The 66,325-nt window shown below is 43.5% G+C and overlaps 2 protein-coding genes across 2 annotated transcripts; one reads left to right on the top strand and one right to left on the bottom strand.

The window, feature by feature from the left end:
• The first annotated feature begins 14,160 nt into the window (after positions 1-14,160).
• Positions 14,161-25,646, top strand: c8h1orf146 (chromosome 8 C1orf146 homolog). Its single transcript, XM_078219046.1, has 4 exons — positions 14,161-14,302; positions 17,375-17,546; positions 22,009-22,087; positions 25,527-25,646. The coding sequence occupies exons 1-4, from the start codon at positions 14,161-14,163 to the stop codon at positions 25,644-25,646; spliced, it is 513 nt and encodes a 170-aa protein (XP_078075172.1).
• Positions 25,647-28,608: 2,962 nt separating this feature from the next.
• On the bottom strand, positions 28,609-65,980 carry glmna (glomulin, FKBP associated protein a). Its single transcript, XM_078218892.1, has 19 exons — positions 65,755-65,980; positions 63,333-63,401; positions 60,378-60,503; positions 59,524-59,643; positions 58,043-58,151; positions 55,960-56,206; positions 55,745-55,850; positions 54,185-54,375; positions 49,210-49,263; positions 47,962-47,992; positions 46,110-46,199; positions 45,590-45,631; positions 43,602-43,675; positions 41,264-41,348; positions 38,245-38,354; positions 37,246-37,309; positions 36,041-36,167; positions 29,399-29,481; positions 28,609-29,286 (listed from the first exon to the last, which is right to left on the bottom strand). The coding sequence occupies exons 2-19, from the start codon at positions 63,369-63,371 to the stop codon at positions 29,161-29,163; spliced, it is 1,824 nt and encodes a 607-aa protein (XP_078075018.1). The 5' UTR covers positions 63,372-63,401; positions 65,755-65,980; the 3' UTR covers positions 28,609-29,160.
• Positions 65,981-66,325: the final 345 nt, after the last annotated feature.

Genomic DNA, 66,325 nt, shown 5'->3' with positions numbered 1-66,325 from the left:
GCCCTCCGCCCTGGATGAACCTGTATCTGGGTTCACCATTGCAGATGTCAGAGCAGCTTTCTTGAACGTCAACCCACGGAAAACAATTGGCCCGGATGGGGTACCCGGAAGTGCACTCAGATCCTGCGCGGATCAGCTGGCGGAGGTATTCACAGACATCTTCAACCTCTACAACAATCTGAGGTCCCTATCTGCTTCAAGAAGACGACCATCATCCCGGTACCTAAGAAAAACTAAGCAGCGTGCCTTAATGACTATCGGCCGGTGGCTCTGACATCCATCATTATGAAGTGCTTCAAAAGGCTAGTCATGGCACAAATCAATTCCAGCCTCCCGGATTACCTGGATCCACTACAGTTTGCCAACCGCTGCAAGAGGTCCACAGCAGACGCCATTTCCCTGGCCCTGCACTCAACCCTAGATAACAAGGACACCTATTTCGGATTCCTATTTATTGACTACAGCTCAGCCTTCAACACTAGTATTCCATGAAACTCATCGCCAATCTCCATGGTCTCGGCCTCGGACTTCCTTCTGCGACTGGATCCTGAGCTTCCTAACTCTCAGATCACAATCAGTAAGGATAGGCAACAACACGTCCTCCATGATCATCCTCAACACCAGTGCCCCACAAGGCTGTGTTCTCAGCCCCCTACCATATTCGTTATACACCTATGACTGTGTTGGCCAAATTCCCTTCCAATATGATTTTCAAGTTTGTTGACGACACCACCGTAGTGGGTCGGATCTCAGAGTATAGGAATGAGATAGAGAAACTGGTGCAGCATCAATAATCTCTCCCTCAATATCAACAAAACGAAGGAGATTGTCATTGACTTCAGGAAGCGTAAAGGAGAACATGCCCCTGTCTACATCAAGGGGCATGAAGTAGAAAGGGTTTTTAGGTGTCCAGATCACCAACAACCTGTCCTGGTCCCCCCATGCTGACACTATAGTTAAGAAAGCCCACCAACGCCTCTATTTTCTCAGAAGACTAAGGAAATTTGGCATGTCAGCTACGACTCTCTCCAACTTTTATGGATGCACCATAGAAAGCATCCTTTCTGGTTGTATCACAGCTTGGTATGGCTCCTGCTCTGCCCAAGACCACAAGGCACTACAAAAAGTCGTGAATGTAGCCCAATCCATCACACAAACTAACCTCCCACCCATTGACCCTGTCTACACTTCCCGCTGCCTCGGCAAAGCAGCCAACATAATTAAGGATTATTAACCCAATCCATCATGCACCCCGGACATTCTCTCTTCCACCTTCTTCCTTCGGGAAAAAGATACAAAAGTCTGAGGTCACATACCAACTGACTCAAGAACAGCTTCTTCCCTGCTGCTGTCAGACTTTTGAATGGACATACCTTGCATTAAGTTGATCCTTCTCTACACCCTAGCTATGACTGTAACACTACATTCTGCACTCTCTCGTTTCCTTCTCTATGAACGGTATGTTTTGCCAGTATAGCGCGCAAGAAACAATACTTTTCACTATGTTAATACATGTGACAATAAAGCAAATCAAAAATTATTATGCAAGATTAAAGCACATGGGATTGGAGGAAGTGTATTGAGATGGATAAAAAAAACTAGTTGGCAGAGAGGAAACAAAGAGTAGGAATTAATGGGTGCTTTTCAAATTGGCAGGCAGTAACTAGTGGGGTGCCACAGGGATCGGTGCTGGGATCCCAGCTATTCACAATATATATTAATGATTTGGATGAGGGAACAAAAGGTAGATGATACCAAGTTGGGTGGGAGGGTGAACTGTGATGATGCAGAGATCTTTCAGAATGATCTGGACAGGTTGGGTGAGTGGGCTAATCAATGGCAGATGCAGTATAATTTGGATAAGTGTGAGGTTATTCACTTTGGAAGCAAAAACAAGAAAGCAGATTACTACCTGAATGGTTGTAAATTGGGAGAGGGGAGTGTGCAGGGGGATCTGGGTGTCCTTGCGCACCAGTCACTGAAGGCATGTAGGTGGAGTAGGTGGTAAAGAAGGCAAATGGCATGTTGGCCTTCATTGCAGGAGGTCTCGAGTACATGAGCAGGGGTGTGTTGTTGCAACTATACAGGGCCTTGGTGAGGCCACACTTCAGAGTATTGTGTGAATTTTTGGTCTCCTTTTCTGAGGAAGGATGTTCTTGCTCTCGAGGGAGTGCAGCGAAGGTTTACCAGGCTGATTCTGGGGATGGCAGGACTGATGTATGAGGAGAGATTGACTAGGTTAGGATTGTTTTCACTGGAGTTCAGAATAATGAGGGGGGTTCTCATAGAGACTTATAAAATTATAACAGATCTAGACAGGGTAGATGCAGGGAGGATGTTCCCGATGGTGGGGGCGGTCCAGAACCAGGGGTCACAGTCTGAGGGTTCAGGGTAGACCATTTAGGATGGAAGTGAGGAGACATTTCTTCACCCAAAGAGTGGTGAGCCTGTGGAATTCATTACCACAGGAAGTAGTTGATGCCAAAACATTGAATGTATTCCAAGAGGCGGCTGGATATAGCACTTGGGACGAATGGGATCAAAGGTTATGGGGAGAAAGTAGGATTAGACTATTAAATTGGATGATCAGCCATGATGGTGATGAAGGGTGGAGCAGGCCGGAAGGGCCAAATGGCCTCCTCCTATCTTCTATGTTTCACTGTATGGCCAAATGTCTGCAGGACATGATCATGATGTGGAGATGCCGGCGTTGGACTGGGGTAAACACAGTAAGAAGTTTAACAACACCAGGTTAAAGTCCAACAGGTTTATTTGGTAGCAAAAGCCACACAATCCGAAAGCTTGTGTGGCTTTTGCTACCAAATAAACCTGTTGGACTTTAACCTGGTGTTGTTAAACTTCTTACTGGACATGAACATGACATTGCTCTTGCTTAAATATCTCAGGAAAGGTTTTTAAATTGTGGGGAGTTTTTATTATTGCATGTCTACAGGTGTGCAATTATTAATTTGTTGAAATTCTCACATATTCTTTTGCATGGATTTTTATTTATGTATTAAGGTTGGGAAATGGAAGTTTATAAATAACCTGTCCGCTATAATCATTAGTGCTGTATTACTGTTCCAAATAATAAAACTCGGGTACTAGGCAAGGGATGCCATTTTTTCCTTTGTTTGCAGCGCCCTATCTGGCGCATCTTCCAGCGCAGATCAGGCGCATCCTTCAGCGCCCGATCTGGCGCAACTTCCAGCACAGGTGACGTCGAACCCAAGCGCTCGGCAAGGGGAGAAAGCGCGCGCGACACCACGTGCTGACCGGCTGTGTGACGTCACGGAGGGAGAGTCATGGCGGCGGGCGGGGCAGTGATCGTCAGCGCCGCCCTGCAGGTGGAGCCGCGCACTGCTGCTGCAGCCTAACGGCCCTGGTTTGACCGGGAGCCTCAATGTTGGTGCAAAGATGGGATCAGCTTCTGATAATTCTCTTGTTCTCTCTGAAGGAGTGGATTACCCAACTGGGGGGGTTGGTTTACAGCTCTGGGGGAGGGTGCTTATGGTGCTGCAGAAGGTGCCTTGTTACCCATTGCCAAGTGGGGATTGGCAAGCGGCTGCTCATGGTTGCGGTTCTTCCACAATGTGTGCCTGGTAGCTTGTGCCTGGCCAGGGTTCACACAGGACAGCAGTGAGAGGGACAAGGCACGCCTCAGGACGATGGTGTCCAGTCATCTCACTTCAGTTACACATCACCATGGCATGTGGGGGCTATTGTCGCCCCTGGCTTTAGTAATAATACATCAAGCACACTGTCAGGAGTCTACTTCTCAAACAAAAAACTGGGCTATCTTACCTACTGAGGGTGTTGGGCAGCACGGTGGCACAGTGGTTAACACGGCCGCCTCACAGCGCCAGGGACCCGGGTTCAATTCCAGCCTCGGGTGACTGTGTGGAGCCTGCACGATCTCCCCGTGTCTGTGTGGGTTTCCTCTGGGTGCTCCGGTTTCCTTCCACAGTCCAAAGATGTGCAGGTTAGGCTGATTGGCCATGCTAAATTGCCGCTTAGTGTCAGGGAGATTAGCTGGGTAAATATGGCGGGTTACAGGGATAGGGCCTGAAAGGGATGATGCAGGCTCGATGGACCAAATGGCCTCCTCCTACGCGATAGGGATTCTATGATTGGAATTTCGTTTTTCCAGATGGAATCTCGATATAAAATTGAAAAGACAATTCCTAGTTCAAATTTGTTTTCAGCAACGTTTACTGTTTTGATAATTTCCATTAGTGGTTTGAGGCCCTGTGCACCCAGTGTCTCAACACTGCCATGTTTGCATTGGTATGTGATAAATTAAATTGGTCACTGGGACATCTAGATGTTCTGTAAATATGTAAATTCAGAAAGAAAAAACTTTTTGACCACTTTATTAAACCTGATCTGCTAAAGATTTCCTTCTAAACAACATAGAGCAAAAGCTATGGACCCTGACAACATCCTGGCTGTAGCATTGATACTGGGGTCTAGCATTGATGACAGAAACAGACAATGCTGGATGATCTCAGCAGGTCTAACAGCATCTGTGGAGAGAATAGAGCCAATGTTTCGAGTCCGGATGACCCTTCCAGACTCAACATTGCCTCTATTCTCTCTCTCCACAGATGCTGTCAAATCTGCTGAGGTTGTTCCAACATTTTCTGTTTTTGTTTCAGATTCCAGAAACCGCAGTATTTTGACCTTTATGTTGCACTGGTGTGGCACAGTGGTTAGCACTGCTGCCTCAGCACCAGGGACCCAGGTTCGATTCCCAACTTGGGTCACTGTCTGTGCGGAATCTGCACGTTCTCCCTGTGTCTGCGTGGGTTTCCTCCCACAGTCTGAAAGACGTGCTGGTTAGGTGCATTGGCCATGCTAAGTTCTCCCTCAGTGTACCTGAACAGGTGCTGGAGTGTGGCAACTAGGGGATTTTCACAGTAACTTCATTGCAGTGTTAATGTAAGCCTACTTGTGACACTAATAAACAAACTTTAAACTTGAAGACTTGTGTTTGAGAACCAGCCATACCCTAGCTGAGTTTTCCATTGGAGCTACAACATGGGTATTTACTCAGCAATCTGGAAATTGCCCGTATTCTGTCCGCAAAGACCAGACAAATCAAATCTGCTCAATTAGCATCAGTCTGCTCTCAATCGTTAGCAAAGAAATAGAAACCATCAATTGTGCTATTAGTGGCACTTACTAATCAACAGTTGCTGACAAGGTCAGCTTTTGTTGCCCATCTCTAAATGCCCTTGAACTGAGCAGCTTGTCAGGGCAGTTAAGAATCAAACACACTGTTGTGGGTCTGAAATCACTTACAGGCCAGACCGGTAAAGACTTAAGATTTCCACCTCTTGAAGAACATTGGTGAACCAGAGCAGGTTTTTTCACATTCACCATTACTGAGACCAGCTTCCAATTCCAGATTTATTTATTAATTAAATTTAAATTCCATCAACTGGGATTTGAATCCATGTCCCCAAAGTATTGGACTAGGTTACTAGTCCAATCACGTTACCACGACGCCACCATCTCCCATCTTAAACTGTACAGTGACAGCAGTGTGTTCAAGGTGCACTGCAGCAACTTGCCAAGGCTCCTTCAGCAGCATGTTCCAAAGCTGTGACCTGTATCATAGAATCATACAGTGCTGAAGAGGCACTTTGGCCCATCGAGTCATCGAGCCCACCTAACCTCCCACCCCTGATCCCATTTACCAGCACTTGGCCCATAAGCTTGAATGTTATGACGTGCCAAGTGCTCATCCAGGTACTTGTTGAAGGATGTGAGGCAACCCACCTCTACCACCCTCCCAGGCAGCGCATTCCAGACCGTCACCACCCTCTGGGTAAAAATGTTTTTCCTCACATCCCCCCCCAAACCACCTGCCCCTCACCTTGAACCTATTTCACCTCGTGACTGACCCTTTAACTAAGGGGAACAGCTGTTTTCCTTATCCACTCTGTCCATGTCTCTCATAATCTTGTACATCTCACCCAGAAGAACAAGTGCAGAAGATTCATGGGCACCCATCACTTTGCAAGTTCGCTTCCAAGGCTTTAAACTACATTGCCATTCCTTCACTGTCACTGGTTCAAAATCCTGGAACTCACTCCCTAACAGCACTGTGAATGTATCTACATCAAGTGGACAGCTGCAGTTCAAGAAAGCAGCCCATCACCACTGCCTTCTCAAGGGCCATTAAGGATGATCTAGATTAGGCTAGATCTTTCCAGCGATGTTTACATCCGATGAAGGAATGAGAAAAAAAATTAAGCACAGGGACAAAACCATGTGGTAAAAATGCCAATTATCAAATAGTACAGTACTTAAATGGAGATTTGGAATTAGATTTGAAATGCAAACTAACCTTGTTTCAGCTTCCTGTAATGTAACAGAAAGCCCACCTTATTCCTTTTCACTTGGGGGGGGGGGGGGGGGGGTTCAGTTTTGCTAAATATCTTTCAGCCTAGGATAATAGTCCTACTCATGTTTTCTTTTGGTTCATTTTATAATGCTTACCAAAGTTTGCACTTAACACCAAACTTAAAATGTGTTAACATCTACATTTGGGATATTATAAATTTCTATTTTTTTATTCCATGAATCAATAGGCTATTCGCTTTGATTTTCACTGCTACTGATAAGTACAGTCTTTTGCTTTTCACTATTTTCCAGCATCACGAAGCTATTTCGTCTTTGTCTAATCAACACCAGCGAATTAGGTTCTCTGATACTGTGGTAACCGGATCAATCATTTTCCCACCTTCTGGTACGTTTGATTAAACTAGGAATTTATTGTATAATTGTAATGTTTCTGCAACAAATATCTCAGTAACTTCTGTTGGAAGATACAATATCCACATTCCATTGTATTGATTACTTGGTAGAATGGCTTTTAATTGCCAAATTAATTTTGATGTGGAGATGCAGGTGTTGGATTGGGATGGGCACAGTAAGAAGTCTCACAACACCAGGTTAAAGACCAACAGGTTTATTTGGTATCACTGGAATCAAAATTTCAGCAGAGATAAATGTGAGATGGTGCATTTTGCTGGAAAGAATAGGGAAACCACAAAATTCATGGATAATGAAGGTCTGAATGGGATAGAGAAGCTAGGGATTTAGGAGTATAGTTACACAAATCACTGAAAGTAACATAACATAATTAAAAAATAGAAAACCAAGCACTGGGTTCATTTCTAGAAAGATAAATTTGAAAAGAGAGAAGTTATGTTAATCTTGTATTGAATCTTGCTTACACCACAATTCTGGTCTCCATCTTATACCAGCAAGAATTTGCATTTCTGTCGTGCCTTTAATATAGCAAAATAACCAAAAGCTTGGTCTAAGAAGTGTCTTAAAGGAGACAGCAAAGTTTACAGGGGGGTAATTACAGGACTTAAGGGCTAGGCAGCTGAAGGCATGGTCATCGATGATGGAGAGATTAAAACCAAGGATGCTCAAGAGGCCACAATTGGGGCAACACAGATATCTTAAAGGACTGAATGAAATTACAAAGACAGAAAGGGGTGAATCCGTGAGGGATTTGAAAACAAGGATAAGAATTTAAAAATCGAGGCATGGCTTAATTGGGAGCTAACGTAGATCAGTGAGCACATGGGTAATGAGTGAACAAGACTTGATATGAGTTGGCAAAGTGTTGGATGACTTCAGGTTTGCTGAGAGGGTAGAACAAGGGAGGTGAGCCAGGGTGACTGGAATAGCCAAGTTGAGAGGTAACAAAGACATGGATGGGGGTTTCAGCAGCAGATAGTCTGTGACAGAAGGACAAAGTTGAATGATGTTCAGGAAGAGACAGTCGGCAGGCTTAACGATGATGCAGGTGTGTGATCAAATGCTTATCTCGGGGTCAAGTATGACATCAAGGTTGTGAATAGTGAGTCAGCTTCTGACAGTCCCCAGGAAGAAGGACAGAGACACGGGGGAATAGAGTTTGTAAAGGTGACCAAAATCAATGACTTTAGCCTTCCAATGTAACCTTCCAGAAATACCCGGGGACAGAGGGTCCAGCATGAAGGAGGAATGAAAAGAAATCCTTATAAGTCAGGAAGTTGTATTGGGGAAATTGCTGGGTTTAAAACCCGGTAAGTCCCCAGGGCCTGATGCTCTGCATCCTCATTTACATTCCCTTTGTCCCATTCTAGCCCTCCCCGCACCCTCAGAGTATAAACCAGCATAGACCAGTTGGGCCAAATGGCCTGTCTCTGTCTGTACATGTGATATAACTCAATACTGTCTTTTACCACAAGGTGATTAGCTGTGGAGCCTTCTATAACCTGTATATGAAATACATGATGGGGACAAAAAATAGGGTAATGGAGGGTGAGAGCTCTCCAGCCATATATCTGCTTCTGTTGAATCCATGTGCCCCTTCTCATCCTATTCCTCCAAATTGCATGTGTATATGGGGTTTTACAAAGGGATCCATTCTGTGCAGGAATCCAATGGGAGAAGCAGACTTGATGGGTTGAGTGGCCTAATTCTGCTCCTATGTCTTATGGTCTAAGCAACAAGTAATCTCAAATAAGCCTTGCAATGTTCCTTAACTACAAAATTCACTAGAATTGCAGGAAAAACAGACTAGCCCTCATGACTTGCTAAAATGTAAAAAAAAAATCAGTCGAACAACCGAGTGCCAATTTTCTGGCATCGAATAATAACTGATGTGCAATGGCAAAGTAGTAACAAAATAAATATATATCACTGTGGTTTTATTTTCTAATAATGCTCCTTTCACCTGCTAGAAATAACTAAATGGAAAGCTGGAGTTAAGGATCTACAATGGCCTTTTCTAGCTTTGTGATCTGATGCACACTGCTTGAATTGACCCAAATTTTGACCTTAAATACAAGAATCCCATCGGAAAAGCAAGAGGGGTTGAGGTAAAACTTTCACCTCTTGAATACCAGAAAGATGAAAGTCGACAATACTCTTAATTCCCTCGTCACTGAATCCAAGCTTCCCACTATCCAATATCTAACATTCAATTAGACTATTCAAAAGCATAGGTCAGAATTCTCCCCAAAAAATTCGAAGTTCTCAATGTGTGGGAAAATGGGAGTAAATCCCACAGTTTTTTTAGCATACTTATCAAAGCGATTCTCCTACACTCTGTGCATCACAGAATGCCCTAGTGTGATTCCCTCTGAAAAACAGGGGTCTATTCTCATCCGAGTTAGCCTAGTCAGGGAAAATCCTTAGCCTAGTCAGGGAAAATGGGAGAAAAATTGACAGCAGTTATAGGCAACTAGTTACACCGGGGCATCGGGAGAATGACACGTGGGTCACAGTTAGGAGGAGTAAAGGGCAGAAGGGTAAAGTACAAGGGAGGACTCCAGTGGTGGTCTCTCAAAATAGGAAGGGCTTGGTGACAGGTGTGAGAGGGGAGGGGAGTGGACAGTTAGAAGAGGGGTCACCTGTGGTTGTCCCACTCCAAAACAGGTACATTGTTTTAGATAGTGTGGAGGAGTGTGCCTCTCCAGGGGTAAGACACAGTGACCAGGTCACTGGCACACAGTCAGGCTCTGTGGCCCGGAAAGGGAAGAGAGGGGTTAGGAGAGCGATAGTGGTGGGGGATGCATCAGTTAGAGGCACAGACAGGCGATTCTGTGGGGGCAAACGGGACTCCAGGATGATAGTCTGCCTACCTGGTGCTGGGGTCACGGATGTCTCCGAGCGGATAGGGGGCATATTAAAAGGGGAAGATAAAGAAACGGATGTCATTATACACATTGGTGGAAATGACGTAGATAGGAAGAGTAGGGGGGTCCTAAGAGAGCAATTTAGGGAATTGGGAAATAGGTTAAAAAGTAGGGTCACTAGGGTGGCCATCTCTGGGCTGCTCCCAATGCCTCGTGCCAGTGAGGCTAAGAATAGGGAGTTGGTTCAAATGAATGCCTGGCTAAAGGACTGGTCCAGGAGGGAGGGCTTTATTTTCATAGACCAATGGGAGGTTTTCAGGAGAGGATGGCACCTGTACAAGAGGGAGGGGTCACAACTAAGTTGGAAGGGCACAAATATCCTGGCTGGGAGCTTTGCTAGTGCAGTTCGGGGGGGTTTAAACTAGTATGGCAGGGGGGTGGGGATCAAACTATTAGGTCTATAAGTGTGGTGGCTGGGGACGAGCTTGGGGCTGGGACAAGGCTGGCAAAGAAGAAGAGCACTCTGGGGGAGGACGACCTCACTGAGCCTGGGGGTCTGGAGTGCTTATACTTCAATGCAAGGAGCGTAGCAGGTAAAACAGACGAACTTGGGGCCTTAATGCGCACGAGGAATTTGGATGTGGTTGCGGTGACAGAGACTTGGTTGAAAGAGGGGCAGGACTGGCAGCTGAATATTCCAGGGTACAAGTGTTTTAGGCGAGACAGAGGAGGGGCCAAAAGAGGTGGGGGAGTAGCGGTATTGGTTGGAGAGCATATTACAGCGGTGCAGAGGGAGGACAATTCGGAGGAGTCGTGTAGCGAGTCACTCTGGGTGGAGCTTAGAAACAGGAAAGGCGCAGTCACTATGTTGGGGGTGTACTACAGGCCCCCCAACAGCCCAAGGGAAGTGGAAGAATGGATATGTCAGGAGATACTGGATAGGTGCAGGAAATATAGGGTTGTTGTAGTGGGAGACTTCAATTTCCCTGGTATAGACTGGAAATCGCTGAGGGCAGGGACTCTGGATGGGGAGGAATTTGTAAAATGTGTACAGGAGGGTTCGTTGGAACAATATGTGGACAGCCCAACTAGAGAGGGGGCTATACTGGACCTGGTACTGGGGAATGAGCCCGGTCAGGTCTTCAAAGTTTTGGTTGGGGAACATGTGGCAAATAGTGACCACAATTCTGTTAGCTTTAGGATAGTGATGGAAAAGGATGAGTGGTGTCCCAAGGGTAAGGTGTTGGATTGGGGGAAGGCTAACTTTATTGGGATCAGGCAGAAATTGGCAGCTCTTGATTGGGAGAGGTTGTTTGAGGGTAAATCCACATCTGGTATGTGGCAGTCTTTTAAGGAACGGTTGTTAGGGCTACAGGACAAGCATGTGCCTGTAAAAAAGAAGGATAGGAAGGGTAGGATTAGAGAACCGTGGATAACCAGGGAAATTGAGGGACTGGTCAAAAGGAAAAGAGAGGCGTATGTTAGGTCCAAGCAGCTAAAAACGGAGGGAGCTCTGGAGGAGTACAATGAAAGTAGGAAAATACTCAAACGGGGAATTAGAAGAGCAAAAAGGGGTCACGAAATGTTCTTGGCAGACAGGATTAAGGAGAATCCCAAGGCATTTTATTCATACGTTAGGAACAAAAGGGTTGTTAGGGAAAAAATTGGACCTCTCAGGGACAAAAGTGGGGACTTATGCTTGGAGCCCAAAGAAGTAGGGGAGATCCTAAATGAATACTTTGCGTCGGTATTCACAAAGGAGAGGGATGTGTTGACTGGGAGTGTCTCGGAGGGGAGTGTTGAACCGTTGGAGAAAATCTCCATTACAAAGGAGGAAGTGTTAGGTTTGTTAGAGAATATAAAGACTGACAAATCCCCAGGGCCTGATGGAATCTATCCAAGGCTGCTCAGGGAGACGAGAGGTGAAATCGTTGGGCCTCTGACGCAAATCTTTGTCTCGTCACTGGACACAGGTGAGGTCCCAGAGGATTGGAGGATAGCCAATGTGGTCCCGTTATTTAAGAAGGGTAGGAAGGATAACCCGGGTAATTATAGGTCGATGAGCTTGACGTCCGTGGTGGAGAAGTTGTTGGAGAAGGTTCTTAGAGATAGGATGTATGCGCATTTAGAAAGGAATAAACTCATTAACGATAGTCAGCATGGTTTTGTGAGAGGGAGGTCATGCCTCACTAACCTGGTGGTGTTTTTTGAAGAGGTGACCAAAATGGTTGACGAAGGAAGGGCCGTGGATGTTGTCTATATGGACTTTAGTAAAGCGTTTGACAAAATCCCTCATGGTAGGCTAGTGAAAAAGGTTGGATCCCATGGGATAAAGGGGGAGGTGGCTAGATGGGTGGAGAACTGGCTTGGTCATAGAAGACAGAGGGTGGTAGTGGAAGGGTCTTTTTCCGGCTGGAGGCCTGTGACTAGTGGTGTACCGCAGGGCTCTGTATTGGGACCTCTGCTGTTTGTGATTTATATAAATGATCTGGAAGAAGGAGTAACTGGGGTGATCAGTAAGTTTGCGGACGACACAAAACTGGCAGGACTTGCAGATAGTGAGGAACATTGTCAGAGGCTACAGAAGGATATAGATAGGCTGGAAATTTGGGCAAGGAAATGGCAGATGGAGTTCAATCCTGATAAATGCGAAGTGATGCATTTTGGTGAGAATAATGTAGGGAGGAGCTACACGATAAATGGAAGAACCATAAAGGGTGTAGAGACGCAGAGGGACCTGGGTGTGCAAGTCCACAGATCTTTGAAGGTGACGTCACAGGTGGAGAAGGTGGTGAAGAAGGCATATGGCATGCTTGCCTTTATAGGACGGGGCATAGAGTATAAGAGTTGGGGTCTGATGTTGCAGATGTATAGAACGTTGGTTCGGCCGCATTTGGAATACTGCGTCCAGTTCTGGTCGCCACACTACCAGAAGGACGTGGAGGCTTTGGAGAGAGTACAGAGGAGGTTTACCAGGATGTTGCCTGGTATGGAGGGGTTTGGTTATGAGGAGAGATTGGGGAAACTGGGGTTGTTCTCCTTGGAAAGACGGAGGATGAGGGGAGACTTAATAGAGGTGTATAAAATTATGAAAGGCATAGATAGGGTGAACGGTGGGAAGCTTTTCCCCGGGTCGGTGGTGACGTTCACGAGGGGTCATAGGTTCAAGGTGAAGGGGGGGAGGTTTAACACAGATATCAGAAGGACATATTTCACACAGAGGGTCGTGGGGGCCTGGAATGTGTTGCCGGGCAAGGTGGTGGAGGCGGACACACTGGGAACGTTTAAGACTTATCTAGACAGCTATATGAATGGAGTGGGAATGGAGGGATACAAAAGAGTGGTCTAGTCTGGACCAGGGAGCGGCGCGGGCTAATTGTTCCTTGTTTCTCGTTTCAAGGCTTCATTCTATGATCATCTTGCTGGTGCCAGTACAGAGCGAGACTGCGGATAGTTGGGAACCTGTCTCAGGGGCAGGGAATTCATATGGTGTTCATGGAAGTGGAAATGAATAGGGTTGGGAAGCATTTCCCGATCAGGGCCATTGTGATCTCCTGGACTCGTTTCGATCGCCTCAGGGGGTCGGAGAGGAATTTCCCAGATTTTCTTTCCCCATATTGGCCCTGGGGTTTTTCACTCTGGGTTTTCGCCTCTCCCTGGAGATCACATGGTCTGGAATGGGGGGGTGGGGTTGAGTTAATAGGTTGTAATGAACAAAGCATCGTAGCTGTGAGGGACAGCTCGGTGGATAGGATATTGGTATGTAGATAGGCTGGAAAATTGGGCGGGGATCCTGGATTCAGGATTCAATCCTGGACCGGGGAGCGGCGCGGGCTTGGAGGGCCGAAGGGCCTGTTCCTGTGCTGTATTGTTCTTTGTTCTTTGTTCTTTGAGGTGCCGGCAGCATAGTATTTAATGGGCTACTGCGCATGCGCCGATCTGTCAGCGTGGAGATTGGCACATGCGCAGAGGCCCCCCATTGCTAGCCCGATCACTGGAGAGCCACACAACTCCCCCATCACTGTCCCTCTGTTGCCTCCCTCCCCACCACCACCAATCGCTGGCCTCTCAGACCTCCCTGGGCCAGCCCCAATCACCTTCACCCCCTCCCTTCCCTATCTGGCAAAGTGGCAGCAGGATCTCTGCCTCGCTGCCACCCCCCCTTGGCAGTGCTGAGGTGCCTGATGGGCAGTGTCAATTTGCCCCTTGGACAATGCTAAGGCGCCAGGATGGCACTGCTAAAGGCTTTTCCACCCCCCCCCCCACCTTTATCCCCAACCTCCCAGCGGGTCTCAATGATCTCTGTTCCCTCCAGTGGGGTTGGAAGCCTGTTCCCCGTTAGTGGGGAGCAGTCGTAAACACCGCTGGAGGGAACTGCTCCCAGTGGGGGAGCGGGGGGAGATGCTAGCGGGCCTGGAGAATTCTATCCCGGGCCCACTAATCATATGAAAATGTCAATTTGAATGACATTTCCATATGAGAATCAGCTCCGCGCCAATTACATCAGAAAATGTACCTTGGGAGATACGTGGAGGCTGTGACGCCCAACAGGAATCCTGCGAAACAGCCGCCGCTGATGTCTCCTAGCCCACTGCGCTACTTTGTGCAGCACAGCGGGCTGGGAGAATCGACCCCATGCTGCTTGACACAGGGTTAGAATCATAGAATCTTACAGTGCAGAAGGAGGCCATTCAGCCCATCGAGTCTGCATTGACCACAATCCCACCCAGGCCCGATCCCCATTTACCCTAGCTAGTCCCCTTGATACTAAGGGGCAGCTTAGCATGGTCAATCAACCTAACCCACACACCTTTGGACTGTGGGAGGAAACTGGAGCACCCGGAGGAAACCCACACACACAGGGAGAATGCGCAAATTCCACACAATGACCCAAGCCGAGAATTGAACCCGGGTCCCTGGCACTGTGAGGCAGCAGTGCTAACCATTGTGCCACCGTGCTGATCCAGTTGTTAGATAGAGTAACAGATCGCAGAAGTAATAAATAAGAATTGCATCTCTCTCCCCCACGCCCCATCTAATGTTCAATGAGAACTTACTATCTGGTCATTACTGCCTTCAATGCATTAGTTCTTCTAAATGTAGAAACATAGAAACTAGAATCAAGAGTAGGCCATTTAGCCCTTCGAGCCTGCTCAGCTATTCAAATTCAAATTCAATATCCTGATCCCCCTTCCCCCTATATCCCTTGAGTCCTTTAGCCCAAGAGCTATATCTAATTTCTCTTTGAAATCAGACAATGTTTTGGCCTCAACTACTTTCTGACCCCATAACCGCTCCAATGTATAAACTACATACTTACACATTCTGTACCAGCACATTTTCCACTAAATCCTTCATTCCTGTTTTCATCTCCTGATCTGTTACTCCCAATATTGTCTTGGCCGATCTTTCATCTTCCACCTTTCAGACTGTTCAGTTTATCCTAAACTGCTTCCCATATCCTACCTACACAGTCGTGTTCATGCATCACCCCCAACCCTGACCTGTACTGGCTCCTGCTTCTTGTAAGTTTCAGCCGCAACCACCAATCCTGGAAGTGAATTCCACAGCCTCATTATACCTGTTGAATAAGAAAGCATTCTGAACACAAAGTTACAATTGATGCTGTGTATTTTTGAGAAACATCTGAAAAGGGCATTGTTAATCATTACTTTCCTCCTGTATAACTTGCAAAGGGCACTTTGACATTCTTAGATGTGATCAGTGCTATTTAAGTACCATTGTTGGGGAAGATCATGTTTATTGTTGATTAAGTCAAAAATGAGAAAGCCATCAGATAATTCAAGGCTGCATTAGACAAGTAGGGGAGCAGGCAAGAAAATGGTGTTAAGACCACAATCAGGACAGCCATTAATGTTGGAGCAGGCTCAAGAGGGCCAAATGGCCTACTCTTGCTCCTATGTCTTATGATACCGGCACGGTAGCACAGTGGTTAGCACTGCTGCTTCACAGCTCCAGGGTCCCGGGTTCGATTCCCGGCTCGGGTCACTGTCTGTGTGGAGTTTGCACATTCTCCTCGTGTCTGCGTGGGTTTCCTCCGGGTGCTCCAGTTTCCTCCCACAGTCCAAAGATATGCGGGTTAGGTTGATTGGCCAGGTTAAAAATTGCCCCTTAGAGTCCTGAGATGCATAGGTTAGAGGGATTAGTGGGTAAAATATGTGGGGGTAGGGCCTGGGTGGGATTGTGGTCGGTGCAGACTCGATGGGCCGAATGGCCTCCTTCTGCACTGTAGGGTTTCTATGATTTCTATGATCTCCCAACACTTGATTTGATTTATTATTGTCACATGTATTAGTATACAGTGAAAAGTACAGACAAAGCATACTGTTCATAGAAAAGGAAAGGAGAGAGTGCAGAATGTCATAGCTGGGTGTAGAGAAAGATCAACTTAATGCAAGGTAGGTTCATTCAAAAGTCTGATGGCTGCAGGGAAAAAGCTGTTCTTGAGTCAGTTGGCACGTGACCTCAGACATTTGAACAAAGAACAAAGAAAGAATAAAGACAATTACAGCCCAGGAACAAGTCCTTCAGTCCTCCACGCCTGCACCAACCATGCTGCCCGACTTAACTAAAACCCCCTACCCTTCCGGGGACCATATCTCCCTATTCCCATCTCATTCATGTACTTGTCAAGACGCCCCTTAAAAGTCACTACCGTATCCGCTTCCACTACCTTCCCCGGCAACGGGTTCCCAGGCACCCACCACTCTCTGTGTAAAAGATCTGCCTCGTACATCTCTTTTAAACCTTGCCCCTCGCACCGTAAACCTATGCCCCCTAGTAATTGACTCTTCCAACCTGGGAAAAAGCTTCTATCCATTCTGTCCATGCCCCTCATAATCTTGTAGACTTCTTTCAGGTCTCCCCTCAATCTCCATCGCTCCAGTGAGAACAAACCAAGTTTCTCCAACTTCTCCTCATAGCTAATGCCCTCCATAACAGGCAACATCCTGGTAAATCTTTTCTGTACCCTCTCCAAAGCCTCCACATCCTTCTGGTAGTGTGGCGACCAGAATTGAACACTATATTCCAAGTGCGGCCTAACTAAGGTTCTATAAAGCTGCAACATAACTTGCCAATTTTTAAACTCAATACCCGGCCGATGAAGGCAACCATGCCGTATGCCTTCTTGACTACCTTCTCCGCCTTCATTGCCACTTTCGGTGACCTGTGTACCTGTACACCCAGATCCCTTTGCCCATCAATACTCTTAAGGGTTCTGCCATTTACTGTATATTTCCTATCTGTATTACACCTTCCAAAATGCATTACCTCACATTTGTATCTTTTTCCCGACGGAAAAGATGGAAGAGAGAATGTCCGGAGTGCGTGGGGTCCTTAATTATGCTGGCTGCTTTGCCTAGGTAGCGGGAAGTGTCAACAGAGTCAATGGATGGGAGGCTGGTTTGCGTGATGGATTGGACTACATTCACGACCTTTTGTGGTTTCTTGCGGTCTTGGGCAGAGCAGGAGCCATACCAAGCTGTCTCAGGATTCTCAGGGTTGTACAACAAAATGGATATTTAGAATATATGTTTATATTACTCAGCTGATGCTACTTCTGCTTAATTCAGAAAAATAGTCCGCAAGCTTTATTCAATTATTCTTCACCATAACTTAATAAAACATTGTCCATGAAACCATTTTTTCCTATTTTTAGAAAAAGGTTGATTATTAACTCACTATATTTATAATTTCCTCAGGTATTGCCTTTATTATAGTGGAGGTCCAAGATTTCTGTGACAATTCTGCAGAAACACAACTGCTAGAACGGATTGAGCAGTTTGTCCGGATTCATCGCAACAGTTTCCTGCTTTTGGCTGCAGCCCTTTATGGTCCTAAAGAATGGGAAATACTACTTAAAATTCAACAAAGGTGAAATTGAATGGCCGCAGTTTAAACTGGATTACTTACAAATGAACTAAGAAAAATAGCTATTCAGAATCTAGCAAATTTCTCTGAAGAGCCAAATGTTTCAGCAAAACGTTTCTGCACAATTACTGCTGTTATTGGGGATTCGTGTTGCCACTATTAATTTAAATCAAAAAATCTTTGTAGAAAGCAGTAGATTATTCTGAAGCTATTTGATTTTCCGAAAATCTTAACAGAACAAAAATTAAACAAGGTTTGTTCAACTGAAAGTGAAAGTTGTTGATCTACAGGATGTTACATCGTTGCCAGATGCTTAGTGAAGATGTTACTTTTTTCGTATATTTTTCTTCCTTTTTACTCTTCCGGTTTTTCATGCAGCACATTGGCCGCCTTTTAATTATTCAACAGAAATTTGGCATTTTTTTTCTGTGTAACTGAAAGATAGGCACTGTACAGTGAAATCAGCTCATCTGGCATTTGACAAAATACCACTGGCAAGAGTGGTGAAGAAGGCATTCGGCATGCTTGGTTTCATTGGTCAGAACATTGAATGCAAGAGCTGGGATATCTTGTAAACAGCAGTGAAGCCACACTTGGAATACTGTGTAGAGTTCTGGTCACCCTATTATAGAAAGGATATTATTAAACTGGAAAGAATGCAGAAAAGATTTACTAGGATGCTACCAGGACTTGATGGTTTGAGTTATAAGGAGAGGCTGGATAGACTGGGACTTTTTTCCCTCGAGCATAGGAGGCTTACGGGTGATCTTATAGAGGTCGATAAAATAATGAGGGGCATAGATCAGCTAGATAGTCAATATCTTTTCCCAAAGGTAGGGGAGTCTAAAACTAGAGGGCATAGGTTTAAGGTGAGAGGGGAGAGATACAAAAGGATCCAGAGGGGCAATTTTTTCACACAGAGGGTGGTGAGTGTCTGGAACAAGCTGCCAGAGATAGTAGTAGAGGCAGGTACAATTTTGTCTTTTAAAAAACGTTTAGACAGTTACATGGGTAAGATGGGTATAGAGGGATATGAGCCAAATGTGGGCAATTGGGATTAGCTTAGTGGTTTAAAAAAAGGGGCGGCATGGACAAGTTGAGCCAAAGGGCCTGTTTCCGTGCTGTAAACCTCTATGACTGTATGACTCTACATCTGGCATGTACCTCGAATGATGTGGAGATGCCGGCATTGGACTGAGATAAACACAGTAAGAAGTCTCACAACACTGGGTTAAAGTCCACTAGCTTTCGGAGCGCTGCCCCTTCGTCAGGTGAGTGCGAGTTCTATTCACAAACAGGGCATATAAAGACACAAAGTACTTCCCCAGAGCGGAGAAGCTACGACATTTTCTCCGGCGCCTCCAACATGTCATCGATGAAGACGAACATCTCGCCAAGGCCATCCCCACACCCCCACTTCTTGCCTTCAAACAACCGCACAACCTCAAACAGACCATTGTCCGCAGCAAACTACCCAGCCTTCAGGAGAACAGTGACCACGACACCACACAACCCTGCCACAGCAACCTCTGCAAGACGTGCCGGATCATCGACACGGATGCCATCATCTCACGTGAGAACACCATCCACCAGGTACACGGTACATACTCTTGCAACTCGGCCAACATTGTCTACCTGATACGCTGCAGGAAAGGATGTCCCGAGGCATGGTACATTGGGGAGACCATGCAGACGCTACGACAACGGATGAATGAACACCGCTCGACAATCACCAGGCAAGAGTGTTCTCTTCCTGTTGGGGAACACTTCAGCGGTCACGGGCATTCGGCCTTTGATCGTCGGGTAAGCGTTCTCCAAGGCGGCCTTCACGACACACAACAGCGCAGAGTCGCTGAGCAGAGACTGATAGCCAAGTTCCGCACACATGAGTACGGCCTCAACCGGGATCTTGGGTTCATGTCACACTATCTGTAACCCCCACGACTTGCCTGGGCTTGCAAAATCTCACTAACTGTCCTGTCTGGAGACAATACACATCTCTTTAACCTGTGCTTAACCCTCTCTCCGCTCACATTGTCTGTACCTTTAAGACTTGATTACCTGTAAAGACTCGCATTCCAACCATTATTTTGTAAATTGAGTTTGTGTCTTTGTGCCCTGTTTGTGGATAGAACTCCCACTCACCTGACGAAGGGGCAGCGCTCCGAAAGCTAGTGGATTTTGCTACCAAATAAACCTGTTGGACTTTAACCTGGTGTTGTGAGACTTCTTACTGTGTTTACCTGGAATGCCACAGTTGTCAGATGTTTGTCTATCACTGAGTTTTGATCAACTGGGAGGAGTGCAGAAAGGAAAATGTGGTGGTGTTCTGGAGATTACTTTTGGAATGCAGTTGTCATTAATGCAAGCAAACAAGATAATCAATTCACGCACAAGGAGTTCTTGCAAAGTAAATGAAAAACTGACCAGATGATTTGTGTTCGGTGGTACAGGGCGCAGAAAGAAGGTTGTCAGTGTGACTTCCTGCTCTCCGAATAATATCATGAGATCTTTTAGATTCACTTGAACAGGCAGGTAGGCAGGGCCACCATTTAACATCTAAATCAAAAGATACACTTCCAATAATGCACTAATTCACCATTACCATTACCATTAGGGCGGCACAGTGGTCAGCACTGCTGCCTCACTGCACCAGGGACCTGGGTTCGATTCCTGGCTTGGGTCACTGTCTGTGTGGAGTTTGCACGTTTTCCCCATGTCTGCGTGGGTTTCCTCCGGGTGCTCTGGTTTCGTTCCACAGACTGAAAGACGTGCTGGTTAGGGTGCATTGACCCGAACAGGTGCCGGAATGTGGCGACTAGGGGAATTTCACAGTAACTTCATTGCAGTGTTGTTAATGTAAGCCTTACTTGTGACTAATAAATAAACTTTAACTTTTAACCACGCTGAACTGAATATGGACTGAGTGTTAGCAACTGTCCCATGCTAACACTGCTACTATATTGTAGTTTTATAGTTTATTTATTATTGTTACAAGTAGGCTTATATTCACACTGCAATAAAGCTACTGTGAAAATCCCCTAGTCGCCACACTCCAGCCCCTGTTCGGGTACACTGAGGTAGAATTTGGCATAGCCAATGCACCTAACTAGCACGTCTTTTGGACTGTGGGAGGAAACCGGAGCACCCGGAGGAAACCCACACAGACACAGGGAACAAAGAACAAAGAACAATACAGCACAGGAACAGGCCCTTCGGCCCTCCAAGCCCGCGCCGCTCCCCGGTCCAGGATTGAATCCTGAATCCAGGATCCCCGCCCAATTTTCCAGCCTATCTACATACCAATATCCTATCCACCGAGCTGTCCCTCACAGCTACGATGCTTTGTTCATTACAACCTATTAACTTACCCCCACCCTCCCATTCCAGACCATGTGATCTCCAGGGAGAGGCGAAAACCCAGAGTGAAAAACCCCAGGGCCAATATGGGGAAAAAAAATCTGGGAAATTCCTCTCCGACCCCCTGAGGCGATCGAAACTAGTCCAGGAGATCACAATGGCCCCGATCGGAAAATGCTTCCCAACCCTAGTCATTTCCACTTCCACGAACACCATATGAATTCCCTGCCCCCGAGACAGGTTCCCAACTATCCGCAGTCTCACTCTGTACTGGCACCAGCAAGATGATCATAGAATGAAGCCTTGAAACGAGAAACCAGGAACAATTAGCCCGCGCTGCTCCCTGGTCCAAACTAGACCACTCTTTTGTATCCCTCCATTCCCACTCCGTTCATATAGCTGTCTAGATAAGTCTTAAATGTTCCCAGTGTGTCCGCCTCCACCACCTTGCCCGGCAACACATTCCAGGCCCCCACGACCCTCTGTGTGAAATATGTCCTTCTGATATCTGTGTTAAACTTCCCCCCCTTCACCTTGAACCTATGACCCCTCGTGAACGTCACCACCGACCCGGGGAAAAGCTTCCCACCGTTCACCCTATCTATGCCTTTCATAATTTTATACACCTCTATTAAGTCTCCCCTCATCCTCCGTCTTTCCAAGGAGAACAACCCCAGTTTCCCCAATCTCTCCTCATAACCAAGCCCCTCCATACCAGGCAACATCCTGGTAAACCTCCTCTGTACTCTCTCCAAAGCCTCCATGTCCTTCTGGTAGTATGGCGACCAGAACTGGACGCAGTATTCCAAATGCGGCCGAACCAACGTTCTATACATCTGCAAGGGAGAATGTGTAGACTCCGCACAGACAGTGACCCAAGCCGGAAATCGAACTTGGGTCCCTGGCGCTGTGAGGCAGCAGTGCTAATCACTGTGCCACCATGCCGCCCCTGTACTACTCAAGAAAACAATTAGTTCAAAGAACAACTTGTTACTGAGAAATTAATAGCTTTAAAAAAAAACCTTTTGCTGCAAGCTATCTAATTTAGTATTTTTTTTGTTTCACTTGGTTGGCCATTATTTCAGAAGTGTGTTTCATTTTGCAGGTTTTTAGGTAGCAATCTGAGAATTATACCCACACACAATGCTGGTGATATGGTCAATAGTATGCTCACTATAGCCAAGGTAAGCATACCTCTTAATATTTAAGATTTCATAAATCATTTGATTATAGCAAGTTGATAATCTTACACATGAACTAATGTCAGACAGTTACATAGGATCCAGGCGTAGGTCTGGCTAAGATGCTTTGGCTTGATGGGTCAAATGGCCTCCTTCTGCACTATAGGGATTCTATGATTCTGAGTTACAGTACACTGCCTCTACTCAGCATGAATGTAATTATTAGCACAATGATTTACTAACAGTAAGGTTGAAGTTTTCATTTCTATAATTGTAGTCATTTGGTAGTACAGAACTTGAGCATTGTTGAAAAAAAAGAAAAAAAATTTTCTCGAAGCTTTTCGTCTTGCACTGATCAGGATAATCACAAGAATACCACTGTCAGGGGAAAAAAACAACTTGAGAGTGCTGAATGGTAGAGACGTTACCATGGAGAATGCACCAGTTAATGGTGACTGACCTGAGCAACAGGCGAAGCCAGCTGATTCACACTGCTCCTATACAGTAGCAACATGAGTAATATGCTGGCCAGCAAGCCAAGAAGACATTCTGCCTGTCACACAAATGAGTAATGTGGTATATGAATTTCTGTGCCGATGTGACGCTAAGTGAGCAGACCGTATGTCCCAAAGAATGACTGATCATATCAAACAGCATATCCCAGCCACTGTTCGCAATGGTCAAGATATAAACCGTACACAATCTGCCCATGCTTGAAAAACTCAAACACCAGTGTTCAACATTAGAGGTGATTCTGTGATTGGACAACATTTGCTAAATAATCCTCAGTGTACTACAAATTATGCTGACAACCAATTTAAGATAGTTGTGATCACAATATGGCACATTTGCCTGTACTGGAAGCTCCATATATTTCCATATATTATTACACAGGGCCTTGTGCTTTGAGGGCACATTGACACACTGCATGAACACAAAATAAGTGTTAGCCATTCACTAGTTCATTCCTCAGAGCAATCCCTTGACCAGAGTCAAGCTGCCTGGGTTAAATTTTCAAACAATGCTTGGAAGTTAACTGTCACTCACCAGTAACTCATGCATTCTCCATTGCAACGTGTCAACCAATCAAAAGCCACTAGTCAACCAATCAGCACTCTCTTCTCATACAGTGTAAAGTTGTTGTTTCCCCTGACATTAATATTCTTGCAATTGTCCTGATGAGTGCAAGATGAAAACCTTTGACAAAGTGTCTTTTCCAGCAACGTTTCTATAAATATCAACCTATTTACTGCTGAGAACATCTACATTAGTGACAGTCATAGGGGAATCCCAAAGTCGTCTTTGGGTATATAAATAATAAAAGGATGGTTTAAGGAGTAGGGCCAATTAAGAATCAAAAAGGAAATTTACACATGGAGACTGACAGCATGGCTGAGGTATTAAACAAATACTTTGCATCCATCTTTACTAAGGGTAGATGCCACCCAGGCCACGGAGACAAATGAGGAAAGTATGTTTCTAGAAGGGTTCAAAATTGATGAGGAGGAAATGTTGAATAAACTGTCAGTACTTAAAGTTGACAAGGGACCGGATGAAATGCATCCAAGGATTTTGAAGGAAGTGAGCAGGGACACTGCCCACAAGCTTTCAGTGTCCTGTAGGCTCAGGGGAGGTGCCAGAGGACTGCAGAATTGAACATGTTACGCCCTTGTTCAAAAATCGGATGGACTCTCAGAGGCTTTTTCCCAGGGTGGAAATGGCTGCTATGAGAGGACACAGGTTTAAGGTGCTGGGGGGTAGGTACAGGGGAAATGCTAGGGGGAAGTTTTTCACACAGAGGGTGGTGGGCGAGTGGGATTGGCTGCCATCAGTGGTGGTGGAGGCAAACTCAATAGGGACTTTTAAGGGACTCCTGGATGAGTACATGGGACTTAAGAGGATGGAGGGTTATAGGTAGGCCTAGAAGGTAGGGATATGTTTGGCACAACTTGTGGGGCCAAAGGGCCTGTTTGTGCTGTAGTTTTGCTATGTTTCTATGCTTCTAAAATGTTGTAACGATAGCCCCAGCAATTACAGACCAGTCAGTTTAACAGCAGTGGTGGACAAGCTTCTAGGAGTAATTATTCAGGATAGCATTAGCAGTCACATGGAAAATATGGGTTGATTAGGAAGAGCCAGAATGGATTTAAAAAGGGGAAATTGTGTTTAATTAACTTGCTGGAGTTCTTTGGAGAGATAACAAAAAGGGTCGATTAGGGTAATGCTGTTGATGTAATGTAGATGGACGTTCAGAAGGCATTTGATACAGTGCCACACAACAGAGTTGAGAAAAGTTATAGCTCATGGAATATCAGGGACAGTAGCAACGTGGATACAAAGTTGGCTAATAATAAGAAGCAGAGAGTAATGGTCAGTGGATATTTTTTGGGCTGGAAGAAGATTTACTGTGTTGTTCCCCAGGGGTCGGTATTGGGACCCATGCTTTTCCTGATTTATATTGATGATCTAGATGTTGGTGTGCAGGGGACAATTTTAAAATTTGCGGGTGACGCAAAACTTGGAAGTCTTGCAAACTGTGAAGAGGACAGTGTAAAACTGCAAAAGGACATAGACAAGTTGGTGGAGTTGGCAGTTAAGTAGCAGATGAACTTCAATGCAGGGTAGTGTGAGGTGGTGCATTTTGGTAGGAAGAACATGGAGAGACAATATAAAGTAAAGGGTAAAATTCTTAAGGTGGGGTGCAGGAGCAAAGGGACTTGGGTGTTTATGTGTATCTCATTAAAGGTCGCAGGACAGGTGGAGAAAGCAGTTAATAAAACATATAGTATTCTGGGCTTTATTAATCGGGGCATAGAGTACAAGAACAAGGAGGTTATGTAAGACACTAGTTAGACCTCAATTGGACATTATGTACAGTTCTGGGCGCCACACCACAGGAAGAACGTAACTGCATTGGAGAGAGTGCAAGAACAGGTTTACACGAATGGTTCCAAGGATGAGAAACTTCAGTTATGAGGATAGGTTGGAAGGTGGGACTGTTCTCCTTGGAGAGAAGTCTGTGAAGAGGAGATTTAATAGAGATGTTCAAAACCATGAAGGGGTTGGACAGAGTAGATACGGAGAAACTGTTCAGGCTTGTAAAAGGATCACGAACGAGACAGCACAAATTTGAAGTGATTCGCAACAGAAGAAAATGTGATGTGAGAGGAAACATTTTCCCACGAGTGTTTAGGTCTGGAATGTACTGCCTGGAAGTGAGGCGAAGGCAGGTTCAATTGATGCATTCAAGAATGCATTAGAAGATTATTTGAATACAAACAATGTGCAGGGGTACAGAGAAAAGTTAGGGGAATGGCACTAAGTCATGATGTTCATTTGGAGAGCCAGTGCAGACAAGATGGGCCAATGGCCTCCTGCACTGTAACAATTTGTAATGTCATGTTACATAAATAATGATTCAAACACTTATATAACGTAACAGGTAACATGTAAACCACATGTGGACAGCATTCGAGACCGCATTGCCATGATCCGAGCTCAGATCATAGAACGTAGTCCTGTCTGGGAGATGTTCCACAAGCGACAGCTAAATGATGCATAAAGTGAACAAATATAAGGTGTTATTGGTTCACAATGCCATGTGCCCTATAAAACCATTTAGAACTATTTCCAGTGAAAGAACGCTTGTTCAATTCATAAAATGTACTTGTTATTAACATGCTAATTTGTTAGAAAGTTGGAAATAAACTTATTTGGATGTAGCTTTTTTATCTCTAACATTGCTTCCTTCAGTTGTTCATAATACTCTCCAATCAGCTGAAACAATATCCATGTCAAAACTTAATGTACAAATGATAATTTTCTCATGTACTTACACATAGAATCTAACAGCATGTCAACCATATTCATAACATGGTGTAACCTTTAATGAATGTAGATTTGTCTTTACCTGCATCAGGCAGGTAAAGGTTATCCAAGTAACAATATGTGGACACATTTGTCATTGACCTATATATGGAATATCCAAGGTACAAACGTCGAAAATACATATGGCAGAGGAATGCAAATTCAGTTCCTTCAGACTTGTATGGAATGTAAACACCAGCACAGACTAGTTGGATGAATGGCTCACTTCTGTACTGAATATTCCATTTAGTTCCAGGAAGCAAGCTGGTATTATGATGGGCATGATGGAGTTGGCGAAGATGAGAGGGGAGGGGAAAGTGACATTTACAAATTTGAATAAATGACACAATGTGGTTATGTTCTCCAATGTACCAGTGTACAAATGCATGCTAGGTACTTGTAATTGAAACAGATAATTCTGGATTAGTCAATTGTTATCTAAATTACATATTCTGATAACCCAAAGCTCGGAGAAGAATAATCCTTTCGTTATCAGATCCTAATGAACCTAATGTGGGTTTTCAGCATTTTTTATTTTTTAACCTCACCCTTCCAGCATTCAGTGCATTTTTTTCCAATCTCCACTGTTCTGTAAGACCTGTTTTTTTTATCATGACTTCCAGGTCACAAAATTCCTAATTTCAACCCAGAGGAAAGAGTTCACATCTCTTGCCTCTTATTGATCAATCAAAGAAAGAACAAAGAAAATTACAGCACAGGAACAGGCCCTCCGGCTCTCCAAGCCTGCACCGACCATGCTGCCCAACTTAACTAAAACCCCCTACCCTTCTGGGGACCATATCCCTCTATTCCCATCCTATTCATGTATTTGTCAAGACGCCCCTTAAAAGTCACTACTGTTTCTGCTTCCACTACCTCCCCCAGCAACGAGTTCGAGGCACCCACCACCCTCTGTGTAAAAACATCTGCCTCATACATCTCCTTTAAACCCTGCCCCTCGCACCTTAAAGCTGTGCTCCCTAGTAATTGACTCTTCCACCCTGGGAAAAAGCTTCTGACTATCCACTCTGTCCATGCCTCTCATAATCTTGTGGACTTCTATCAGGTAGCCCCTCAACCTCCATCGTTCCAGTGAGAACAAACCAAGTTTCTCCAACCTCTCCTCAGAGCGAATGCCCTCCATACCAGGCAACATCCTGGTACATATTTTCTGTACCCTCTCTAAAGCCTCCACATCCTTCTGGTAGCGTGACGACCAGAATTGAACACTATATTCCAAGTGCGGCCTAACTAACGTTCTATAAAGCTGCAACATGACTTGCCAATTTTTAAACTCAATGCCCCAGCCGATGAAGGCAAACATGCCGTATGCCTTCGTGACTACTTTCTCCACCTGCATTGCCACTTTCAGTGACCTGTGTACCTGTACACCCAGATTTCCTAGCCTATCAATACTCTTAAGGGTTCTGCCATTTACTGTATATTTCCTATCTGTATTATACCTTCCAAAATGCATTACCTCACATTTGTCCGGATTAAACTCCATCTGCCATTTCTCCGCCCAAGTCTCCAACCGATCTATATTCTGCTGTATCTTCTGATGGTCCTCATTGCTATCCGCAAATTAAACTGGCAGTTCAAGAATGTAGTTACTACCATGCAAACTACAGAAGAGGGAGGAAGATGAAGAACCAGTGCAGCCTGGAGGTTTTTCCCATAGCAGAGATGTTAGGGAGGAGGAACTTGCCAGAGAGAAAACAAGAAACCCCGTGTGGCACTCACACACATCTCATTGTTAGATCAAAGACATAGGACAGAATTCTAAAAATGTCATAATGGCGAGAATAATGGAGTGATCCGCACCGGTCTCTCAGATGCGCTCCGCACTGCAATCCTCCCACACTTAGTCACAGTTTTGGAGAGTTAGGAAATTTGCGTCAGTACTGGGGGTGGTGCTAAAACTGCTGTCAAGTTCAGCCTCAGAGTGCTCGGGCGCCGTTTTGCAAAGCTGCCCCAATCTCAGTTTACTGGAAGATCCCCTTCATCCCTCCACTGATATCAGGACCTACCCCCCTCAGCATGTTCTCCCAAGCCACTTGTGTTGCTGGCATTGACACCCGATGGGTCCAACTGTTTGACCCCCGACATGTCCCCCAACCCCTTGGCACTGCTCCTGACACTGCCAGAGTGCCCAAATGGAACTGCCAGGGTACCTAGTGGCCACTGTCCAAGTGTCTGGTGGGCACTGCCCAGCTATCTGGTGGGCACTGCCCAACTATGCCCCCAACCACTAGCCTCTGAGACCCCTCGGCATGGCTATCGCGCCAAGTATGTGCTAGTGGAGACCAGTAATGATTCTCACCATTCTGACACTGCACCCAAAATGTTTTAAGGATAATAGGCCTGATGTTACTCATTGTAGTTTGCATGCAATGTGTATTACCAAAAACTTTACCTATTGGGTCTTCAACCTCTCATTAATTGTCCAATTAAAATGCAATGTAGAGTGATATTCTCGGGGAATAGTTTTAGGGCATTTAATTACTTGAATAATTGAATTTTATTCTAATGATAGGATATATAATGGCCTGGAGTTTGCAGTAGTGGAAGGGAAACTGTCAGTGTTTGCCATCATTACTCCTCTGAAACTGACAGCAACCTCTCGAGCGCACACAAATGCAGTTAAACACAGAAATAAACTTGTTCTTTTACTTTATTAGTATCGCTGTAAATATCCGAATGTTGGAAAGGTGAAATTCACATCACAGAGTGCTGGGTCGTTGTTGGCCACTTTCACCGAGGCCCGTGGTGAGCTCCATCACATTGTGTCAGTGGTAAAGTCTGGATCAATACTTTTTCTGAGTAAATTCGACAATAATTGGAGAAATATTTTTCTCTCCCTTCTCTACTGCATTGCTAGAGTAAGCACCACACTGCATAGCTATCAAACAGGATTTTTAAGATTTGGTGTGACCCTTTTGTTTACCAATATCATGTTGCTATTGATTCTTAACTATATGTCATCTAAAAATTCTTTTTAAACTTTTAAGCAACTCTGTACAATATCACTCCTTCTGGGTAATCTCATTACAGAATTTCAGTACAACAGGTGCCTGATGAAAATATTTGAAATTATCCTGTACAAAGGCTGATTTGAACAATATGATACAAAGTGAATCTAGTAAATACAGTAGTGTGGACTACAAGAAGTTTATTTACAGAATTTTCACACTGTTTTCTAAAAAAAATTATGAAGCTTCACTGGTCACATTTTTATCCTCTGCTCTGTATTTCATCTTTGGCTCAATCAGCTCTTCTATTCGTGCCTGTATACTTTCCATTACGTCAAACATGTAGATAGCTGACTGAAGAACCTGGAACAATGACAGTTAACAGGGATGAAGTGATGGAGCATGAATGAGAGTATAAAACCCCGACTTCAAAACAATGCTGAATGTAAAAATATTCAACCAGCAAAATGCTTACCTCCAATTCCATAGCAATAGTCATTTTTGGGAGCTTTTTACCGCCAACCGTCAAGGAACACTGCGTTTCACGATCAGGTGCATCTGTAATCGTTATAGTAAAATGGAATAAACTTGCCTTTCACTTCCCTGCACAGTTGTTTGCTTACACAAAAGGCTTCTTTTGACAGAAAAGTGAAATGAGTCAAACTATATGATGATGAGTCTGGGAAAGGATGTGTAGATAGTTTGAGTCATGTTGAGATCAAAAAGGAGGTGGTATTGGGGTTCTTGAGAAACATTAAAGTCCCCAGGGCCTGATGGGATATACCCCAGAATACTGAGAGAGGCAAGGGAGGAAATTGCTGGGGCCTTGAGAGAAATCTTTGTATCCTCACTGGCTACAGGGGAGGTACAGTAAGAAGTCTCACAACACCAGGTTAAAGTCCAACAGGTTTATTTGGTAGCATAAGCCACAAGCTTTCGGAGGCTGCCCCTTCATCAGGTGAGTGGGAGTTCTGTTCACAAACAGGGCATATAAAGACACAGACTCAATTTACAAAATAATGGTTGGAATGCGAATCTTTACAGGTAATCAAGGTCTTAAAGGTATAGACAATGTGAGTGGAGAGAGCGTTAAGCACAGGTTAAAGAGATGTATATTGTCTCCAGACAGGACAGTTAGTGAGATTTTGCAAGCCCAGGCAAGTCGTGGGGGTTACAGATAGTGTGAGATGAACCCAAGATCCCGGTTGAGGCCATAAGAACATAAGAAATAGGAGCAGGAGTAGGCCATCTAGCCCCTCGAGCCTGCCCCGCCATTCAATAAGATCATGGCTGATCTGACGTGGATCAGTACCACTTACCCGCCTGATCCCCATAACCCTTAATTCCCTTACCGATCAGGAATCCATCCATCCGCGCTTTAAACATATTCAGCGAGGTAGCCTCCACCACCTCAGTGGGCAGAGAATTCCAGAGATTCACCACCCTCTGGGAGAAGAAGTTCCTCCTCAACTCTGTCTTAAACCGACCCCCCTTTATTTTGAGGCTGTGTCCTCTAGTTTTAACTTCCTTACTAAGTGGAAAGAATCTCTCCGCCTCCACCCTATCCAGCCCCCGCATTATCTTATAAGTCTCCATAAGATCCCCCCTCATCCTTCTAAACTCCAACGAGTACAAACCCAATCTCCTCAGCCTCTCCTCATAATCCAAACCCCTCATCTCCGGTATCAACCTGGTGAACCTTCTCTGCACTCCCTCCAATGCCAATATATCCTTCCTCATATAAGGGGACCAATACTGCACACAGTATTCCAGCTGCGGCCTCACCAATGCCCTGTACAGGTACATCAAGACATCCCTGCTTTTATATTCTATCCCCCTCGCAATATAGGCCAACATCCCATTTGCCTTCTTGATCACCTGTTGTACCTGCAGACTGGGCTTTTGCGTCTCATGCACAAGGACCCCCAGGTCCCTTTGCACGGTAGCATGTTTTAATTTGTTTCCATTGAGATAGTAATCCCATTTGTTATTATTTCCTCCAAAGTGTATAACCTCGCATTTATCAACGTTATACTCCATTTGCCATATCCTCGCCCACTCACTCAGCCTGTCCAAATCTCTCTGCAGATCTTCTCCGTCCTCCACACGATTCACTTTTCCACTTATCTTTGTGTCGTCTGCAAACTTCGTTACCCTACACTCCGTCCCCTCCTCCAGATCATCTATATAAATGGTAAACAGTTGCGGCCCGAGTACCGATCCCTGCGGCACGCCACTAGTTACCTTCCTCCAACCGGAAAAACACCCATTTATTCCGACTCTTTGCTTCCTGTCGGATAGCCAGTCCCCAATCCACTTTAACACACTACCCCCAACTCCGTGTGCCCTAATCTTCTTCAGCAGCCTTTTATGGGGCACCTTATCAAACGCCTTTTGGAAATCCAAAAACACCGCATCCACCGGTTCTCCTCCATCAACCGCCCTCGTCACATCTTCATAAAAATCCAACATGTTCGTCAAGCACGACTTTCCCCTCATGAATCCATGCTGCATCTGATTGATCGAACCATTTCTATCCAGATGCCCTGCTATCTCCTCTTTAATAATGGATTCCAGCATTTTCCCTACTACAGACGTTAAGCTGACCGGCCTATAGTTACCCGCCTTTTGTCTCCTTCCTTTTTTAAACAGCGGCGTAACATTAGCCGTTTTCCAATCAACCGGCACTACCCCAGAATGCAACGTGTTTTGATAAATAATCACTAACGCATCCACTATTACCTCTGACATTTCTTTCAATACCCTGGGATGCATTCCATCCGGACCCGGGGACTTGTCCACCTTCAGTCCCATTAGTCTACCCAGCACTGCCTCTCTGGTAACATTAATCGTATTAAGTATTTCTCCTGCTGCCAACCCTCTATCGTTAATATTTGGCAAACTATTTGTGTCCTCCACCGTGAAGACCGACACAAAAAACGTATTTAAAGACTCAGCCATATCCTCATTTCCCACTATTAACTCCCCCCTCTCGTCCTCCAAGGGTCCAACATTCACTCTAGCCACTCTATTCCTTTTTATATATTTATAAAAACTTTTACTATCATTTTTTATATTAATTGCTAGCCTAGCTTCATAGTCTATCCTTCCTTTCTTTATCGCTTTCTTAGTCTCTCTTTGTTGTTTCTTAAATTTTTCCCAATCACTTGTTTCTCCACTATTTTTGGCCACTCTGTACGCAGCTGTTTTTATTTTAATACTCTCCTTTATTTCCTTCGTTATCCACGGCTGGTTCTCCCTTTTCTTACAATCCTTGTTTTTTGCTGGAATATATTTTTGCTGAGAACTGAAAAGGATCTCCTTAAAAATCCTCCACTGTTCCTCAGCTATCCTACCTGCCAGCCTGCTCTCCCAGTCTACCTTAGCCAATTCATCCCTCATCCTATCATATTTCCCTCTGTTCAAACAGAGGACACTGGTTTGAGACCAAACTTTCTCCTCTTCCATCTGAATCAGAAATTCGACCATATTGTGGTCACTAGACCCAAGAGGGTCCTTCACAATAAGATCCTTAATTCTACCTACCTCGTTACACAATACCAGATCCAAAATAGCTCGTTCCCTCGTCGGTTCCGTAACATGCTGTTCAAGGAAACTATCCCGACAGCATTCTAAGAACTCTTCCTCCATTCCACCCTTACCGACTTGAGTCTGCCAGTCAATGTGCATGTTGAAGTCCCCCATGATTATTGCCGTTCCGTTTTTACACGCATCCCTTATCTGCATGTTTACAGCCCTCCCTACCTCAACATTATTATTTGGGGGCCTATATACCACACCTACTAGTGTCTTTCTCCCTCTACTATTCCTCATCTCTACCCATAATGATTCCACGTTTTGTTCCTCAGAGCCTATGTCATCCCTCAGTACTACCCTGATATTATCTCTTATTAATAGCGCGACCCCACCACCTTTTCCTTCCTGTCTATTCTTCCTAAACGCCTGATACCCCTGGATATTCATCTCCCATGTGTGCGGAACTTGGCTATCAGTCTCTGCTCAGCGACTCTGCATTGTTGTGTGTCCTGAAGGCTGCCTTGGAGAACGCTTACCCGAAGGTCAGAGTCCGAATGCCCGTGACCACTGAAGTGTTCCCCAACAGGAAGAGAACACTCTTGCCTGGTGATTGTCGAGCGGTGTTCATTCATCTGTTGCTGTAGCGTCTGCATGGTCTCCCCAATGTACCATGCCTCGAGACATCCTTTCCTGCAGCGTATCAGGTAGACAACATTGGCCGAGTTGCAAGTGTATGTACCGTGTACCTGGTGGATGTGTTCTCATGTGAGATGATGGCATCCATGTCGATGATCCGTCATTTCTTGCAGAGGTTGCTGTGGCAGGGTTGTGTGGCGTTGTGGTCACTGTTCTCCTGAAGGCTGGGTAGTTTGCTGCGGACAGTGGTCTGTTTGTGGTTGTGTGGTTGTTTGAAGGCAAGAAGTGGGGGTGTGGGGATGGCCTTGGCGAGATGTTCGTCTTCATCGATGACATGTTGAAGGCTCCGGAGAAGATGTCGTAGCTTCTCCGCTCCGGGGAAGTACTGGATGACGAAGGGCACTCTGTCCGCCACGTCCCGGTGTTTGTCTTCCAAGGAGGTTGGTGCGGTTTTTCGCTGTGGTGCGTCGGAACTGTTGTTCGATGAGTCAAGCGCCATGTCCTGTTCTTATGAGGGCATCTTTCAGTGTCTGGAGGTGCCTGTTGCGATCCTCCTCATCTGAGCAGATCATGGAGGGCTTGTCTGTAGGGGATGGCTTCTTTAACGTGTTTAGGGTGGAAGCTGGAGAAGTGGAGCATCATGAGGTTATCCGTGGGCTTGCGGTACAGTGAGGTGCTGAGGTGACTGTCCTTGATGGAGATGCGTGTGTCCAAGAATGCAACCGATGCCAGAGAGTAGTCCATGATGAGTCCGATGGTGGGATGGAACTTGTTGATGTCATCATATAGTTGCTTCAGTGATTGTTCACCATGAGTCCAAAGGAAGAAAATGTCATCGATGTATTTAGTGTATAGCATCGGTTGAAGATCCTGTGCGGTGAAGAGGTCTTGTTCGAACCTGTGCATGAAGATGTTGGCATATTGAGGTGCGAATTTGGTCCCCATGGCTGTTCCGTGTGTCTGGATGAAGAACTGGTTGTTGAAGGTGAAGACATTGTGCTCCTGCATGCAGATGCTGCGACAACGGATGAATGAACACCGCTCGACAATCACCAGGCAAGACTGTTCTCTTCCTGTTGGGGAGCACTTCAGCGGTCACGGGCATTCGGCCTCGGATATTCGCGTAAGCGTTCTCCAAGGAGGCCTTCACGACACACGACGGCGCAGAGTCGCTGAGCAGAAACTGATAGCCAAGCTCCGCACACATGAGGACGGCCTCAACCGGGATATTGGGTTCATGTCACACTATTTGTAATCCCCACAGCCTGCCTGGACCTGCAGAATTTCACTGGCTGTTCTGTCTGGAGACAATACACATCTTTTTAGCCTGTCTTGATGCTCTCTCCACTCACGTTGTTTGTATCTTAAAGACTTGATTAGCTGCAAGTGTTCACATTCCAACCATTATTCATGTAAATTGAGTCTGTGTCTTTATATACCCTGTTTGTGAACAGAATTCCCACAAACCTGAAGAAGGGGCTTGGAGCTCCGAAAGCTTGTGTGGCTTTTGCTACCAAATAAATCTGTTGGACTTTAACCTGGTGTTGTTAAACTTCTTACTGTGTTTACCCCAGTCCAACGCCAGCATCTCCACATCATGACTACCGTCGGTCAAAGAAGACAGAGGATAGCGGTGGAAGGGTGCGTTTCTGAATGGAGGGCTGTGACAAGTGGCGTTCCTCAGGGATCAGTGCTGGGACCTTTGCTGTTTGTATATATATAAAAATGATTTGGAGGAAAATGTAACTGGTTTGACTAGTAAGTTTGAGGACGACACAAAGGTTGGTGGATTTGCGGATAGCGATGAGGACCATCAGAGGATACGGCAGGATATAGATCAGTTGGAGACTTGGGTGGAGAGATGGCAGATGGAGTTTAATCTGGACAAATGAGAGGTAATGCATTTTGGAAGGTCTAATACAGATAGGAAATATACAGTAAATGGCAGAACCCTTAAGAGTATTGATAGGCAGAGGGATCTGGGTGTACAGGTACACAGGTCACTGAAAGTGGCAATGCAGGTGGAGAAGGTAGTCAAGAAGGCATACGGCATGCTTCCTTCATCGGCCGGGACATTGAGTTTAAAAATTGGCAAGTTATGTTGCAGCTTTATAGAATCTTAGTTAGGCCGCACTTGGAATATAGTGTTCAATTCTGGTCGCCACACTACCAGAAGGATGTGGAGGCTTAGGAGAGGGTACAGAAAAGATTTACCAGGATGTTGCCTGGTATGGAGGGCATTAGCTATGAGGAGAGGTTGAAGAAACTTGGTTTGTTCTCACTGGAACGACGGAGGTTGAGGGGCGACCTGAAAGAAGTCTACAAGATTATGAGAGGCATGGACAGAGTGGATAGTCAGAAGCTTTTTCCCAGGGTGGGAGAGTCAATTACTAGGGGGGACAGCTTCAAGGTGCGAGGGGCAAGGTTTAAAAGAGATGTACGAGCCAGATTTTTTACACAGTAGTGGGTGCCTGGAATTCGTTGCCGGGGGAGGTAGTGGAAGCGGATATGGTAGTGACTTTTAAGCAGCGTCTTGACAAATACATGAATAGGATGGGAATAGAGGGATATGGTCCCCGGAAGGGTAGGGGGTTTTAGTTAAGTCAGGCAGCATGGTCGGTGCAGGCTTGGAGGGCTGAAGGGCCTGTTCCTGTGCTGTAATTTTCTTTGTTCTTTTGTTATACTTTGCTATCATTTCCAGCATAGCATTCAACATGTATTGAATCAAAGAGCATGGAATTCCGGTCAATGCCACACAAGCAGAGTTTTTGTAGAACCAGCATATTTTGTTGATTTTGTCAATTGGGGAATGTGCTTTTAGGTGTCTGAATGTGAAATGAGGTAGCAGAGAGGCATATGATCTCCAATTAGAGCTAATAAGTAGCAGCCATAAGACAACATGACAGTACAGTTAATGCTGTACAGCTGCATTTGAAGAACAAACCTTTGATTTTCCGGTTTTCTCTTTTGGCTCTCATCTCTGCTTCATAATGAGCCCTAGACATATTTAAACCAATGCGCAGTGGCTTCAGGAAGCTTTCAATCCAGAAAAGATCAGTCCATAATCCAGTCTGTTCAAGATTAAGAAATGAATAACTTGTTTGGCAGAAAAATAACATAATCTGTTATAAATTCAATCATAAAATGTTAATCCTTTTCATTTTTAATTACTAGAGTCTAGAAATTCTGCTGAGCTGCTGCAAATTCAACAAAGCAGGGCATGGGCCTGTCAATGTGTACTGGTGATGAAAATGTCTTAAATTCCAAGGTTATCTGCATTAAAAAATGCAGATAACATCAACATTTATGGCACCAACTAGGTGCTCACCCAGTCATACGCAGGAATTTTGGAGTAGCATCTTGCTACTCATGAGTTACTGTGTTCCTGCTGGCAATTTCCATTGGGAAATGGCACTGAGGTCTCCCCTTATGACACGTACAGCATCCTACAGGCATACAGTATAAAGGCGTTTTGCTTACTAAGGGTGGCTCACAGTGCCGGGGATCCAAGATCAATGCCAGTCTTGGGCGACTGTGTTTTGAGTTTGCACATTCTCCCAGTGTCTGCGTGGGTTTCCTTCAGGTGCCCCGGTTTCCAGGTTAGGTGGATTGGTCATACTAAATTGCCCCTTATGTCCAAAGATGTGTAGGTTAGGTGGATTAACCATGGTAAATGTGCAGAGTTACGGGGATAAGGTGGAGGGGAGGGGCTGGGTGGGATGCTTTTTCAGAGAGTTGGTACAGACTCGATGGGGCTTTCCGCACTGCAGGGATTCTATGGTATGAGAATATGAAACCGGTTAAATGAAATTGAGCTATATATTATTTATGATCCAACTGAATGGCTCCCAAGGGGCTGAAATGTTCACTCCTTTTCCTATGTTTCTACTTTACATTGGATGTATGCTGGGCAGAACTGGAGGGTTTCTGGTAGATGCTGTTATTTCACTCGTTGTAACACCAATCACAATGCCATATGTTCCTTCCCAGTCAGCCCTGCCTAGATTGGGTCTTCTCAGAATAAGTTAGATGATATATGGTTTTATGTGCATTATACATTATGTACCTTGAATTGCACAATTGGACATACTCAGCACTAAAATTAAGCAAAGTGAGGTATAATAATTATAAATACACCAAAATACTTACTTGGTTCTCCCACTCGTTATCTCTGATCACAAGATACCTTAGAAGATTCAGTGATGCCATGATTCTAATACAAACGGAAGAAAAAAAAACTGTAATGTCTTGATTATCAGTACCCAGTTTTAAAAATCCTTACCTTAATTGGCAAACATGTAATGGCGTGTTTATCATCTTAAAGAAGCAAAGCCATTACGTTCTTATTTTATCTACTTGAAAATCAAAGAAATGGGCTTTTCCAATGGTTGACTAAGTTTCCAGTAGGTAGCTAAGTCATCAAAATCAAGACAGTTCCTGGTTTGACCCCAGGAAATATGACAAGTTAACTGGTTCCATTAGAGCCATAGGGGTAGAACAAATCCCTGGATTACAAACAGGAAATATCAGCCAGGATCTCTGCTCCCACCCATTTTGTGATGCCTCTTGGGTCAGGATTAAGCTTTGCTCTGATGGTCCCCCAAGAATAGCCTATTGACACCATCAAACCCTCAGAATGGTAACTGGATGAGGAGTGCATTCTGGTGCCTTTGGAGACATACATCAGCATTTAAAAATGGGGGGGGGGAAATAAAAATGATAATAAAGGATATGGAGAAGCAATATTCCTTCTATTTTTTTTGGGAGTGCATGGGCAATTTCTAGAAGTACATGACCATTTCAAATGTTTCTGAGAAGCCGTGCACAAACTAACTTACTTGTGCGCAGCCTATGCGGAAATACACAGTTTACACTGCATTTTTTTCTTGCCCTTGAGGTGACACTACACCACTAACAAGATGTGTAACCAAGTTGCTTCCAAGTCATGCCTAACACAGCTGTCAACCAGGTGTTATAACAGCAGTTCTGTGAACTATCCAGCTTAGAGTCTGTACATTTGAAACCCATTTACTATGCTGAAATCCAGAATGAGGATTCGGCATTGGAAATCATAACCTGATGATTGGTTTTGGTTAAGCACACTGTGGCACTAACCCAACTGCTATTTGTTTATGCATTGAAACTCACCTATCTGAGTTTTGAAGCAAGTCTGTCTCTGCTCCTTCAGGAAGTGAAAGGACTGTATGAAGCAGTGGCATCAATTGTGGGCCTGAGAACCACACATTTTTATTGCTAGGCTGAAAGCAAAAGACAGTTTAAATGTAAGGAAGCAGATTTTTATAAAGGGGTGTGTGGAGGGAGAAAGGTGGTGAATATTTAGAAATCTACAGTAAGCATTGGGTTACATTTCAGCATGGCCATTAATTACTTAGGAAAAATATGGCACCCTAAAGGTTAAGTGGTTGGTTATACAGAGATTGACATCATGTCAAAGCAATGCAAGACTGGCTCCTTCAGGTGGCCCTGCAATTAGCAGCAAACCCCAGAAGTGGCTGCTTTAATTGCAGTTGCACTGTTATTATGTTGCTGTGAAATAAAGAAATGGCTTTACAAAGTCTGCAAAATGGAGATTCAGTGTAAATGTACCCACCATAATGACAGATGACACAATTGTATTGACATGAATTTTGCGGTTGTGATGAGGATGTAACTGTTAACATTTGTCAGCATTACAACAGTGAAACTGACAGAAAATTTTGGCATTGGCACATGCTTGGTTAAATGCGAAAAACCATAAGTTGCTGGCAGTGATTTCCTGCTCCTCCACAGGGTGCACTGTTAAGTCCTGGCACAAGTGGAAATCTTTAGAAATCACTTGAACTGACACGAACGTTCACATTTTATGTGCAACTTTCACTGGAAAAACTCCCAAAACATTATATCGGAAGTGTAACAGTTTTTTAAAAAATGGTATGTCAAGTCATATTTCAATCTGTCTGACCCTAAAGAAACTAATCATATATTTATGGAATGTGGAATTTTTCCATTATGCTAAAAAATCCCACAACATTTTAATATAATAAAATCAGCTTCTACCTCAGTCTGATTTGTATGTCCCAATCTTTATTTTGCTCCCTAGAACATGATTAAAAAGTGAGGGATAATCAGTGCCATTTACTTCCTGGTTTGCTGACTGTAAGAATACTTCGATGTGGTTGGCTGCTTAAGTCTGCTGGATTGCATAATTGTTGTTGAATGTCTGGAAATTTCTTAACTTGGCACAGGAATCAAACTAACAGGAAAGGAGTAAATTCAAACCACAGAAATTGTTGGCAGTTCTATTTGAGGTCAGCGATGAGTCCTGTCACCACCACTGATTTCAGAATCCTGGCCATTGCCTTTGTCGAATCAGAGTTAAGATAAACAATTGTGCTTAAGATTTATTTCCAATTTGACCAAGTGTGGGAATTTTTGAAATGTCCAATTTAACAGATGTGTTTGAGACAAATCACAGTTGGGTTCACTCTTTTATTTTGCTGTTGTTTTTTTATGTGAATTGCAGTATGTACCTTCTATTGTACCACGTACCCACCTCTCTGAAGTATAATTCCTCCGCTTGTACTTCATACATTAGTAAGAAGACTCGCAATCAGGTTAAAGTCCAACAGGTTTATTTGATAGCACGAGCTTTTGGAGCACTGCTCCTTCATCAGGTGAGTGGAGGGTTGGGTTCACAAACAGGGCATATATAGTCACAAACTCAATTGCAAGATTACGATTGGAATAGAGTCTTAACAGGGGATCAAGTCTTTACAGGTGCAGACAATGTGAGTGGAGAGAGGGTTAAGCACAGGTTGAAGAGGGGTGAATTGTCTCAAGCCAGGACAGTTAGTAAGATTTTGCAAGCCCAGGCCAAATGGTGGGGTATAGGTAGTGTGACATGAACCCAAGATCCCGGTTGAGGCCATCCTGTGTTGTGTGTCTTGAAGGCCGCCTTGGAGAACGCTTACCCAAAGATCAGAGGCACTCATGCGACTCGGCCAATGTTGTCTACCTGATACGCTGCAGGAAAGGATGTCCCGAGGTATAGTACAGGTAATCAAGTCTTTACAGATGCAGACAATGAGAGTGGAGAGAGGGTTAAGCACAGGTTAAAGTGGTGTGAATTGTCTCAAGCCAGGACAGTTAGTGAGATTTTGCAGGCCAAATGGTGGGGTATAGGTAGTGGGGTATAGACTCTATTACCTGTTAAGACTCGCATTCCAAGCATTATCTTGTAATTGAGTTTGTGTCTATATATGCCCTGTTTGTGAAACAAATCCTGCACTCACCTGATGAAGGAGCAGCGCTCCGAAAGCTCGTGCTGCTAAATAAACCTGTTAGACTTTAACCTGGTATTGAGAGACTACTTACTGTACCTACCCCAGTCCAACGGTGGCATCTCCACATCACGGTACATCAGCAAGATCATACAGACGCTACGACAACAGATAACTGGACACCGCGTGACAATCACAGGCAGGAGTGTTCCCTTCCTGTCAGGAAACACTTCAGCAGTCACAGGCATTCAGCCTCCAATCTTCGGGTAAGCGTTCTCCAAGACGGCCTTCAAGACACATGACAATGCAGAATCGCTGAGCAGAAACTGATAGCCAAGTTCCGCACACATGAGGACAGCCTCAACCAGAATCTTGGGTTCATGTCACACTACGTGTAACCCCCACCATTTGGCCTGGGCTTGCAAAATCCTACTAACTGTCCTGGCTTGAGACAATTCACATCTCTTTAACCTGTGACTGCTCGCATTGTCTGTACCTGTAAAGACTTGATTACATGTTAAGACTTGCATTCCAGCCATTATCTTGCAATTGAGTCGGTGTCTATATATGCCCTGTTTATGAACCCAACTCTCCACCCACCTGATGAAGGAGCAGCACTCTGAAAGCTCACGCTACCAAGTAAACCTGTTGGACTTTAACCTGGTGTTGTGAGACTTCTTCCTGCGCTCACCCCAGTCCAACGCCAGCATCTCCACATCATTCATATGGGACAGGCAAATGATTCCGAAAACTCACCACAAAGATAGTCATGCCTATTGCTAGTGATATCTATAAAAACATTGCAGTACTTTCCATGTATTTACACAGGTACATATCTACATATTTACAGGAAAACCTAATAATTCTATACTTAATAACATGCTTACCTTCAATGCTAGATCAATCTGATTTTTAAGATTTTGTATAATGTAACCTTGTACCCCAGCATGTTGGCTAGTTTTTAACAGGCACCTGAAGAAAAAGCAATATGAAGTATAAAAACTCTATCATAGTTCCAGGCACATGAAGCTAACTTCCCTCATTTATTTCTTGCACCACTCAGCACACAATGTGGTACTGCTAAAATACCAATATTACAGCAAAGTTAATAAAGCTACCATAAATAGATAAGTGTTAGAATAATTTCAGAGTTCAAAATGTCCCTTACAAGAACAATGAACTCTTAAAAAGTGTTATTGTAAATCCCTTTGTCTATAATTCAATAACTGAGACTGTTGAAAATGTAGAATGTGAAACATAGCAGGCAAGGCCTGAGTTACACAATGGGCTGTACTTGCTATGAATCACATTCTGCTTGCACTGGAGATCTTTCTAATGTCAAGACAGAATGAGAAGGAGAATCTTTAATATTAAAGATCCTGCATTGAGCCTATAAAGCATTCAGGGGCATCCAGTAACCCCGAAAAACAGTGAACACACCACAGGGAGGCCATTCTTCAGGAGCCTGCTTGACACTATTTGGTCTTAATCTGATTCCTTGATAGATTAGCATTTGACACTGTCGTCATGACCATGATGTTGCTTTGCACCAATGTGAAAGTTGTAGTCCAGTAAAATTACTGATAATCTTGATTAAACTAATGAATTGCATATTCCTCTCTTCGTGCAACTTTCAAGTATGATTTATTTCTTATGTTCTTATTTGTGATGGAAAAAGCCACTTTATTCTCTTGTTCAAATTGCACTTTTTAAAGTTTATTTATTAGTGTCACAAGTAGGCTTACGTTAACATTGCAATGAAGTTACTGTGAAAATCCCCTAGTCGCCACTTTCCGGTGCCTGTTCAGGTACACCGAGGGAGAATTTAGCATGGCCAATGCAGCTAACCAGCATGTCTTTCGGACCATGGGAGGAAACCGGAGCACCCAGAGGAAACCCAAGCAAACACGGGAAGAACGTGCAGATTCCGCTGTGACCCAAGCTGGGTCCCTAGAGCTGTGAGGTATCAGTGCAACCACTGTGCTACCGTGCCACCCCTGCTGTCATTTTAGCAATTCCAGTGCAAAAAATATTCAAGATTTCAACAGAAAATCTTGCAAAAGGAAAATGTCCAATCAATGTTACTGAATCACTTATTGATTTTAAAACACACCCAAAATGCAATTTGACAAAAATCTTTACGTTAAAAATATTGCTATGAATTAAAATCAGCAGAAAAGAAGCATCTCTAGTGACAATACTTCCATCCATTTTAAGGAATCACCATTAACTCAATATGAATGTGGGGTAAGCAACAATAATCCCTTGCACACCACAATTATCAACTTGGTTGCATAATTAAACAAGAAGCTGTATCTACAAAGCAGCAACAGCACAGCAACATTTATCAGGAGCTTCATTTGAATAACTGGGCGGCACAGTAGCACAGTGATTAGCACTGCTGCTTCACAGCTCCAGGGACCTGGGTTCGATTCCCGGCTTGGGTCACTGTCTGTGTGGAGTTTGCACATTCTCCTCGTGTTTGCGTGGGTTTCCTCCGGGTGCTCCGGTTTCCTCCCACAGTCCAAAGATGTGCGCGTTAGGTTGATTGGCCATGCTAAATTGCCCCTTAGTGTCCTGAGATGCGTAGGTTAGAGGGATTAGCGGGTAAATATGTAGGGATATGGGGGTAGGGCCTGGGTGGGATTGTGGTCGGTGCAGACTCGATGGGCTAAATGGCCTCTTTCTGTACTGTAGGGTTTCTTTGATTCTATGAACTCAAAAAAAATCATAATCGTGTAAAATTTAAAAACAGATCCTTAGTTTATTGCAGAATAGAACATAATTTCGTGGTTCATATGACTATCATTTGGCTCACTAACTGAACACAATTGTGACTTAAGTCATTTTGCTAAAGGGTGCTATGTAAATTAAAGTTTACAATTTCTTTCAGCAAAATAGCACTTTGGCACTTAATGTGCTGCAAAATACAGTGAAAGATCATGCAGTGTTATTTATCTGACAAAGTTTGAAAGGTTCTCATCTTCTCTGGAAGAGATAATGATAATATGTTGAATATTTTATTAAAATATTAGTTGAAAGGTATTCTTGAGTGGAATTTACTGTTTTTATTCCAACTGTTATGTCTGCCTGACTTACTGTTTATATGTCCTAACTTATTGTACATCAAATGTGTTCCATTTAATATTTTAATACCTATTCAGAAAAACTAGCAGAAGACACAATCATTAAAACAAAAATAAACATCTTCTAGACTGTACTCACCTAAATAATTTGTATTTTCCTTCTGGATCAAATTTGTTTATGTATTGCTGGAATAGCTTTAGGCTCGATTTCCGCTAAAACATTGAAAAGATAGTCAGAATCGCAGAATGATACAGCACAGAACAAAGTCATTCAGCTCACCTTCCCAGCTTTCGCTCTTTGAAACAACTATCCCCTCGGTCCCACTCCCTTGCTCCTTCCCCCATTGCCATGTATAATTTGTGTCCTTCCAGTATTTATCCAATTCTCTTTTGAAGGTTACTATTGGATGTTTCGATCAGCCTTTCAGGCAATACATTCCAGATCATAGTCGCTTGGTGAGTGAATCTTTTCCTCATTTTTCCTGTTTTCTTGCCTTAAATCTGTGTCCTTTGCTTAATGGCCCTTCTGCCACTGTAAACAGCTTATAATTTATTTTATGAACCCGTTCATGATTTTGGAAACTTCTATAAAATATATTTTCAATCTTCTCTTCACTAAAGGAGAACAACTTCAGATTTTCTCCACAAAACTGAAATCCCTAATAACTTTCTAGTAAATCTCTTCTTCACCCTCCTGAGACCTTAACATCTTTCTGTGGATTCCAGAATCAAAGACAATACTCCAGCTAAGACTTAACTAGTTTTCTATAAAGATCTAGCATATATTCCTTACTTTTATGCTCTTTATCTCTAATGATTAAACCAAAATCCCTAACAGCCATCTCAAATTATCCTGCCATCGTCAAGATTTGTATATGTACACTTCCAGGACCTTCAATCCCTGCAACTCCAAAATTGAGCCATTTCGTTCATGGCTCCCCTCATTCTTCCAATCAAATGCATCACTTCCTATTTTACTGAAATAAATGCATCTGCTTTGACTGCCTAGTTTAGCAACCTGCCTGTATCCTCCACCTCCAGGATGCTATTGTGATCCTCATTATCTACTACAGGTTTCCCAAATATTTCAAGCTGGGGAACTGCCAGTGACCTCCCAAACATTCTCATAATGTTAATGCCCTTTTTTGCTGCAAAATAGGTGCGAACATAGAAATAAAATGTAAACAAGTCTTTTCCAGCTACATCTATGCATATATTAGGAAGAGGCACACAGTCACAAATACATTCACCAGCTAAATTACCTCAAAGGATATGGGAGAAGGCAGGATCAGGCTATTGAGATAGATATCAGCCATGATCATGAGTGGCAGAACAGACTCGAAGAGCTAAATGGCCTTCTCCCATTCCTATTTAACCCTTGGCCAAGCCACCCTTCCATGGCCCCTTAATGTTAACCCCTGGACGGAGTATCCACTTTCAGAGTGGATAATCTAAAAGTTCTCATACTAAGAAAATATTTAAGTCTTACCTTTTCCCATTTTTAATTGGAGGAGTGATGCTGGAAAACTGATATTTATTTTGAACACATGCACCTCTCTATCCTATGCACACTCGACCCCACCCACACAACCCCACCTCTCCCACACACACTAACCCCCCCCCACCTCACACACACACACACTAATGGATGGGAATATGTCTACTCTGTACCCAAATTCTCTCTCCTTTGATAGATTCCCAGTATTCACTTACTTTTTTTATTCAAACCCACTGGGCCAGATCCATTTTTAACTCAATGAAGTTAGCCCTCTCTCAGTTTAATATTTTAAAACTTCATTGTTCCATGTTCTTTTCCACAACTACCCCAAATCTGATGATATTATGATCACTGTTCCCCACCTGCTTTCCTGACTGAAAAATGTTCCTCCCCCCTTACTTCATATCTCAGAGCTAGATCCAGCACTGCTTCTTCCTTGCTGGGTTGAAAGTACACTGGTCAAGAAAGTTCTTCTGTTTCTGGATTCTTCATCTTTTTGCCCTTTACTCCATTGCTAACACAGTCCCCAATTATCATATTCCATAATTTTTGCACCTAATACTTAAATCTAATAAAACATTCATACTCTTTAGATACAAGTAGTTTTATATAATTATATTAATACATACCAAATGCTCAATGGGACAGAGGGTCATCACCTTTACTAACGCCTGGAGGAGGAAATTTGAGAAATTAAAATGGTAGCCAGGAAGTAAACATTGAAAACGCTAGAAATGGGCGGCACGGTTACACACTGGTTAGCACTGCTGCTTCACAGCTCCAGGGACCTGGGTTCGATTCCCGTCTTGGGTCACTGTCTGTGTGGAGTTTGCACATTCTCCTCGTGTCTGCGTGGGTTTCCTCCCACAGTCCAAAGATGTGTGGGTTAGGTTGATTGGCCATGCTAAAAATTGCCCCTTAGTGTCCTGAGATGTGTAGGTTAGAGGGATTAGTGGGTAAAATATGTAGGGATATGGGGGTAGGGCCTGGGTGGGATTGTGGTCAGTGCAGACTCGATGGGCCGAATGGCCTCTTTCTGCACTGTAGGGTTTCTATGAAATTGTATCATGGATTATGATGGTGCTCATAAATGATCAATTAAAGCCTGAATTACATGCACATTTGCTTTATGCTCAAGTTGTGGATTACCTGAGGAATGCTCACAATATTCTTCATTTCCAAGTACTTGTGAGAAAGATTATTATCTTCAATTGTTAATAAGCAATGTTCAAACAATTCCTGGAAAAGAAAATAGATCCAAGTAGTAGGCAACAAGGTGTTGAAGTTTAGATATCAAAAAATATTTAAAGTGAAGAAAAATAAAGGGCTGGATTTTGAAGTTAGTGGCAAAACAATGATGCTTGCTGCTGACTTTAAAGAAAGCTGTTCACAAGGGTCTAGGAATCTAGCAGACTTCCCCTTTCCTGATGCCAGTTTGAACCTTATGTCAAGTTAAGAAAATATCCAAACAGGATCATCAAACAGGGTAAGCAGCCAATCACATTAAAGTATTCTCCCAGGCAGCAGAACAGGTAGTAAAAACCGTAAGTAACTTCACTTTTAAATCTTAACTTTTACAGATAGTAAGAAAATGGCCATATGCATGGGATTAAAGGTTGAAGCAGTCGCTTAGTGGTATTGTCACTTCACTAGTATTCCAGAGGCCCTGGCTCTGTGGAGCCAGGCTCAAATCCTGCCAATGCAGATGGTGAAATCTTTCAATAAAAAATCTGGAATTAAAAGTCCAATGATGACCATGAAACCATTGCCAATTTTTGTAAAAGCTTGTATGACTCAGAGCTCTCTTAGATTATTAGAAGTCTAATTTTTTTCATCTCTGCGTGTTTCCTGAGGTTTGCTCTTAGTGGATACCGGTTGAGAGGCTATGGAGGTGGAATGAAGGCTTAGGGGATTGGTGAGGGCTAGAAGCCTATTAGCCTTGAATAAAACTGGGCTGTGGTTTCAGAGAACCGAGGTGGGTTTTCTAACCGGCCTGCCTTGGCACTCACTTGCCTCTGTAGCCGCTTCCAAACTGCCTCCAAAGGTGATAGGTGTGACTCGAATTTCCTGCCTTCATGGCAAAATTCTAGCCCCAAAAGTGTAAGGATGGAAATTTATCGTCAGTTCAACGATTCATAATTGATAGTAGTCTGGGGCGATGTCAACTGTGTATCCTTTTGGGAAGCACAGAATTACCGACAGGGACTTCTGAATTTCTGTATTTGACCATACATGCAAAGACTTCAAACGTTGGAGTCAGCTTCAAAGGAGTAATGGCGGCCAGTAATTTCTTCTCAGTTAAGAAAAGATATACTAGCATTGGAGGCAGTCCAAGATTCACTATGTTGATCCCAGGTATGAAGGGATTTTGTTACGAGGAGGGTTGAGTAGGTTAAGCCTGTATTCTTTGGAATTTAGAAGAATGAGAGCAGACTTTATTGAGACATTTCGGATTTGCAAGGGGCTTGACAGGGTAGATGCTCAGAGGTTGTTTCCCTTGTGGGAGAATCTAGGACCGGGGGCATGATCTCAAAGTATGGGGTCACCCATTCAAGACAGAGGAGGAGGAATTTCTTCTCCCAGGAGGGGTGCGAACTCATGGAATTCTTTACCACAGAGGGCTTTAGAGGCTGGGTCACTAAGTATGTTCAAGGCTGAGATAGACAGATTTCTAATCAGTAAAGGAATCAAAGGTTATGGAGATAAGGCAGGAATGTGGAGCTGAGGATTATCACATCAGATCAATCATCTCATTGAACGGCGGAGTAGTCTTGATGGTCCGAATGGCCTACTTCTGCTCCTATATCTTATGGCCAACAGTAAATGTTTTGCCATCATTACTGCTGCAAAATCCAGGCCATTATCTGTCACAACAGAAAATACTTATACTTTAGACTGTTAGTCAAATATATTTGACAGAAGCAATGTAAAGACTGAAGTTTCAAAATTGAGTTTCAAGAGGCGCTTTAGGTTTTCTGATATAGTAAACAAAAATACCTACCAATCCTTTAGACAAAACAGACTCTTCAGTCCTGCCATTAGAATATTAAAAGTTATTGTGAGCAGTGAAAAGAAACAAACAGTTTTGTAATTATAATCAAAGTTACACTCATCATAAAATATTTATTAAAATGTTCGCAATCGTCTAAAACTAGCAAAGTTAATAATTAAGTCGCTATTCTTGAAACATTCATGAAAATATGTTATTAGCAAGGCAACCGAACTATAATGTTAATGCAAGTCATATTCTGTTCTTTTTTCATCACAGATAATGTAGGTTTTTTTTGTCTGTAAAGCATCAACCGGTCCAAGATAAAGTTCAGAAATATTGGAAAATATATTTCTCAATTTTCCTATTGGCAGCACAGCTCAGAAAGGTCATAAATTTATGAGAATGGTCAACAGCATAATCCTGCCCCACAGAGGAGCCAATGGGCTGAACTTTCATTCATGGGTCTCAATCCTGCCATAGGACGGGAATGTGGGGCAAGAACTCACAAATGTCAGTGCTGAGAATCTAGGAGGTGGCCTTCCAAGTCTGGATGGCCAATACAAGGCCCTCCAACACAAAGATCAGCAGCCCCATCGTCAGAGGTCAGGGCTTTTGATGCAAATAGGGTAACAAGAGAATGCCTTTAAATGGAGGCACCCTCAGAAGAATTTTTCAGATTGAAAATAAAAAGTGGCCACAGCTGCCAGACAGTCATTGTGGAGGGAGATCCCCTCCATAGGACAGCCTGTGGCCGCAGCTGTAGCCCTCTGGTAATCACTTCTAGAGGATGGGAGGCTAAATTCAATTGAGGTGACTACCCAGCCTGCTACCGGGCAGTCACCTCAATTCATCAGCTGAACTTCAGCCTCTGCACAGGGTCCATCTGCCTTCTGGAAAATTCCAGATAGCTTCTGGGAAATGTACTTGATGGGCAATTTAATTGGCCTAATTAACTATGCGCCACTGGCAAGCAGGTAGCAGACACCACAACCTCCACACCCTTGAGACTCTGGAGGTGAGACCATGGTGACAGATTAACACACTGGCCGGTGGTGGGAAATTATGGGCTCACCCACCTTCACAAAAATTCAGTCCATTGCCTTCAAGACAAGAGAAGGAAAGAAACCAACTGGAAAAGAAAAGGGGATGGGTCTCTCCTTTGATTTGGACTATTAATTTAAAACTCCTGTAAAAAAAAAATCAAGCTTCCAAATCTCAATTAATTAGTGCAATAATCCTCTAGATGTATTAACTTACCTACTTAATAGTGCAGAAATGTATTCCATATTAAATAGAAGAAAGTATTCAGGGCTGTAAAGTAAAGTTTTCATTAATATTAAAACTGATTCATTTAGTGAAATATCATTCACAAGTGATTTTGTGCAGATTACGATGCCCAGAAATTACCAATTGTAAATTCTTCCTTTTCTGCATTAATTAAAATATTTAAAACAAAAGTAAAGATCACAAATGAACCAAATTTTGCATTTGTGCTCTGCATTAGCGTGATTGCAATAATATAGTGAGCTCCTCGTCTTGTTGATTTGCCCATGTAACTAATATACCACAAACCAATTAAAACACCACAAAAATAGATGGATCAATTTTTTTGGTAAATTTGTACATTTTTTTGTTTTCTGCTACACTGCTATCGGTTTAGTCATGGCCAACATTCAAGCTATTCGTTACAGCTGACAAACATTCTTCCTATAGAATCCCAAGTGGCTCTACAAACATACGATTTAGGGGCAGGAACAGGAGCAGGCCACTTAACTCTTCAACTTACTCCGCCATTCAATAAGATCATGGCTGTTCGGATTGAAAACTGCTGCCTACCCTCAATAACCTTTGATCGCCTCGTTCATCAAGATTCTATCTAGCTCTGCCTTGAAAACATTCAAAGACTGCTTCCACAGCCTTTTGAGGAAGAAAAAGACTCACTACCCTCAAAACAATTCTCTCATTTCGGTCTTAAATGGGGGACCCTTTATTTTTTAAACAGTGACTCCCTAGTTCTAGGAAACATCTGCTCCACATCCATCCTGTCAAGATCCCTCAGGCTATGACATGCTTCAATCAAGTAATCTCTTACCCTTCTAAACTCCAACAATACAAGCCTCGCCTGTCCAATCTTCCCTCATTAGACAACCCACCCATTCCAGGCATTAGTCTAGTAAATCTTCTCCAAATTGCTTCCAATGCATTTACATAAGGAGACCAATACTGTACACAGTACAAAGAACAAAAGAACAAAGAACAATACAGCACAGGAACAGGCCCTTCGGCCCTCCAAGCCTGCGCCGCTCATGTGCCCACTAGACCATTCGTTTGTATCCCTCTATTCCCAGTCTGTTCATGTGGCTATCTAGATAAGTTTTAAACGATCCCAGCGTGTCCGCCTCAATCACCTTGCTTGGCAGTGCATTCCAGGCCCCCACCACCCTCTGTGTAAAATACGTCCCCCTGACATCTGTGTTGAACCTTGCCCCCCTCACCTTGAACCTGTGACCCCTTGTGTTCGTCACTTCCAACCTGGGAAAAAGCTTCCCACTGTTCACCCTATCTATGCCCTTCATAACTTTATACACCTCTGTTAGGTCGCCCCTCATCCTCCGTCTTTCCAGGGAGAACATCCCCAGTTTACCCAATCTCTCCTCATAGCTAAGACCCTTCATACCAGGCAACATCCTGGTAAACTTTTTCTGTACTCTCTCCAAAGCCTCCACGTCCTTCTGGTAGTGTGGCGACCAGAACTGGACGCAGTATTCCAAATGTGGCCTAACCAACGTTCTATACAGCCGCAACATCATATGCCAACTTTTATATTCTATGCCCCGTCCAATAAAGACAAGGATGCCATATGCCTTCTTGACCACCCTCTCCACCTGTGCTGCCACCTTTAAGGATCTGTGGACTTGTACACCCAGGTCCCTCCGTGTGTCTATACTCCTGATGGTTCTGCCATGTATTGTATAGCTCCCCCTTACATTAGATCTACCGAAATGCATCATTTCGCATTTATCTGGATTAAATTCCATCTGCCGTTTCTCCGCCCAATGTTCCAGCCTATCTATATCCTGCTGCATTCTCTGACAATGTTCATCACTATCCGCAACTCCAGCAATCTTTGTGTCGTCCGCAAACTTACTGATCACACCAGCTACATCTTCCTCCAAATCATTTATATATATCACAAACAGCAGAGGTCCCAGTACAGAGCCCTGTGGAACACCACTAGTCACAGACCTCCAACCGGAAAAAGACCCCTCCCACTGCTCTTCTATGGCTAAGCCAGTTCTCCACCCATCTAACTAGCTCACCTTTTATCCCGTGAGATTTAACCTTTTGCACCAGCCTGCCATGAGGGACCTTGTCAAACACTTTACTAAAATCCATATAGACGACATCTACAGCCCTTCCCTCGTCAATCATTTTTGTCACCTCCTCAAAAAACTCAACCAAATTTGTGAGGCATGATCTCCCTCGAACAAAACCATGCTGTCTATCGCTAATGAGATTATTCAGTTCTAAATGCGCATATATCCTATCTCTAAGTATCTTCTCCAACAATTTCCCGACCACGGATGTCAAGCTCACCGGCCTATAATTACCCGGGTTATCCTTGCTACCCTTCTTAAATAACGGGACCACATTTGCTGTCCTCCAATCCTCTGGGACCTCACCTGTGTCCAGCGAAGAGACAAAGATTTCTGTTAGAGGCCCAGCAATTTCATCTCTTGCCTCCCTGAGGAGTCTAGAATAGATGCCATCCGGCCCTGGGGATTTGTCTGTCTTAATGTTTCCTAAAAAACCTAACACTTCCTCCCTTGTAATTGAGATTTTTTTCTAACGGGTCAACACATCTCTCTGAGACACTACCAGTCAACACGTCCCTCTCCTTTGTGAATACTGATGCAAAGTATTCGTTTAGGATCTCACCTACTTCCTTTGGTTCTAAGCATAATTCCCCTCCTTTGTCCCCGAGAGGTCCAATTCTTTCCCTAACAACCCTCTTGTTCCTAACGTATGTATAAAATGCCTTCGGATTCTCTTTAATCCTGTCAGCCAAGGACATTTCGTGACCCCTTTTTGCCCTTCTAACTCCCTGTTTGAGTTCTTTGCTACTTTCTCTGTATTCCTCCAGTGCTCCATCTGTTTTTAGCTGCCTGGACCTCATGTATGCCTCTTTTTTCTTTTTGATTAGACCCACAATTTCACTGGTTATCCACGGCTCTCGAATCCTACCTTTCCTATCCTTCCACTTTACAGGCACATGCCTGTCCTGCAGTACTCCAGATGTGGCCTCACTACTGTCCAGTACAACTGAAGCATAAGCTTCCTACTTTTATATTCCATTCCCCTCGCAATAAACAATAGCATTATTAGCTTTCATAATTTCTTGCTGTACCTGCTTTTATGATTTATGCACTAGGACACCTCGATCTCTCTGAATCTCAGAGCTCTACAATCTCTGACCATCTAAATATGCTTCTATTTTATTCTTCTTGCCAAAATGGATAATTCCACGTTTTACTCCTTTTGCCAGATCTTTGCGCACTCACAACTTATCCATGTCCCTTCGTAGCCTCCTTATGTCCTCTTCATGACTTACTTTCCTACCTATCTTTGTGTCATCAGCAAATTTAGCAACTATACTTTCTATCCCTTCATCAAAGTCATTTATATAAATTTTAAAAAGTTAAAGCACCAGCGTTAATTCCTGAGGTACAGCACTCATTATATCCGCCAACCAGAAGAAAAAAATCATTTATGGCTACATTAGCCAATCTTCTATCCATGCCAATATGTTACCCCCTACACCATGAACTTTTATTTTCTACAATAACCTTTGACATAGTACCTTATCAATGCATTCTAGAAATTTAAGTGCAGTACATCCACCAGTTCCCCTTTATCCACAGCATATGTGACTCTTTCAAAGAGCTCCAATAAACTGATTAGCGAGATTGGGCAGTTTAGGCCTATACTCCCTGGAGTTAAGAAGAATGAATGGAGATCGAATTGAGGTGTACAAGATGATAAGGGGGATTGACAAAGTAGATGTGGAGAGGATGTTTCATCTTCTAGGGCAATCTAGAAAAAGTCATAGTTTTAGGATGGGGGTAGCAGATTTAAAACAGAGATGAGGATTACTTCTCTCAAAGGGTCGGGAGTCTGTGGAATTCACTATCCCAGAGCATGGTGGATGCCGGAATTTTGAATAAATTTAAGAAAGAGGTGGACAGATTTTTAATTAGTAAGGGTTTGAAGGGCTCTGCTGAACAGGCAGGTAAGTGGAGGCCGAAATGAGATCAGCCATGATCATATTAAATGGAGGAGCAGGCTCAAGAGGCTGAATTGCCTACTCCTGCTCCTCATGATTCTTATGACTAAACATGATTTCCCTTTCACAAAACCATTATGCAAACTCTGCCTGATTGCCTTGAAGTTTCCAAGTGCCCCACTATAACATCTTTAATACTGGCTTCCAATATTTTCCCTGCGACAGATATTAAGCTAACTGGCCTGTAGTTTCCTGCTTTCTGTCTCCCTTTTTGAACAAAGGAGTTACATTTGCTATTTTCCAATCTAATGGTGCCTTCCTCGAATCCAGGGAAATTTGGAAAATTAAAACCAACGCAAAACTGTCTCAAGTCCTAAATGACCACTTATTCTGCCATGTTGCAGTACAGTGAACATGATGATGCTTAACTAATTCTGTACTTTGAAGTTAGTCTAACTGCTTAACTACCTTCTACCAGTGAAGTTTAATTTGGTACTAGAAAGAGCGCAGGTCTTTTAAAAAGTCTCAAGAGGATTGTGTGAAATCACAGCATAAGACCTTGAGTAAATTTACTCAAGACACAGCATAAGACCTTGTAAAACATGATTAATGTAACAAAATAATCAATGCAAAGCACTATAGAATAAGAACGGACTTAGCAGAAAATGCTATCCAAATGAATGGTTGTTTAAAAATGGATTTGGGAAAGCTCGTAAAAGTGAGGGGAAATTCTAAAGGGGCCATACACCACATTACTACACTTCTCTTCCAGGGAAAAGTTCCAAGTTGCTGAGGTGGGGTGGGAAGGAGGGCAGGGAGGCAATGTTTTGAGTTGCAGAGACAGCAGCTAGCTGTCTCTGGTAATTACAACTAGTTACAATCTGAAGTTTATATTACATTAAATCCTTGGAATACAATGCAAAATAATGGGCCTTCACCTTTACTCACCTGTAAATAGCTGGAAATTGATCAATACTGATATGCTGAACAAATAACAGATATGCCAAGCTTGCCAGTGAGGTTGTCGGGTATTTTACATCTTCTTTCAGAGGGTCAATCTCTCGCGATGTCTTTCTGGAATGTAGTAACTGATGAACCATCAACACAGCAAGCGATTCACCCATTGCTAACAAGTAAACCTACAGAGGAGAACAACACTTATTTAAGCACATATAAACTTCCTATCAAATTGATAAAATGGATTGGATGAATTCAATATTTGTCCAGGACCTTTGCTTTGAAAACAAATTCCTGTATGTAACTGTGCAGTCAAAGTAAAAATTATGCTATATTCTGACAGGTTTTTGTAGCTATGTATTGCGGCATGTAAATATACAAGGCTATTCCATTTACACATCCCAGGAACAAATAAACAAAATTTCAAAGGTCAAGATTCACAAATTGCTTGAGTATAGGCATCCAGAGAACAGTGCATCATCAAAATTACTTATTCTATCAGCTAATTCTTGGGAATTAAAGGAACATTTCTGGAATCTGTCATGATATCCTTTTTTCCCTCCAAACAATGACTTTGCTCCTCCCAATATTTCACTGGAGGAAATTGTTCCTCGCTCAGATAAGCAGCCTAACAATTAAGGGATTGAATGAAGTGGTGGTGAGGTAGAGCTGGTGCTGTCAACATATGTCTGGAAACTGACCTTGTGAATTTGCATGATATCGCGAGGAAGAAGCATGCTGGTGAAAAAAGGAAGTGGCCAATATGTCCTAGGGGTCCCAAGGATGATGGTGCAGCAGCAGAAAGAGAAGCCATTGCAAGTTAATCTCAGGCTATAAGAACATAAGATCAAAAAAAGAGAAGAAATGGGCTATTCAGCCCATTGAGTCTGCTCTGCCATTCAATAATATCATGGCTGATCTCATCTCGGCCTCACCTCCACCTTTCTGCCCACTCCTCATAATCCTTCATCCCGCTGCTAATTAAAAACCTATCACCTCCTTATATTTGTTTAGTGTTCCGGCATCCCCTGTACTCTGGGGTACAGCATTTCACAGATTCATGTACCTTTGAGTGACGTAATTCCTCGCATTTCTGTTTTAAAACTGTCACTCCTCAGCCTAAAACTATAGCGTCGTGAGAAGAGAAAGAAGAGAAACTGGAGAGCGATGCAAGTCTAGGACTAGGGCAGGGTGGAACATTAGAGGGAGTCTGACCAGCTAGGCTGGAGAAGCGGTAGAGGTAGCTGATCAGATTATCTCAATTATAGTGACAAAGAAGTCCAGGAGTGAAATTTAAGGAACTTTTTAGTGCAATCTACTTTCATAACCGAGATTAGAGGAATCAGGTCAATTTATTGAGATTAATTTGAGATTTAATTAGGTGTAATATCATTAAAAAATGAAATTGGACAAGAACCATTAAAAATGAATTAAACCCCATAAGTTATTCAATTTAGAGTTAATTTATTTGGAATGTAAAACCTGTACCAAAGCAATCAAATAAGACTGTACCACCAAGGAAATAAAATGTTGTGGGCAGATCAAGCTTACCAGAATTTCAGTAGCAAAAGTTCTCAATGAATTGTTCTCAATCTCCTCTTCAGTTAATGGATGTAACTGTGCTGTCAGCAATGGGTATTCCAAACTTTTCATGCAGCTACATCAAGTGCAAAAATATTAATTAGGCAGCACACATATTAATTTTCCTGACAAAAGCTCTTAGTTAAAAAACATATAGTTCACTGAAATTAAAATTAAGTACCTACAATTTCAGTAGTTCCTCCTTTAGCTCATTACAGGAAGCATTTTGCTTAGATTTTGTTGCTTGATTCACTTCATCCACAAATGGTTTCATAAAAGAGGTAACAGCCATACAACACTTGCAAAGCTCATATTCATCCTGTTTATGTTGCTCTGTAGTATAAGGTACAGGCAGCCGAGAGAGTTGGCTTTGAATGGTTGCAAGAGACAATCCAACGGAATATGCCTTTTTATGTTTCATTTTTAATAGCACTGAGAAAACAAGTTTTAAGAAGTTAAACTCAAGAAATCAAGTAACTTTTTTTTTAAAGGTACAATTACAAGAAAAGATCTTGACTACACTAATATTCCATACTTGCAGATAACCTCCTTGGAGTGACAATCAGTGTTGGTCAGATTTGCACTCCATGTCCAATTACTTAACTTAAATTTCTTCCGTGCCTGTCTCGCCTGACCGAGAACCAGGCAGCGACGTTGAAGTGAGAGAGGACATGCCCCCGTTTTATACGGCGCTAGCCCTGTCTCACCTGACCTACTGACTCAGCTTAGAAAACCAGGCAGAGACGATGAAGTGAAGGAGGACATGCCCCCATTTTATACGGCACTAGCTGCCATAAACCAGATAAGTTTAAAAGTCGATTAAAATTGACAGGCCAAGGAAAAGGTGTGTCTAAGGTAATCGGATAGGATTTGGGTTGGGGGGGCGGGGGGGGGGTGAAAACTGACCTCAGCGGTTTTCCAGAGGGAGAAATACCTTGGGGTGAGTTTGTCTGGTTCTTTGGAATTGTTACCCAGAGGTTAGAAGCTTTTCTGAGTAACTATTGGTGAAACCCTGTCAGGACCATCCAAAGTTTGGAATTTAAAATCACATTTTCAGATGGTTCACAGTGCAGATCAATCGCCCAGAGGGAGTTTGTGCTTCAGGACAATTGCTGTGCAAACCCTCACCTGTGAAGTTTGGGGGTGCGGGGGGAGAGGGGAGGGGGGGGGTGTTCCCTAGCACATCATGGGGTACTGCCCCAATTTGATGCCGAGGAGCTCGGAAGTTGTGGACTATTAAAAACAAAAGTCAGTTGACGGCTTAACAAAAACCAATCAAGCCAACCATTGCCTAAGCAATTTGTTTAATTAAAAGCAGGTTGGTCCTCTAAGAAATAAATTCAGTCAACTTGATATTTTCCTCTGATTGCAAATGCTGTCAGCTTGGCATCAAGTCTGAGATATTTATCATCACTTCATATGTTTAGTGTAAAATCACATGAGTACTTTAAAAATAAAAGATTTCTAAAGTTTTTTTTTAAGTTTAATTTACTAGTGTCATAAGTAGTCTTACATTAACATTGCAATTAAGTTACTGTGAAAATCCCCTAGTTGCCACGGTCCAGCACCTGTTCAGGTACACTGAGGGAGAATTTAGCATGGCCAATACACGTAAAGTTAAAAGTTTATTTATTAGTCACAAGTAAGGCTTACATTAACACCACAATGAAGTTACTGTGAAATTCCCCGAGTCGCCACAGTCCGCCCACCGCCTGTTCGGGTCGATTCACCTAACCGGCATGTCTTTCAGATTGTGGGAGGAAACCGGAGCACCCGGGAGAAAACCCACACAGACACGGGAAAAATGTGCAAACTCCATACAGACAGTGACCCAAGCCAGGAATCAAACCCGGGTCCCTAGCGCTGTGAAGCAGCAGTGCTAATTTTCAGACTGTGGGAGGAAACCAGAGCACCCGGAGGAAACCCTTGCAAACACGAGGAGAATGTGCAGACTCCTCACAGACAGTGACCCAAGCCGGGAACTGAACCCGGGTCCCTGGCGCTTTGAGGCAGCACTGCTAACCACTGTGCCATCCTTGGTCCTGAAACAAAAGGCCCCGAAATAAAAATTAAATTCTGCTTCTGCAAAGCATTCTAGTGACTATTTGTTTCTTTAAAGACAACACAATTGAAGTAAACAGGTATAATAATGAATACATAGGGTGGAACACAAGTAGCTTGTTAGGATAAGTAAGAGATCAATTAAGACCATTGGATTTTTTACTCTTTGATAAAGTCAACTCACATGGATATGAAACTTCACATTACCTGTTTGAAGTGGCGGAAGTAGTAATAAGATAGTTTTAGATATGTTATTTCCAAAAGCCTCCTCAATCTGTTCAAGTAAACCCACCAAAAGTTCCTTTGGGTTGCTGATCTAAAAAGTAAAAAAAACATAAAATTGTGAAGCAAATTTATATCATTTTGTGACAAACCAATTTGACTTCCAGTAAGAAAAATTTTTTTGTGGCTTTTTAAAAATATATATATATATATATATATATTTTCTATTTGTTATAAGGTCCATATTTGAACATTATCATTCAATCGTGCCCACAGGTAGCAAATCAATAGAATTATTATACCATAAGTCTGCCTATCACTTAATCAGCTGCACATCACTTCACCTATAGCATTATTAATGTACTCTGAGGGAAATTCACTTTGTGCTGACTTCCTATGGGAAAGCCAAGGGTGATCCACTAGAGTATTTATTACTCAGAAAAAGGTAAAGTTTATTAAAATGGGGATTTCTTTATATAGTGCCTTTCACAACTTCAGAATAGTCCAAAATGCTTCATACTCAAATGAAGCATATTTTGATGTATAGTAATGTAGGAAATTTATATTCAACCAGCAATGTGACAATTGCCAGATAATCTGTTTTCGTAATGTTGTTTAGGGGATAAAACATGATCAGGACATTGGGGGAAACTCCCCTGCTCTCCTTTGAAATAGTGTGATGGGGTTTTTTTTAAACATACAACTGTAAGGGCATACAGGGCTTTGGTTTTAGGTTTAATCTGAAAGATGGCACGTCTAATAAGTATAATAAATTGCAAATTGATATAAAAAATTAAAAGCCACTAATACCTTATTCCTTAGGTTGAATTAGCTTGTCACAAAGTGACATTCCTCAATACTGCGCTGAAGTGGCATCCAGGAATTATATGCCAAGTGAGGCATGACGCAGAAGTTTCTGACTCAGAAGTAAGGGTGGTACCAATGAGTCAGGGCTTTAAAATGTCACTTTAGCTCAGCTAGTCAAACTCAGCTCTGAAGGTTGTTGCTTCAAGCCCCACTCCAAAACTGTAACCCAAATCTAAGGTGATGTTTCAGCTGATTGGTGAGGGAATGCTGCTTTGTCTAATGTTCATTTTTGTCGACAAGACATTAAGTCAATGTTTCCTCTGCTTATTCAGATGGATGTAAAAGATCTCATGGCACTAGGTACAGAAGAGTAAGATTCTCCCAGTGTCCAAGCTAACATTTTCCTTGTGATAGCAGCACCTAAAATAGATTGAATGGTTGTTTACTCATTTATTGTTAATTCTGGGACCGTGTATTGTAGAAATTAGCTTGTACCTTTGCTTACTTAACAACTGACTGTGCTTCAAAATTAATCAATTAGTTGTAACAGACTTTCAGATCTCTTAACATGAAAATACTTTTGTTTTCTTAAAATACATAACAAATGCAAGAAGCTTTGCACTTTGTTTTACCATTACTTCTCTAGTTTATGCACTTACCTGTACTACACGGTCTAGTATTTTCAAGCAATTTTCCTTGTGCTCAGATTCTTGCTCATCTTTCAAAGCACAACTAACAATAGGACCAACAAAATTCCATCCCATGCAGGTAACAAAGTCCTGTAAGATATTAAATAAGGGTATGGTAAAGAAACAGAAAATTGAATGGCAAATTACATAGGTCAAATACATACAGATGTTGCAATGATTTCTTCATAAAATGTTCCCTTAAAAAAGCTAAAGTTTATTCTGCCAAGGAGCAGTTACTAGAACAATGCACTAGCACAATGCACTGTTGGATTTTAACAAAAGAACCTGCTTTAAAGTGTTTAATTGAGGAGTTCTGCACTTCATTTTCAACTCCAAGTCACAAGATTGTGGATTCAGGCCACCTTCAAGGTGAAGTCAAATACAATCTCAACCATAATTTTAGTGCAGTCACAGGGAAGTGTTACATTGTCTGAGGTATTGTCTTAGAGAGAAATTAAACTGAGCTCATAACAGTGAACACCATCAAAATATAAACGAACTACATAATCATCTAATTTGCTATTTTAAAGACTTCTCAATACAGAAACAGCCTGCTGCATTTCAATATATATATATATACCCCAAAGAACTATTCAACAAGATAGCCTTAGCTAAGTGATTGAAAATTAGAGTTGCTCCCAATTAAAAGTTTTGCTGTAATGAATGTTAAAATCGAGTATCAGTTCTTCTGGCTTGGTGCTTTCAAGTTAATTGAACTGCATGAAAGTAATTGATTTAGATGTATAAAATTTCAAAGCAAGATGTTTATCCACAGTAGTATGTTTGTATAAAACAGGGTAGGCATTTTAAATTTACAATAGCACCTTATTTTTTTCATCTTGTAGAATTTCCAAAAGTTTGGCTGCATGTCCTTCTTCCAGGCACCGACAGGCTGCTGATTGAAATATGCCGTGATCTTCTTCTTTAAACTCTGTTTCAGGTAGACCTCGCTAAAATGAGTAAAACAGTGTTTTTAATCACATATAGTGCAAAAAATTGCAGACAATTTTAATTGATGCTACCTAAAGCAAAACATATATGTTATATAACATTATAGCAGTCAATCACAGTATAACTATAACTCATTACTGGTCTACAATCCATTTCCAGAAACTAGGTTTGAAGCAAGTCTGTAACAATAATCTGAAATTAATAAGATTTCCTCCAGAGTTTTGCGTGGAATCAACTATTCTATTTTTTTTAATGATTAGACACCTTGTAGCTCATTTTCAAATGTTAAACATATTGAATTACATGAACATTTCATGACAAGATGAAATACTAACTCAAGTAAAACTCAAGAGCTACACGATAAATGGAAGAACCATAAAGGGTGTAGAGACGCAGAGGGACCTGGGTGTGCAAGTCCACAGATCTTTGAAGGTGACGTCACAGGTGGAGAAGGTGGTGAAGAAGGCATATGGCATGCTTGCCTTTATAGGACGGGGCATAGAGTATAAAAGTTGGGGTCTGATGTTGCAGATGTATAGAACGTTGGTTCGGCCGCATTTGGAATACTGCATCCAGTTCTGGTCGCCACACTACCAGAAGGACGTGGAGGCTTTGGAGAGAGTACAGAGGAGGTTTACCAGGATGTTGCCTGGTATGGAGGGGTTTGGTTATGAGGAGAGATTGGGGAAACCGGGGTTGTTCTCCTTGGAAAGACGGAGGATGAGGGGAGACTTAATAGAGGTGTATAAAATTATGAAAGGCATAGATAGGGTGAACGGTGGGAAGCTTTTCCCCGGGTCGGTGGTGACATTCACGAGGGGTCATAGGTTCAAGGTGAAGGGGGGGAGGTTTAACACAGATATCAGAAGGACATATTTTACACAGAGGGTCGTGGGGACCTGGAATGTGTTGCCGGGCAAGGTGGTGGAGGCGGACTCACTGGGAACGTTTAAGACTTATCTAGACAGCTATATGAACGGAGTGGGAATGGAGGGATACAAAAGAGTGGTCTAGTTTGGACCAGGGAGCGGCGCGGGCTAATTGTTCTTTGTTTCTCGTTTCAAGGCTTCATTCTATGATCATCTTGCTGGTGCCAGTACAGAGCGAGACTGCGGATAGTTGGGAACCTGTCTCGGGGGCAGGGAATTCAGATGGTGTTCGTAAAGCAGAAGTGGAAATGAATAGGGTTGGGAAGCATTTTCTGATCAGGGCCAGTGTGATCCCCTGGACTCGTTTCGATCGCCACAGGGGGTCGGAGAGGAATTTCCCAGATTTTTTTTTCCCCATATTGGCCCTGGGGTTTTCACTCTGGGTTTTCGCCTCTCCCTGGAGATCACATGGTCTGGAATGGGGGGGTGGGGGTAAGTTAATAGGTTGTGATGAACAAAGCATCGTAGCTGTGAGGGACAGCTCGGTGGATAGGATATTAGGATGTAGATAGGCTGGAAAATTGGGCGGGGATCCTGGATTCAGGATTCAATCCTGGACCGGGGAGCGGCGCGGGCTTGGAGGGCCGAAGGGCCTGTTCCTGTGCTGTATTGTTCTTTGTTCAAATCATGTTTTTGTAGGCATCTGTCTAATTCACTAAGGGACAGATTTCACAAAGTTGAGGAAAGTTTAGCGGACTTTTAAAAGTGGCTGGAGGAACCTGGATGTGCAAGTCCCACCACCATTTCCAGCTGAACCTGTAGGGGAAAGGGGGATGGGGGGGGGGGGGCATGATTCACACAAGGGAAACTGAACTCAGCTTGAAATCAAAGCCAAGTTCAAACAGTTTGGCTGTTGCAAGAGCCTTATCCTAGTGTTTGGGCATCACGATTGGAATAGATACATAAGCTCTTGAAGGGCAGATAAGGCCTATTTAAACCATTGATCTGATTTTTAAATCCTCTGCTCTTTAAATTGCAGCTGTTACTGAGAGTTAATAAAAATCTCTGTTGAGCTGCTTTGATTGACAGGCAGATTAACAATTTTTGTTGACAGGGGCTTTAGTGATGTTATAATGAATGATTGGCTGAGTTTCAAATGCTACAATTATCTCAGCAGGGTTTCTGAGTTCACATTTTGATTGACAGTTTGAAGAGGCTATTAAAGGTTTAACTGTCTGATACAGGGTCTGAATAGGAGTTTTTTTGTAAAAGAGAATAACCACCTGAGGAGATTTAAAAGCTTTGAATGGATTCTATTAATTAAAGTTTTTTTCCACTATCAAATGTGTATGAGTAAGAGCTATATTAGATTGTTATAAGTTTGTTTTTCCACCTTCACATGGCTCCTGATGTCTGCCCATACTGGTTGAGTGGCTATGGCGATGGCATAGAAGATATGAGGGCCAAGGGGGTGGGTGGGGGTATGAGAGGTGTGGGTTGGGGTATGAGAGGTGTGGGTTATAGACCAAAAAGCCTCTGAAAAGCCTTGGGTGAAGTCCCAGAGAACCGAGAATGCTTATGCTCTACTTCCAGGGTTGGAAGCAGAACTCCAACCCACACCCCCAAAGCAAAACTGACACAACTCAGACTACTTTTTATCAACAAATCAGAAATGTTCCAATTTGAGCTACCTGCCTTGGTGAAAATCCAGACCCAAGCATCTGCCGAGAAGGAATGTCTACATTATTACTGTAAAAATAAAGCTATTGAAGGCTCTGGAGTCTCATCAACTGAGACTCACTTTGCAAATTTGGCAATATTTAGGATTGTTAAAAAATTAACATTGTGGATCAACATCTGTAGAACTGCTGTGTTGTCATCTTTACAATATAATTATGAATTTTTGCAACATATGACTAGCAACACAATGAGAGGATAATAAAATCTGCCAGTACTTACACATCGCTCAATTACTCCTTCTAGTTCTTCTAAAGCCATTTAACTGCTGTTTTGTACTAACACTTAGAACTGGAATTCACAAGAAAACACAGGCATTAAATTGGAAGAAGTGTGTAGAAGCCTCTCTGCAATTAAAATACATGTAAAAATGGTCAGGGATAACATAAGAGTCAGTCCACCAACAGCTCAGTTGATAACCTAACCACCCACAATGAAACTGAGCCATACTGACCAGGAATATCTTAGGTTCGAAAACATCCTAAATTAATTCATTTCAACATGCCAGTAATTTGAGCACTCCAGCGAACTGAGGCCCAGGCTGGGTCACGTGTGAAAATTCAGGGGTCCCACTCTGTACTTGCATCAGTTTTAATTTGAAACCCCAGCCAAATGGACAATACCCTCCAGCACCATCACAGCTAATATCAGACAGCTTACATACAACTTCCATTCTTCATTGCATGGCTTAGTAACATAACATACATATTTACTCACTGAACCATCAGGGACATAGTTTGACTCGAGTAGCAAGTTTAAGTTCCATTTTGGTTAATCTGATTGAAGGTAACATGAGTCATTGGGGCAATTTGTAATTGGTGCAGACCTACAGTATTAACATTTATCCAGTAAGTAGCCGAACCATAGAAACTAGAAAGGTACCAGGCTCAGTTTCTAGTTTGTGGCAAGGTGGCACAGTGATTAGCATTGTTGCCTCACAGCGTCACGGAACCGGGTTCGATTCCAGCCTTAGGCGACAGTGTAGAGTTTGCACGTTTTCCCCGTGTCTGCCTTTCCTCCGGGTGCTCTGGTTTCCTCCCACAGTCCAAAGATGTGTAGGTGGGGTGGATTGGCCATGCTAAATTGCCCCTTAATATTCCAAAATGTGTAGATTAAGGGTAAATACATGGGGTTATGGCGATAGACAGGAATCAAACATGGGATCTTCCTGGCACTGCAAGTGGTTGAGGTTTTCCTTGGTTTATTCAGTATTTAGATGGGGCAAATTTCAGCCAGAGTTCCAGTTCCTGATTGATATTCAGTAATCACTTCTGCTATTATCTTTTAATTAATTCCTGGGATTTGGGTGTCACTGGTCCAAATTGCCCCCAAGAAGTGGTGGTGGGTCACTTACTTGAACCGCTGCAGTCCATGTGGAATGGGTATACCCACTGTGCTGTTAAGGAGGGAGCTCCAGGATTTTGACCCAGTAACAATGAAGAAACAGTTACATATTTTTAAATCAGGGTGGTATGTTGATTTGGAGGGGAACTCATAGGTGGTGGTGTTTCCAAGCAACTACAGCCCTTGTTTGGAAAGGCAGGAGAGGTCATGGGTTTAGGAGCTACTGCACTGTACCTTATAGATGTAGCCACATTGCATCAGTGGTGGAGTGAGTGTTTAAAGTGGTGGATGGGGTGTCAATCAAGTGGGCTACTTTGGTCTGGATGCTATCAAACTTCAAGTTGTTGGAGCTACCTTCCAGACAGCATTCCTTCTCATTCCTGACTCATGTCTTGTAGGTGCGTTGGGAAGTCAGGAGGAGAGATGTTTGCCAGAATATCCAATCTCTGACCTGCTTTTGTGATCACAGTATTTACGTAGCCGGTCCATTAAGTGTTGGTCAATGGTGAACTCTCTCTCCTCTGAGATGTTGACACTGGGGATTAGCGAATGGCAAAACCAATTTTTAATGCCAAACAGAGATGGTTAGGCTCTCTTGTTGAAGGTGATATCGCCTGGCACTTGTGAGCCATAAATGTTACTTGCCCACATATGTATGTAGTATCAAGTGAGCACAGTAAGAAGTTTGACATCCTTAAGAAGTTTAACTCCACATATCAGGTGAGCACAGTGATGGGGGTTAATGAATCCTCTAGTTGGGCTTTGCCTCACAGGTCACTTTCAGCTTGTTAGGCAGACCCACAGTTAGTTTCAGCTATGTTTGGTTTCGTCGGGAACCAAGTCTAGTTTCTGCTGAAATCAGCTTTGAGTGATTAATAAATCTTTTCTGATTTTCTTTGCTCTTAGCCCTGACAAAGGGTCATCCGGACTCGAAACGTTGACTTTATTCTCCCTCCACAGATGCGGTCAGACCTGCTGAGATTTTCCAGCATTTTTTGTTTTTGTCTCAGATTTCGGCATCCGTAGTATTTTACTTTTAATCTCAACATAATGTTAACCGACTGGGTGGCATGAGGATTGCAATAAGAATGCATGGGACACCAGCAAGTCATCCAACACCCCCTCCCCCCACCGGTAAAAACCCATCCCTAATAGCTGAACATTCAATGGGTAATGTCGCCTCTCAGCCCCTTTCCCCCCCCCTCGCTCCATCGAACAGCAGCTCGCGCGCCGCCCGCTGACAGTTGGGGTTTAAACCGGGACATTCCATCCACCCCTCCCCCATCATCCTGCCGCTTACCTTCCCCGTGCAGCTACGTAACACCGCCTCACGCGCATTCTGACGCAGCCGCGCGATCAAAGCCCCGGCTCGCCCCACCAGGCCACGCCCGCGTCTCCGCCAGCCCGGCACTCCTCTCCCATGGCCCCGTCCCATCGCCACTGGCCCCGCCCCATTTCCCTCGGCCCCACCCTTGTCTCCGCCTACCCGCCCTCCACCCGCCGTTTTGTGCAGCCCGCTCCATCTCCCCTGTCCCCCCCCGCCCCGTTTCCCCTGGCTCCGCCCCCATCCCCTCTGGTCCCGCCCCATCACTCCCGGCTTGCCTTTCCCACGTTTCCTCCCAGCCCCGCTCCATCTCGCCTGGCCCCGCCCGTTCTCCACCTGGCCCCGCCCCATCCCCCAAGGCCCCGCCTCCCTCCCGCCCTCTGGGCAACTGTCAAGATTCAGGTTGTGGGTTGACCTGACATTTAATAGTAAGAGTTTTAACAACACCAGGTTAAAGTGGAAAAATTTAATATTTGCCGACATTTAATAACAGTCCCTCCCCTTCGTACTACTGGATCAGTAGCTTTCTAACGCAATCATCGAACAA

The sequence above is a fragment of the Mustelus asterias genome, chromosome 8, assembly GCF_964213995.1.
Source record: "Mustelus asterias chromosome 8, sMusAst1.hap1.1, whole genome shotgun sequence".
Classification (NCBI taxonomy): domain Eukaryota; kingdom Metazoa; phylum Chordata; class Chondrichthyes; order Carcharhiniformes; family Triakidae; genus Mustelus; species Mustelus asterias.
This window is presented reverse-complemented; position numbering and strand designations above follow the sequence as displayed.

Excerpts from the sequence above, each read along its gene's own strand:
- c8h1orf146 (XM_078219046.1), top strand. The coding sequence starts at position 14,161 with ATGTACCTTGGGAGATACGTGGAGGCTGTGACGCCCAACAGGAATCCT. Across the intron at positions 14,303-17,374 it reads CCCATGCTGCTTGACACAGG|GTATTGCCTTTATTATAGTG; the intron begins GTTAGAATCATA and ends TAATTTCCTCAG. Across the intron at positions 17,547-22,008 it reads CTACTTAAAATTCAACAAAG|GTTTTTAGGTAGCAATCTGA; the intron begins GTGAAATTGAAT and ends TTCATTTTGCAG.
- glmna (XM_078218892.1), bottom strand. The coding sequence starts at position 63,371 with ATGGCTTTAGAAGAACTAGAAGGAGTAATTGAGCGATGT. Across the intron at positions 38,355-41,263 it reads AGATTGATCTAGCATTGAAG|CCTAGCAATAAAAATGTGTG; the intron begins GTAAGCATGTTA and ends TTTTGCTTTCAG. Across the intron at positions 29,482-36,040 it reads AGAAAACCGGAAAATCAAAG|ATGCACCTGATCGTGAAACG; the intron begins GTTTGTTCTTCA and ends TAACGATTACAG.